The sequence below is a fragment of the Amborella trichopoda genome, chromosome 13 (assembly GCF_054954075.1).
Source record: "Amborella trichopoda isolate Santa Cruz 75 chromosome 13, AtrichopodaSantaCruz75HAP2 v2.0, whole genome shotgun sequence".
Classification (NCBI taxonomy): Eukaryota; Viridiplantae; Streptophyta; class Magnoliopsida; order Amborellales; family Amborellaceae; genus Amborella; species Amborella trichopoda.
Genome location: NC_142348.1, coordinates 47,881,564 through 47,953,652, shown reverse-complemented (window position 1 = coordinate 47,953,652; position 72,089 = coordinate 47,881,564). Strand labels below are relative to the sequence as shown.

Sequence of the window (72,089 nt, the reverse complement as noted above, 5' to 3'; positions counted from 1 at the left end):
AATCCATAGAGATGTGTTCCCACTTCCATTCTGGCACGGGTAAAGGCTGCAACAACCCAATGGGCATTTGATGCTCAGCTTTTACTTGCTGGCATGTTAGGTACTTAGACACAAATAGTGCTACCTCTTTTTTCATATTATTCCACCAAAAGGTTTTCTTCAAGTCTTGATACATTTTAATACTTTCGGAATGTATCGTATAACGAGAGTGGTGTGCTTCTTCCAAGATTGTTTTCTTCACACTCTCAACATTTGGGACACAAATCCGACCTTTGAATCTTAACAAATCCTCACCACATATAAAGAATTCATCTCTTTTTCCTTGCTTCACCTCTTCTACAATTGTTATAAGCTGAGGGTCTTTCTTTTGTGCCGATCGAATCTGTTGGATTATTTAGGGTTCTGCCTTAATGTTAGCAATCATACTTACCACACCATTAATGGACGAAGTCGGATGCCAATCAACTATTTCCTCTAACAACCGCATTTCTTGGATCATTAGATGAGCTAAGACTCCTGTAGATTTTCTACTTAGAGCGTCAGCCACAACGTTCGCTTTTCCTGAATGATAATGGATTGTACAATCATAATCTTTTAAGAAATCCATCCATCTTATCTGTCGCATATTTAAATCCTTCTGAGAGAAGAGATATTTCAAGCTCTTATGATCCGTGTATATTTCAAATTGCTCACCATATAGATAATGCCTTCATATCTTCAAAGCGAATACTATTGCAGCCAGCTCCAAGTCATGAATTAGATATTTTTTCTCATATTCTTTCAATTGTCTGGATGCATATGCCACGACTTTCCCATATTGCATTAATACACAGCCTAAGCCTTTATGTGAAGCATCACTATAAATCACAAATCCCCCACTCCCCTCAGGAATAGTTAAAATAGGTGCTAAAGTTAATCGAACTTTTAGTTCTTGAAAACTCTCCTCACATTCACTTGTCTACTCAAATTTGACATTCTTCTGTATCAATCGAGTCAATGGGGTTGCGATTCGAGAAAATCCTTCAACAAATTTTCTGTAATATCCTGCCATACCAAAAAGCTTCGAACTTCAGTCACATTACTTAGTTGTTTCCAATTAACAACGGCTTCAACCTTTGAAGAATCAACTGATAGACCTTCCTTTGATATGACATGTCCTAAATATGTCACTTGTTCAAGCCAAAATTCACATTTACTAGGTTTGGCATACAATTTCGTCTCTCTTAATATTTGCAATACCATTCTTACATGCTGCTCATGTTCTTTCTGATTCTTGGAATAAATTAAAATATCATCAATGAATACCACAATAAATTTATCCAAAACGGGCTTAAAGATCCAATTCATCAAATCCATAAATGCAGCCGGTGCATTGGTTAATCCAAAAGGCATGACTAAAAATTCATAATGGCCATACCTTGTTCTGAAAGCTTCCTTGGGAACATCTTCACTTTCAATCTTAAGCTGTTGGTATCCAGATCTAAGATAAATTTTTGAAAACACTTGTGATCTTTGTAATTGATCAAATAAATCATCCATTCTAGGTAATGGATACTTATTTTTCATTGTCACTTAGTTCAACTGTTTATAATCAATACACAATCTCATAGTCTCATCGTTCTTTTTAACAAACAGTACTGGAGCACCCCAAGGTGACACACTGGGCCTGATAAAACTTTTATCTAATAATTCTTCCAATTGTTGTTTCAGTTCCTTAAGTTCTGCAGGTGCCATTCTGTAAGGTGCCTTAGAAATTGGTGCTACCCCTAGCAATAATTCAATAGAGAATTCAATTTTCCTGTCAGGCAGTAGTCCTGGCAATTCTTCTGAAAAAACGTCGGGAAATTCTAGGATAACCGGAGTGGTATCCAAATTTATCTCTTCCTTCCTATCTTATTTGATATAGGCAAGAAAGCCTTGACACCCTTTTCGAAGGAGGCGATTAGCTCGAATACAAGAGATTAAATATGATGGAGAGTCTTCTTTGATACCATTGAAGTAAAATACTGGTTGATTCGGAATGCTAAAGGTAACCATTTTCTTATAACAATCAATACTTGCATGGTATGCAGAAAGCCAATCCATGCCTAAGATTACATCAAAATCTTGAATTTCCAAGAGTATTAAATCAACCAACAGTTTCTTTTCTTCTATCTTTATTACACATGATTTGTACACTATATTGGTGTTAATTGAATTTTCCATCGGTGTGGCTACCTCTAGAATGTATTCTAATTGTTCTGGTTCTACCTTTAATTTGCATGCAAAGTATTGTGACACAAATGAATGAGTAGATTCGAGATCAATCAAAACATGAGCTACTTTTTGGAAGATAGTAAGAGTACCTTGGATCACTGATTTTGAGGCCTGAGCGTCTTGGTCGGTAATCGCAAATACTCTTCCCTTCATTTGAGGCTTTGGAGCTATCTTTCCTTGCTTTGGAAGCTGTTGCATCTGTACGCTAGAACATTGTCTAATCTGGTGTCCCAACTTTCAACATTTAAAACAGGCTCCGGTATTCCAATAACAAGGGCTTGATCCATGGTTTTTCCCACATTTTCTACACGGTTCTATTGGGCTTTGAAATGGCGAGGGCCTTGGCTTCTTGTTTGGCCTTTCAAACTGTTGTCGATTAGGTGATGTAGGTCTAACATGACTTTTCTGATTTTTCATCTTTTGGTAATCTTCGCAATCTTTTTCTACAATTTGGGCTCGATCCACTATTTCAACATAAGTTCTCAATTTCAAGACTGATATCCTGCTTATGATAGCTGGCCTAAGACCCCTTTCAAAGTTTTTCACCTTTCTTGCCTCATTGTTAATCATATATGGTGCAAACCTGGCCAATTCAGTAAACTTGGCCTCGTACTGTGCTATTGTCCGGTTTCCTTGAATTAATTCCAAAAATTCCATTTTTTTTTGGTCTCAAATAAAATCTGGGAAATATTTTTCATTAAATGCCTCTAGAAATACTTCCCAGGTTAAGGGTTTATTTTCTTTGACCAATACTCCATTTGCCATTCGCCACCAGTGTTGTGCCTCACCTTCTAACATGAAAACTGCTAAGGCCACCTTCCTTTCATCAAGACATTCCCTAACCTCGAATATTTTCTCCAATTGCATAATCCATCCCTCGGCTTCTAGTGGGTTTACAACACCCTTAAAAGAAGGTGGGCTCAATTTCTTAAATTGTTCGACATTACTCCCACCATTTCCTGTACCTGACTGCCTGGGTGGATTGTTGTTTTCCATCTGATGTTGCATTAGAGCAACCATATTTTCCAAGGCTTTGTGAATTCCTTTCATATTGGCTTTAGCTATTCTGGATCTTGACTTCGTTCTAGTCTGTACATGCAATAAATGCGATTTTAAGTATATATATATATATATAAATTTCCTAAGAATCTTAAACCTATTGCTCTGATACCATAATTTGTCACACCTCAAGAAATTACAATACAAATATTCTTGAGATGTGACAGTCCAAAACATATATACATCTCTTGGTAGAACAACTTTACAGTGGCGAGGTCTTACAAAGTAACAAAAGAAATCTAGCACAACAACAATATCTTCCAAGGTTGATCTTGATTAGCACTCAAAATGAATCCGCAGTTATCCTGAAAAATGTTTACCATAGTTTGATGAGTTTGGCTACTCAGTAAGTGATCATCATAATCCTAAAAATAATCATCGATGAAAGATATAAACAAACTTTCAAAATGGAGGTCAATAAAAAAAACAATACGAGCACTAGCATTTATAGATAACAATTTCACTTTCAGAAATGCACAATTAAACACATTCCAAATGATTGAAATGCATATAACACTTTAACAACAGTGCATAATTCAAAGGATTTCACAAAATACCCTACTGGTGTCCCAAGTAGGTCACCAATATACCCCATCACCATCCTGATGGGTCCACTTAATCTTTATCGGCGTACCAGATAGGTTCACTTAATCCTTACAGGTCCACTTATACCTCACCGGCATATCGGATGAGTCCAGTTAATCCCTATCGACATCCCAGATAGGTCCACTTATACCTTACCGGCGAACCGGATGAGTCCACTTGTATACTTAAAGTATTTCTAAATCTCTTTAAACATTCGAAAGCAACAATATCATGTGCTCAATACATTACTAAAATCATTAATATGAATTTCACTGAAACCATTAATAACAGTCACTTTCAATAACATTTTAAAAATAACCAATAAAATATTTGGGCTCAAATTTAGAAAGGTAGCAGTTCGTAAAGACATTCTAGCACAATTGTCAGTTTAAAATGTATAGAAAAACTCTTATTGAAATTCAAAAATATGGAATTATCACAATTTATGGGATGTTAATTTACAAATAAACATTTCACAACAATGCTATAATAATATGCTAATAAGGCAGTCATTTGCACATGAAATTTACAATGTCTAAATATTTAAAAACAGTAGAAAGAAATCTCACAATTTTACTAAAGCAGAAATATCACATTTATTTCTAATAATTTGATAGTACCTAAAATTTTCTAACAATAGACAAGAAAAATAAATAAATTTATTTTTCTAAGAATTTACAACATTTAAAATTTCTAACATAGATAAAATTTCACAATTTTTATTAAAAAGATTATTTTTCAAGATAATGAGGTCGCGTGCGCATAAAATTTATCGCACCTAAAATTCATGATAATAAGCATAAATAATTATTTCATTTTATTTTTAAAAAGAATGGATTATTTTTCGAGACAATGAGGTCACTTACTCACAAAACTTATAAAATAAAGATCTTGAACGGAAATATCACTATTTATTAAAAACAGACTATTTTTCAGGAAGATGATGTCACTTACACACAAATATTTGAGAGGGACCTTCCGATAAAAATTCGGCTAGAGAGAGGAGTTCACTGTGTTTCAACCAGAGAAAAAAATCTCATAAGTTTTCTAAGGTAGGAAGGAGTCTTCACCTCTCTGAATTTAAATTCTACTAACATATTATTTTATTCTTTTATTACGTTACAGGTGTGAGCGTTAGCTTACGCTTTAAAAGCCTAAAGCCCACGTCGTTTAGTGGACGTGGCAAGAGCAAGGAAAACAACAAAGCTTTTAAACAAAAGGCTTTTAAAAGTAACGATGGTCCCTAATGACCATCATGTTCAAACGAATTGTCATATATTAAAAGTTTCTTTCTTTTTTTTTTTTTGATTGGTTTGCATTTGAGAATTTTTAAGAGGATTGTGCTCATTCGGGAGCACAAATATGTTTTTCCCTAACACGCAAGTAATTAAAAAACCATGCATATACATCTTTCCAAAATTATATCTCTTTCCCAAAAAAATACGAAAAGACAGAATGATCATATTTTCAAAAAAAATCTTTCAAAAATTTAATACACGTCGGCGCTTGTAGATTTAAAGGATCACGAGGTCAAATTTCCCAAAATACTTTAAACGCAAATACACGCCACCATTAAATGCTCCTAAAGATAATAAAAAGTGTGTAACAGCAATACCCTGTTATATAACAATGTCTTCAATCCAATTCATAGTATCCGGATTTCAAAATCATGCATATCCTAATTTCCATTAATATATTTCCTGAAAAATATATCTTGTTCCTCAAAAATACAAAAAGCCGGCATGATTATGACTTCTCCCAATATTATATAAATTAGATTTGGAAATAGTTATTAACTATTGTGCATTAAATGCGATGACCTGTATTTAGCTTTACATTACATGCGTGATAGATGATATATGCAATTACTTGCTCTATAGTTATATAAATGTTCTCTTGATAATGACTACATATCTTTTTTTTTTTTTTTTCTTTGGGATTATCTCAAAATCTATTATCAAATTTAATTATAAAAGTATAAACTCCAAAAATGGTTAAAATCAAGTACATCTATAAATACATGAAAATCTTGAAAATAAACGGTCTAGATAATGTATTGCAATGTACACTATTTTTAGAACTAGAAATCTTTTTTTTCCCGTACTTATACATCTAAATGTGAGATGATGTTTTTGCAATATTATTTCGTTCTTATCTTACCACTATTCAAGAGATGAATATCATTTTTTAATAACAAATGTGCATTAATATGCATAAAATACTTATCGAGTGAAAAGTCTTTTTGGCTTTAAAATACCCCAAAAAGAGTAATCTCAATTTTGGGCACCGAGCATGTCCCCTCTCTCTCTCTCTCTCTCTCTCTCTCTCTCTCTCTCTCTCTCTTTTAGCATCGTAAGCAATTGTAAGCTGGAAGCAACATGTGGAGCTGATAGGGTAGAGTGAGTGAAAGTACATAAATGTCAATCATTGGAATTAGATGAACGGTGCATACGTTACTCTTTAAAAATAGATATAAACTTAGTTAAGAGTACACAGGGGACGTGGTAACATGGAATTCAGTGGATCAGTATGTACGTGTTTACTGTGAGGGAAAAAGTATGAGAGGGAAAAAATTAAAGAGATGTGTGCTACGACAGGTATGACAATCGAGATAGTAAAATAGAGGGAGGGGAGCAATGTGGGGAGAAAGAAATATTTCATTTGGAACCCTGAAAAAATTACCCCCAAGGCTTAGATCTAAACATCTTATTAAAATGGATGGCCTATGTTAATTGGGCTAGAAAAATATTTTCTAGCTCATATATTGTTTTAGGGCATATATTGTTTTAAGGCAACTGTTGAATGAAATCATTTCCCTGAGAAGATGTGGTCTTTAGGGCATATTTTGCTTTAGGGTTTCTAGTTATGGTACGCACAAGTGGTGACCACATGTGTTTAATTTTCCCATAGGGCACAAGGGTATCTTAAGTATACCAAACATGGTATTTTAAAAGTATGGTTGTATTATACTATGATACAACCGTTGCATTAAATCAATGCCCGTGGTTAATTATCACAATTACAATTAACTGGGAAATTAAACACATGTGGTCACCACTTGTTATGACCATCACTAGAAACCCTAAAACAATATATTCCCTAAAGACCATGTCTTCTCAGGGAAATGTTTTCATGCAACGGTTGTCTTAAAACAATATATGCCCTAAAACAAGAGATGCCCTAGAAAGATTTGTTTTTATCCCAATTAAAACATGCCGTCCATTTTGATATTAATCTCATGAGTAATGATCCTATGAGACCCTCCCACACTCATGTGAGCAGGACCCCAAATGATCACCATCAAATTTAGCATAAATCTCTAGAAAAGTCAAGTCCCTCACCCATGTGATAACGTTTCTAGAGTTTTATGCCAAATTTGATGGCGATCCTTTGGGGTCCTGCTCACATGGGTGTGGGAGGATCTCAAAGGATCATTACTCTTATAGTAATGATCTTATGAGACGCTCCCACACCCATGTGAGCAGGACCCCAAATGATCACCATCAAATTTGGTACAGATCTCTAGAAAAGTCAAGTCCCATACCTATGTGATAACTTTTCTGGAGTACTATGTCAAATTTGATGGTGATCATTTAGGGTTTTGCTCACATGGGTGTGGGAGGGTCTCATAGGATCATTACTCTTATAGTAATGATCCTATGAGACCGCCACACACCCATGTGAGTAGGACCCCTAATGATCACCATCAAATTTAGCACAGTTCTTTAGAAAAGTCAAGTCCCATACCCATGTGCTAACGTTTCTAGAGTTCTATGCCAGATTTGATGGTGATCCTTTGGGGTCCTCCTCCCATGAGTGTGGGAGGGTCTCATAGGATCATTACTCTTATAGCAATGATCCTATGAGACCCTCCCCCACTCATATGAGCAGGATCCCAAATGATCACAATCAAATTTGCCATAGATCTCTAGAAATCTCAAGTCCCACACCCATGTGATAACGTTTCTAGAGTTCTATGTAAAATTTGATGGTGATCCTTTGGGGTCCTGCTCATATGGGTGTGAGAGGGTCTCATAGAATCATTAATCTTATAGTAATGATCCTATGAGACCCACCCACACCCATGTGATTAGGACCCCAAATGATCACCATCAAATTTTGCACAGATCTCTAGAAAAGTCAAGTTTCACACATGTGATAATATTTCTGGAGTTCTATGCCAAATTTGATGGTGATCCTTTGGGGTCTTACTCACATGAGTGTGGGAGGGTCTCATAGTGTCATTTCTCATGAGATCAATATCAAAATGGACGGCATGTGTTAATTGGGCTAAAATCAATTCTTTCTAAGGCATGTCTAGTTTTAGGGCATATATTGTTTTAGGGCAAACCTTTCATGAAATAATTTCCCTGAAAAGACATGGTATTTATGGCATATCTTGTTTTAGGGTTTCTAGTTATGGTTAGCACAAGTGGTGACAACGTGTTTAATTTTCTTAGTTAATCGTAATTGTGATAAGTAATCACTGGCATTTATCTAATGCGATGGTTGTATCATAGTATAATGCAACCACACTTCTAAAAAACCATGTTTTGTGTACTTAAGAGACCCAAAATTCTACATACAAACTCTCTTATTCTCAATAATTTTCTATTTTATCATGGGTTAGATCTTCTTCTTTTGAGAATGATTATTGAGATGATTATAGTAATGATCATATTCCCTCCCATACTCATGTGAGTAGGACCCCAAATGATCACCATCGAACTTGGCACAGATCTTTAGAAAAGTCAAGTCCGACACCCATGTGATAACGTTTCTAGAGTTCTATGTCAAATTTGATGGTGATCCTTTGGGTGCTACTCACATGGGTGTGGGAGGGTCTCATAGTTTCATTTCTCTTGAGATTAATATCAAAATAGACGGCATGTGCTAATTGAGCTAAAAACAATACTATCTAGGGCATATCTTGTTTTAGGGCATATATCGTTTTAGGGAAACCGTTGCATGAAATAATTTCCTTGAGAAGATGTGGTCTTTAAGGCATATCTTGTTTTAGGGTTTCTAGTTATGGTCAGCATACATGTGTTTAATTTTCCCAGTTTATCGTAATTGTGATAATTAATCACAGACATTGATCTAATGCAACAGTTGATTCATAGTATAATGCATCCGCACTTTTAAAAACCCATGTTTTGTGTATTTAAGAGACCCAAAATTATTTCTTAGAGAGATTTTCCGTTAATCCCCACAAATTTTCTTTGAGCAATAATCCAATGCAATGATTGTATTATAGTATGATGCAACGACACTTCTAGAAAGCCATGTTTGTGATGTTTGTATACTATTACCCCAAATTTTGCACACACACTCTCTTCACCTCAATAATCATCCCCACCCCCCCCAAAAAAAAATGTTCAATTTCAACCCTAGGTATGGTCAAAATGAGTTCGCTCCAAAAACGAATCTAGACCATTCATTTTGTGAATTTAAAGATCTAGCCTTTATGAACTCAAAATCATTTTTTTTTATTTTTAATATTTTTGTAGATCTAATCATCTCAGCAAAATGAACGGTCTATGTTAATTGGGCTAAAAAATTATTTTCTAAATTGTGTTTTCAAATTTTTCTTGCATATGTACTTACATCCAGTAAGCGCCATGTGGAATACATTTTCCAATTCAAATTTAAAACTGTCATTCTACCACAATGGCTTATGATGCTTATAGATGGCAAATAATATGTATAAAACCATGCCAATAGAGAGAGAGAGAGGGGGGGGCATGGTTTGGAGACAGAGAATCTAATGAGTATTTTTGGAAGGACGGAATAGATTTTTTTTTAGACCAAATAGATTTTTCACTCATCAGTAATTCATGCATATTAATGCACCTCTAATTTTAAAATATTATATTCATGTCTTGCATAGTGGAAAGAAATGAAATAATTTTGTGATCCCGAAGGAGTTCAATGCTTTTTTGCATGTACAAGGGAAAACCCATATATCATTTTTACATTGGAAAATATAAAATTAAGTTTTTATTTAACTAGATATAAAGTGAAAAGAAATTAATAATGAGTGTTATATTGAAGACAATGTTATATAATATAGTCGTGCGGTTCCACAATTTTTCTTAAAGGTGGCGTGTAGTTTTGGAAGGAGAATGCCAAATAGATTTTTTTACTCATGAGTATTTCAGGCATATTAATGCTCATCTATTTTTAAAATATTATATTAATGTCTGGAATAGTAAAATATTATATTAATGCTTTCCACACCATGATATACTTCCACTTATCCGACCATCCAATATGTATGGAGGGCTAAGATTGACCCAAAATGTTATATAATCTCATCTCTCACACCATCCATTTCGAAATCTCTAACACCTCATCGCTCAAATCCTTTGCACAAGAAAGACCCCACCCCATCCAAATATCCATTGTTGATCATTCCCTCACATCTCTCTCATATTCTCAGAATCTCATTCACCTCTTTCTCATATTCTCATTTCCACCTCTCTCTCTCAACAATGAACCAACAGAGACAAAGACAAACCAAGAGTTCAGGTCCAACACAACCCTCACGACCTCATTCACCACCACAACTGCAAGGTGTTTTCCTTGGCTCTTTTTTTATTATTTTTCTATACGGTATTACTACTCTAGTTCATAGTCACTTCTTCCTCTTCCAGTCCACTAATGGAGACCTAAGCTTTCGATTTTCATCTGTGGAGTATAAGCCCTTACCTTTAGGGTTAATAGTTATACTTTGTACTTTATAGTTATACTTTATAGTATTCCTTTCTTTATGAGCTCAAAGCCTTCAACAATTTAATTTTTTGCAAAACATGGTTTTATGAACTTTTTGCAATTTCTTGCGGGAGTAGTAGACTTAGTGGACATTATTCCACGATCTTGTTCTTGTGATCTCAAAACAAGCCCTATTCCTATATCCTGTTGCTCAATCTTTTCCTTTGCATAAATGTTTTGTAAACTCCTTTTTGTAATGTAAAGTTGTAAATTCAGTAGTTTAAGTTTAACAATACATTATTCTGCAATCTTATTACTGTTGTTCAATACTTCAAATCCTTGCAAAGCTTTTTTTCCCCTTTTTTAGCAGTTTCCTCAATCCAGATAATACTTTTTCTACTATTTCTCCCTATAGGTTTGTAAATTTCATGAAAAATGTCTTCTAAAATAGTGTGTTCTTTCAGGGATTAGTGAGATATTAATTATTTGTTACAGGGGTTTGTGTGTTTTGTACTCTTTCTTCTTCTATCTTTCGATCTCTTTCTCTCTATCCATCTCTATTTTATGAAAAATGTCTTCTAAATTTTCTTGCTCCATTATTACATTTATGTGCATTGAGATTGTCTTCTTCCTTCCACTAGTCACTTCACTTGCTTCACTAGTCACTTCACTTGCTGTTTGATAATTGATACATGAAGTGTGTTATGGCTTATGTGTAACCATTCAAATGCTACTTATAGGAATGAGTTTTTATTTGCTATGCATGTTGGAAAGTCAGAAGTCTACTGTTACTTCTCTAACTAGATATTAATTATCTAATAATGTGATATCCCCGGTTAGTGTGGGATATGTATCTCTCTCTAAAATCTTATGTCTACGTGGAAATGTGTCTTCAGTAATACGTTCCCTCATTGTGGTCTTAAACAGTAAGAATAACCAACCTTTTTGTACTCTTTCTCTTTCTAGGTTTGTGCATTTCATGAAAGATGTCTTCTAAAACCGTATGTTCTTTCATGGATTAGTGAGATATTAGAGATTTGTTACAGGCGTTTGTGTGTTTTGTTCTCTATCTTTTTCAATCTTTCTATCTTCCTCTCTCTCTTTCTCTCTCTCTCTCTATCTTTCTCTCTCTCTCTCTCTATCACTCTTTCAGAAGCCACCAAATACCTGAATTTGTGTACCCAGGATTTAATGTATAACTAGATTTTGGGTACGACAGCTTAACCTTTCATTTCAATGATATTATTGAAATTTCGTCATTACTGAAATTTCATCAAAATTTTGGGGAACAATTCTTACCTTTACTGAAATTTTATCAAAATTTTGGTTAAATGATTCCTGCATGGGAGTGCCACATGTTGGTATATCTAGCCAAGTCCAAGTAACTTATTTTAAATTTTTTTGCCAATGTGAAACAATGAGGTTTTGAAAATACATGAAAGTCTTCCTATAAATTGACAAATATGTATGATTTCTAGCTGCCAAACTTAACTTCACAGTCTTTTTAAAACAAAATGCAACTCTAATTGGTCCTTTTACAAATCCCAAACTTGAAATATAGCCAAGCATAACACACTACTCAAATACTCAACTCCTCATGTATATAAGACTATATAAGATACATACTCAAAATTTCTCATCACTTATGAATTACCACAAACTCAAACTTTCTCATCATTTATGATTTACATCAAACACTTCAAGACCAATATCCACCCAATGGTCTGTGTCTTTCTCTATCTAAGTTCATAAGATGATCTTTTAAGTTAGAATGATCCTTATGTTGTAGTTATATTAAGTGATAAGTTGTGAAGTGATCTTAGCTCTTGGTGCTCTTCATCTATGGCACATGATAGGCCATGATCCTATCCACTCATCTCAATCCAACTACCAAGATGTAGAGATGAGATTTTGACACCATTATCACCCCTTTAAACCCTAGGTTCAACCTTTTATACTTTGGTCCTTGTCCGATAAAAAATTTCACTTAAGTCCATTGTAAAGATTTCATAAACGCCCTTACATTTTAATGACATCAATAGAGTACTATATGCACAAGGGTGCGTCTTTTTTTAGTAATTGAAAAAACCCACATGTGCGAAAATGATATTTTATGACACATCCAATGGAATTTTAACGACCAATATTCTTCACATGGCTCAAGCCTATAGGACCAAGTCACATGAGAGATTCAAACATGTCAAAATATCTCATATCGATAAGGTTCTTTAATTCAAAATGTTTCACAAATAAACTTGGCATTACACATGTAAAAAGGGTCACATATGTGTGAAATTTGCATGTGAAAATTTAATAAAAAACCTAATGAAATTAAATCACAAAATCACATATTACACAACACAATGTTAAATTACAAATGTTGCAATTCCATAAAAGGTGCGTCTATTTAAAAATATTCAAAAATATAAATTAACCAAAATATCTAAGAAAATTTTAGGGGTATTTTAGTCCATTTGATTTGTCTGAATTGTTTTTCTTTGACAGTTTTATTAGATTCGCCTATTTATTTATACTAGACACTCCAAATTTCAAGTGATTCGTGTTTGTTGAAAAAAAATTTAAATTTAATTACGAAATGCAACCGTGACCATTAGATCTGCCCTGATTCATCTGGGCCATTGACCGTTTACTACTCCACTTGCCTATGAAGTGCCTCTAATTCTTAATCTCTTGTATTGTTCATTCCGTAGTTTCCCCTTCTTACCACCATGGAAAAGGATGTGCTAATGGATATAATACCCTGCCCATCCTTGAACTTAGGCTCTGATACCAAATGATGCGACTAAGATATGGAGGTACAATACTTAGTGAGAGAAAACAACCACTAAGAGAGAAAGGAGAGAGAGAAAATGGCTGGGAGCTAAATTCTACCAAAAGCTACAAATAAACTGCTGTATTTTTTTTTAAAATAATGCTTATAATCCTAGTTCAAAATGGCACACCAACCCTTTATGCATGTTGCTTTCACATTTTCAATTCTCTTTAAAGCTACTCAATTTCCTTCCAAAAATCCCACAAGTTCCTAAGTATATTGGGAGTGTATATTCCAACTCCCAATTCTAGAAAGAGAAAAATTTATATAAGGTTGCAACCTTAAAATATATAATTACAGATGCACCTCAAAAATCCATCAAAGAATGTTGTTTCAATGTTGAAAAACCCTTTAGTTGATCATTTTGATATCGAGATGTTTGAATGTGAAAAAAAGAAAAAAGAAAAAAGAAGATTCTGAATCCCAGAAATAGTGCATCCCTTTTCAGTTTATAGATCTACTTGATTTTAACCATTTTTGGATTTAAAATTTTTTTAATTAAATATGAAAATAGATTTTTAATTAATCGTAAGATTGTTTTATACCAAAATCACATGTTATAATAAAATTTGAAGGTGCACCTTAATTGAATTGTTTAAGGTTGCGTCCTTAAAAAAACCACACCCTTCTAGAAATTAACTATCATTGGACTTTGTTTCACATTTAAAACTTATGGGAAGTAGTAATATTGGAGTTTTGGATATCATGTTGACCTACATCACCAAGGTGGCTTCCTAGGCCCTCGGCCGATCGCTTTTTGCATTGGTGCTTGAGACTAAGACCACTATTGCAAAGAAGAGTCAAGTGAGATTAAAAGAAAAGGTAGTTGAGACTTTTGTTCATCCATATTCCCCCGTCTTGATTGTACTTTCAAATGAGAAATCCCTCCGAAATAGGTATTTTGCATGGAAGAGTAAATATTGTCTCATCGCCCGAGTACCTTTTTTGGATGGTTCGTTCGACAATTCCGGCCATTGCTGAAATTTCATCAAAATTTTGTTGAAACGATTCGTGCATGGGGGCGCCAAAAGTGGAGGAAAGGATTAAGACAGGCAAAGAAACCCCTCAAAACAAAATGGAAGGTATCCCGTCCATATGACGTGGCCAATGGCTTAGTTTGTACAAGGCAATATCCAACGGCCACAATATGACTATTTTTATTTTTATTAAAAAGCGTCTAAATCTAAAATTTAGGTCGCATATTTATTTTAATACTGCATACTAAATAAAAATAATATAATAATATTTTGAAATAAAATTTAACTAGAATTCGCCCAAAAATTTAAGGTAGTTCTAGTCAAATAATTTTTTGAAATATTATATAAAAATACATCTATACCTCAAATTTTAGATAAAGATTATTTTTAAATAAACTAAAAATGGTTGTTGGAAGAGACTAGGTTTTCAATATAAACTGAGGGGTGCTTGTGGATGCTTTATGTTGTGCAGCAAAATAATATTATCTTTTATATTATTAAGTGAAGTGTTTTATGTATTTTCATATGTCATTCTTACGTGCAACAAACATAATTCAAAACTGTATTTGGGTGTTTTGATGCATCTTAAAATTGCATGTTAAAATTTTACTTTTAAAATTAATACATTTTGATAAAAAATATCTTAATTTTTTTAAAATTTGTATATCATTATTTCAAAATTTTAAATACAATTTTATGAATTATTACACATAAATAATTATTCATAACCAATTTTTATTATTATTATAATTTTTAGAATGTTTGGTCTTTATAACAAAATAGAAATTCAACTTTGTATTTTTCAAATTTTTTTAATAAATTTATATTTTATAATGTGATATTTAAAATTTATCAAGATTCATAATTAATTTTAATATTTTTCAAATTAAAAAATGCCTTACGCATTTTTCAGATGTTGCACGTGATGCAACTAGTATACGAAGAAAGAATAAGTTGGTCACTCTCTCCATTGATTTCAGTGCACTGCAAATAGTTAATTAGTGAGAAGAGATTGGCTCATTACAGATATTCATTTAGAGTTTCAGAAATACTTGTCCCGTGGGATTGCGTGCTCCCACATGATGATTTATTCATTTTTCAGACATTGCACGTGATGAGTATGTAAAAAACAACAGGTGGGAAACTCTCTCAATTGATTTAAGAAAACGTTTATATAAGGATGCAACCAAATAATATAGAACTACCGATGCATTTAAAAAATCTATCGAAAAAAGATACTTTTAATGTTGAAAAATCAAATAAAAAAGTAGTTTTAATGTTGAAAAACCATTTGATTGATCATCTCGTCATCGAGATGTATGAACATGAAAAATAAAAAGATTTTAAATCTCATAAATAGTACCTTTTACAACACTATTCATTTTTAAGATTTTCATATGATTATAGATCTATTCATTTTAACTATTTTTAAATTTTAGAATTTTATAATTAAATATAAAAATAAATATTAAAATAAACCTAAAAACATTTTACATCAAAGTTATAAACAATGATAAAATTTGAAGATGCACCATGCCTCTACAGGGATGGATCAGTATGCCAACTGATTGAAGTGCACTGTAAATAATTAATTAGTGAGAAGAGATGGGTTCATATTCATTTCAAGTTTCAAAAAATCTTGTCCCGTGGAATTGCGTGCTCCCACAAGGTGATATACACTAACGCCAAAAAAAGATTGCGACCTCCATATGAGCTAGACGCGCAGAGCAGCACGGGTGTGATCAATGCGCAGCATGCATGAGTGAGTTGAGTGTGATTAAAAATTGTTTTAAGAATGGTTTTGGGTCTAGGTGGTAGGACCGTCCCTGTTAAGAGTTTAGGTTTCTATTTTCACCTCACGCATTCAAAAATTTCTAACAATTTAAAAAATGAGTAAGAGCTCGTCATCCTCATTGAATTACCCACTAAAAAAATATTATGATTTTCAAGTCCATTTATAAGGAAAAACTTCATCAAAACTTTCAGTCGAGAAGATTGTTTTCATACTAGAAAATCATTATCTTAACCTCCTCCATGTACATGGATAGAAAAACTTTTGAAAATACTAGAAGTAGTGTATCTCGCGTAATGTAAATGGTGGAAGGGTGTGAAAGGACTTGTATGATCTAGCAGAAGTATATGTGAATGATTTCATGCAACGGTTGTATAGTAGTATAATACAATCATATGCAAAAACCATGTTAAAGACATTTGTTTGACATGAATTTTTAAATGTACACTCTTTTCATTTATTGGAAAAAACTTCATTTAATAATTCAATCAAGAAGGTTGTTTTCAAACAATAAAATCATTGTTTTAATCTGAATGTGCAAGGATGTTAAATGTTTTTTGAAAATACTGCAATTAGTGCATCTTGCAACACATTGGATATACGAGAAAGCCTCCCCTCCACATAATGTGCATGGCCAATGGTTTAGATTAAACATAGCCACATCCAATGGGCATAACAGAGTTTCGTATTCCATAATTTATTTTTATTTAAGAATAATATTTATTTAAAATTTTATTTATTGATGTATTTCTATGTGCTAAGTGTTTAAAACACCCTTAAATTATTTTAGAGTGTAATTTTGGTCATTTTTTGTTTAAAATATTTTTCATTTTTTTAATTAGGTGCTCCGTATAGAAATAAATTCATATCTAAATTCTCGACAAGTATCATTTATAAACAAAAATAAAAAATAAAATGTGAAACTCTTTTTGAGCCATTGGATGTATGTGGTTCAATCTCAACCATTGCAGCCCTATATAACAGCGAGGAGAGAGATGCATCTTGTGTACGTGAGAGAGAGATGCCTGTGTATAACCAGAAGATGAAACGATAAGGAGATTATAAGTAGAGCAAACATATCAACCTTAATGCAATATGATGACACAAACCATACTACATAAGACTTGAATAATAGCTGGGCGTTATCAGGTACGTAGTTTGTGGAACAAAAGCCACTTATTCGAACAAACATTAGAGATAGAGCTTAGTAGTAGAAAGACAGAAAGTAGTAGAAAGACAGAAAGGAAAGCAAGAGCAAGCAAGGGCACAAAGCATTGCAAATTTGTCACAATGAGAGTAGCTTATTTGGATTTTTGAAGTCTGCAACCTCAATCACAGGCTTGTCCAACTTTATGAAATTGCTGGTCCTCCTTGAGACAAAGTATTCATCCCATTTGTATTCACCATAATGTGCAGGATTTTTGTCTTCATCAACCAGCTCATCTAATGGTTTCACAATGGCATTCTAGGAAGGCACAACCCCAAGGATGGCTGAGAACCTCTCGACTTGAGAGTTCACCACAACTCAGTGGACTAAGCTATCATAAAGGTCGTTGCTCAATACCTGCGAAGGTCATAAAACATTATCACTCCCACAAAGAGATGTAAAGGAAAATAAATAAGCATACTACGTCTCCTTTATAGACCCTATCGTCTAGTTTTTCTTCTCTCTCTCCCTAGACCTGTATCGTCTTCGCTTTGACCCCTCTCTCTCTCTCTCTCTCAACATCTTGACATCTCTCTATGACAAAATGATATGTCGTTGCCAAAAGATTTCATGCTCCAGTGGGAGTATATTGTTTATTTACTCTCTCGAGTTAAACTCAATCTAAAAGCACTACTAGTACAAATCCAAATTTGGGGATGTAAGTCTCTTAGGTTAACCTCAATTAAAAAAATAAAAAAATAAAAAAAAAATCCAAATACCACTATTGGTGGCATTGAAAAAAGTAATGTTTGACAATGAAATATAAACTATCCAATTTTTTGAAGGTGAAATCAAGTTGTTAGAGAACTCGAAATTAATATCTTTTTTCTTTTGAAACAATTATCTAGTAATTATTAGATGGTTCTGAAAACTTCATATTATACAAAAAAAAAAAAAAAAGTCCTACCAAGCAGACAAAGTGTATAGGATATGCTCCTTTAAAAGCATGGTAAGCAAAAACCTGCACCTCAAAACTCATGGAAAGTTTCTAGCATCAGACAAGCTTCAAGTCAATCATCTCCACCTTGACCATTATGGCCATGAAAAAAAAATTATTTCAAACCCTAAAAATAGTTAATACAAAGTCTAAACCATCAATTTGTAAGTGCTCATAAATCTGTAAGATCTGCACTATTTTTGAGCTACAATTTTCATAATCGGTAGTGGAGCTTGGTTTACAGTAATCATAGAAATTTCCATTGTGCAAAGTTGGTGAGGCTTTCCCTGAAGGCCTTATAGAAACTGCATCCATACCTGAAGCACGTCACCGGCAACAATAATGCAAGAGTTGGGTATGGGCCTGAGCCTTAGCCACTGACCGTCCGATTTTCGTTGAGCCTCCAATCCAACGACCTCATCAGTGGTTAAAAGGGTGAATGCACTTGGATCTCTGTGAGCTCCTTTGCCTAAAACCAAGTCTGGGTTATTGCACGATGAGTAGTGATTAGTGCGAACATAGCTTAAGCTCTCTTCCAAAAAAGGGTGCAATCAATGAGATGGGAAACCCAAGCTGAGAGAAATGACTTCCATCAATTGAGACATCAACTTTAAGCACCCTTGGGCGAAGTCGTGGCATATTTTCCTGTGGGAGAGGGAATAAGTGATAGGGCTAGTGAGTGAAATTTCCTCTATCTTTTCTCTTTTTTGGGGACCAAAAACAAAGAAAACTCCCCCCCCCCCCCGCCCTCCCCCAAAAGAGGATGAGATCCGAGTCCTTGGAAAATAAAAAAGAGAGAAATCTCCTCTTTGGCTCTGAAGCTTTTGGTGATCTAGCAGTACAAGTGCACAATAAGCATTGACACCAAGAGGATATGGGAAAGAGAGAAGCACACTTAAAATGTTCTAGCTTACAAGAAAGCATAGACAACCTAGAGGGAGGGCGACAATGGAGTCGAAAATCTGAGAGAGAGGGAGAGAAAATGTGTTTAATTGCATTAAAGAAAGAGAGATAGAGGGGATGAGCATATGAGAGAGAGAGAGAGAGAGAGAGAGAGAGAGAGAGAGAGAGAGAGAGAGAGAGAGAGAGAGAGAGAGAGAGAGAGAGAGAGAGAGAGAGAGAGAGAGAGAGAGAGAGAGAGAGAGAGAGAATTCATTACTTGTAATCCTCTGGCTTTTCTGGCCACATGCTTTTTATAATCCTGGTCTCCTTGCAATCTGCATCCGGGTTCTCCGGTACCTCGAGCTCGTCTCTTTCTGCCATATAGTCAAAAACTTCACACCAATCTGTGATATTCTTGGTGAAGTCTTCATCATGGAAAAACCCCAAGGGTTCTTTACATATCTAGCCGCCTTCTTCTTCTCCTCATATGGCAAAGCTGAGAAACCAGCCATAGCCATCTTCAGATTAGACCAGAGATCAGGCGACACACCATGGTTAATTGCTACAAAGAAGCCCCACTCTTTGAAGGCATTGTGCACTTGCTTTGCAATGCTAGCCTTGGCCTCATCCGTGGAGGAATTATGGGGCAATTGAAGTGGAGCTAGGTCGATTATTGGGACATTTTCTAAGTATTTGATTGAACCTATGGATGGACGAGTCTCTACGGGTTGAATTCGAGATGGATCAATAGAGGGAGCCATTTTGTCTTGTTGCTCGGTCTCTTGATTCATAGCGAACCCGGCTCACCTCTTTATAGTCTCTCAGGCTCTCTTTTTACTACTTGGAAACGTAACACGTGGTACGGTTATGCGCCCTCGGGGTCGTTTTTAGTTACTTGGATGTGTAACACATGCTAGGGTAATGATTTGAACGGAATATACGGCGATCAAATTTAGGGCTGCCATTGGGTCGGGTTTGACCAAGACCTGCCCTAACAAAGCCAAAAATTTTTGGCATGCTGGAAACGGTCTAGCTCGGAAATCATATTTTGGGCGATGATATGGCTTGGACCAGAAATATTTTTCTTAAGTCTGGCCCTGGCCGCCATTGGCCTGAAAATAACTTTGGGTTGGGGTTAGGACAGGCCCAAATATAGGCCTTGCATTGGCCTGAAAATAACTATTGAGAGCAAACTTTTTTTCCTAAATGTGCTCATTCAGGAGCACAAACTTTTTTTCCTAAATGATATTGCCCATATATATATATATATATATAGATATATATGAGTGTGTGCGTCTGTTAAGGGTAAGATTTCTCTCTTGAAATTTTCCACTCACAAAAAAAAGTGATTTTCTATAAAAAACATTATATCAAAGTATTTTTTTTCCAAGAGTTCTCTTTAAGAGTATCAAACCCTAATATAATCTAGGGTAAATTATGGATACCTCATTCAAAAATGAATTTTATAGACAAGCTAAACCCCTATACTTTTAGTATCACACCCATGACCTAGTTATTGTTTTTTCTTGCTTTCAACCTCTTATAAAAAAGTCGTTGCCTACCCAATAAATCTCTCTCTCTCTACAAGACCTCTCTCCTCATTCTTTCTACCCTCTCTTTCTTTCTCTTTCTACCGGGTAGAGGGAAAAAGAGAGGGAGATGAGAGAGAGATTTAATGAGTAGGATAAAAGAAAAAAAATGGTAGTTCAGTGTAATAATCTTAAAAAAAAAAAAAAAAAAAAAAAAGAAAAGAAACTTTTAAATAAGTGATGGTTCGTATGAGCATGATGGTCCTTAGGGACCATCACTACTTTCAAAAGCTTTTATCTGGTTTAAGCTTTTGCTCTTGTCACATCCTTTAGTGGACGTGGGCTTTAAGTGTTTAAGTTGTAATATAACTGTTACACCTCATGTGTGAGGTGTAACTTAATAAAAGAATATAATAAGGTGTCGTAAGAATTTAAATAGGAGAAATGAGGACTCCCACCCTAGAAAATTTTGAGATCACTCTCTCTCTAGTCGAAACGCAGTGAGCTCTTTCTCTTTCTAGCCGAATTTTTATCGGAAGCTTCCTCTCAATATTTTAGATGAGTGACTTTAATATCTTGAAAAATAATCCGTTCCTTTCAAAAATGAAATGAAATAATTACTTCTGCTTATTATCATGAATTTTAGGCGCGATAAATTTTATGCGCAAGCGACCTCATTAATTTGAAAAATATTCTTTTTAATAAAAATTGTGATATTTTATCTATGTTAGAAATTTTAAATGCTGTAAATTTTTAGAAATAAATTTATTTATTTTTCTTGTCTATTGTTAGAAAATTTTAGATAATGTAAAATTATTAGAAATAAATTTCTGATGTTAGTAAAATTGTGAGATTTCTATCTACTATTTTTGAATATTTAGACATTGTAAATTTCATGTGCAAATGACTGCCTTATTATTTGAAAACTGATATTTTGCAATTCACTATAGCATTGTCTGTGAAATATTTATTTGCGAATTGACATCCCATAAAATGTGATGAATCCGTATTCTTGAATTTCTATAAGAGTTTTTCTATACATATTAGATTGGCAATTATGCTAGAATGTCTTTACGAACTTCTACCTTTTTTCATTTGAGCCCAAAATATTTGACTGGTTATTTTAGAAATGTTATTAAAAGTGATTGTTATTAATGGTTTCAGTGAAATTCATATTAATAATTTTAGTGATATGTTGAATACATGATATTGCTGCTTTCGAATGTTTAAGGAGATTTAGAAATACTTTAAGTATGCAAGTGGACTCATCCGGTTCGCCGGTGAGGTATAAGTGGACCTATTTGGGACACCGGCAGGGATTAAGTGGACTCATCCGGTACGCTGGTGAGGTATAAGTGGACCTGTATCTGAGACGTCGATAGAGATTAAGTGGACCCATCAGGACATTGATGGGGTATATTGGTGACCTACTTGGGATGCCAGTAGGGTATTTTGTGAAATCTTTTGAATTATGCATTGCCGTTAAAATGTTATACGCATTTCAATTATTCGAATTATACTTAATTATGCATTTTTTTTTAAAGTGAAACTGTTAATGCATTTATGTTAATAGATCTCCTTTTTGAAAATATTGATATCTTTCAATCATGATTATTTTTAGGATTATGATGATCACTTACTGAGTAGCCAAATTCATCAAATTATGGTAAACATTTTTTCAGGATAACTACGGTTTCATTTTGAGTGCTCATCAGGATCAACTTTGGAAGATACTGTAGTTGTGCTTAAACTTTCGCCACTGTAAATTTGTCCTATCAATGAGATGTATATATGTTTTGACTAGAATTTCAGTATTGTAAATTCTTGGGGCATGACATTTAGACTTTAAAATAATGACTTTTTTAATTGATGGGAAAAAGTAAAAAAAAGAAAAGTAACTAGGTCATGGGTGTGTTACGAAAAGTATTGGGGTTAGAATGTCTACAAAGTTCGGTTTGAAAGGCATCCATAATTTTCCCTAACAGTTAACAAATAAATTTAATTTTCGAAAATATAAAAAAAGCTTCCGATAAGTTAGGATTCACGGGTTTGCAACCACCAAATGGCCATCACTTTTCTCTCTCAAAAAATACTTTTTGGAGACCTAAAAAGGCATTGGGGAGTATGTTGGAGGCAGTCACCCAACCATTACATGCCCCCCCATGGTTTGAGCCCCGAGCCCCTTTCCTCTCTCTCTTCATCTCAAGTCTCTTATTTCTTTCTTCTTGTTAGAATTCGTGTGAGCATACACGTACAAACATTGAATGAAGCGATAAGAAGAGATAACACAACATTTACGTGGTTCAGGCCGAAGCCCTATATCCACGGATCCAAAGCTCAACTAGCTACATCTTCATAATTTTGGATAATTGTTTACATCAATAAGTTCCTCTATATATAGAGAACAATCACACGATTACATGAGATAAACATTGTATGATAACTTGATGACCAAGTAACTTGGTCTCTATCTTTTAGATACCTTACCTAACCTAACCTTATTAAGAGGTATATACATATACATCTATAATGATGTATATCAATATAAATCTAAGATATCCATATCCCAACACTCCCCCTCAAAGTCAAGATGCTTTGATGCAAAACAGCTGGAGTTTGAACAATACTAAGGTCCCAAAAAAAACGAGTAGTGATCAAATTCATGTTCGCAAGTTACCATGGTTTTTCAAGAAACAACCATTCTTAAGCTCTCTACTTTCTTTTAGAGACTTTCTCTCTTTAGGATCTTATAAGAAAGTACTTTTCTTGGGCTCTCTACTTTTTTCTAGAGACTTTCTCTCTCTAGGATATTCTTCTCTGAGGATCTTATCTCTCTCAGAAGTTTCTTTTCTTTCTTGAGGATTTCTCTCTCTAAAAGAAAATGATCATCACACTGGATGGAGCGACAGAAAACTCTATCATCCAATAGGATTGAGTAACGAAAAACTTAATCATTGAAACATAGACATCTGGAACAAACAGGAGCGAGTAAACGCGATCATCACACATGATGGAGTAACTGAAAACTCCATCATCAAATGTGATCAAGTAACGAAAAACTTGATCATCAACCATGATCTAGACATTCAATCATCTTTATCTCTTCATCTGGAGACGAAACTTTTGATCATCAACCAAGATCGATCATCTTCATCTCTTCCTCTAAGACAAAACTCTTTATCATCAACCATAACTTCCCTTTGCACAGTAGTTGGACTCATCCAGTATCTGGATTTTCTTGTCCATATATCGGTTACATTTGAGACGTTGACTTCATCTCTACTCATCTCATCTCCATATCTCCTATACTCTCTCCCTCAATTTGGGTGTGGATGTGAAGAAACACCCAACTTGCAAAATACATTTTTTTTTTCTTTCACCACCGCTAAACACTAGCCTCTTTTTATTTTTCTTCTCTACTTCTTCAATATATATATATTTTTCTTTTAACCATAAAATCCCAAGTCAATATGTCTCTCTCTCTAAAAATCACCACAAACGGAAACTGATATACGAACTAACCGATCTGCTGGATTCGTTAAGACTGGTTTTTTTTTGCAAACTTATTTTTCACATCGTGAAGACTGATTTTCCATTCTTTGGTACTTCTTTCCTTTCTTTGTTGCAAACTATTGAGTGGACCACTGTTGCAAAGCAAAGGTATTGACTCTACAAAATGATTTTCCATTGACTTGTAAAACAAAGGTTGTGTTCATTGCTTCCGCCACTGTTATAGGCACAGCTGTCGTCTTTAGCCAAACATGAAAGAGACACAGTTTCCTTGCTAGTGCTCAAAGACCAAACATGAAAGAGGCACGGTTGCTCTACTCGTGCAAGTAAGATTTGAGGCCCAAAGGTACAGGATGGTGGCACTTTCCTACATGCTTGCATGGACCCAACCTAAGGTGTTTTTCGACATGGAGATCGGTGGTGTGCCTTCTGGTCACATATCCTGGGTCAAAAAAATGGTCTTGAAATTTCCCGATCAACCACAGATCTAAGCCAACCAACCTCAGATCTAAGCAGTATCCTGAGTCAAGAAACTGGTCTTCAAATTTCTCGGCCAACCTCAAATCTGAGCCGAGGAGTCTATGGCTTTGATACCATGTTATGTTGAGGAGGTAACACGATGATCAGATCTTTGTCGCTCTGATACCATGTTAGAATTCATGGGAGAATACATGTACAGACATTGAATGAAGAGATAAGAAGAGAAAACACAATATTTACGTGGTTCAGACCGAAGCCTTATATCCACGGATCCAAAGCCCAACTGCCTACATCTTCATAATTTTGGATAATTGTTTACATCAATAAGTTCCTCTATATATAGAGGACAATCACACGATTACATGAGATAAACATTGTATGATAACATGATAACCAAGTAACTTGGTCTCCATCTTCTTGATATCTAACCTAACCTTATCAAGAGGTATATACATATACATCCATAATAATGTATATCAATATGAACCCAAGATATCCATATCCCAACACTTCTCACCATGAACCTTTATCTCACCAAGAGTAACACACCTGGTACCAGCGTTAACCTCATAATTTATGTTTTCTCTCTCTCACTACCTCTGTTTTTTGTGATCAGTGCAGAGCTCAATTTGGTCATTTATACAAAAGGGAGAGATGCTCTTAAAGCTCGGTTGATCGCATGTGAAGCATTAAGAATCACTACTTTCTTCTTAGCTTTACAGTGGAGCTTCTCGTGCAAAATGGTGTGTCTAGTTTTATTTCTCCAGTAACAGATAAAGAATACCAGCAGAATAACAAAAATTAGCAAATGAAAAAGAAGAAAAATGAGAAAATGAGAGAGAAAGAGAGAAGTTTTAAAGTGGGAGAGCTGGAGATAATAAATAAGAAAATGTTGAGTCAAAGTTGGTGTTTTGTAAATCAAGTTTGGAAATCAAACTTTGTCTCTCTGCTTTCTCTCTCTTTCTTTCTCATTATTTTAGCTTCTCTTTGAAGCCATAATCAATAGGGATCCACGGCACCAACCAGTGGATTCTCTCTGTGAGAGAGATTAGGGAAGTTTAGATAAGAGAGAGAAGATGGAGGCAAGAGAGGGAGAGAGAGAGTAGATCGTGGGTGTAAAGAAATTAGGAGGTTTAATAGAGAGAGAGATTGGATTTTAGCGAGAGAGAGAGAGAGAGAGAGAGAGAGAGAGAGAGATATCTTCAAGCTTTCAGGCCGATTACGAGCCTAATTTGCACCGCCTGGCTCAAAACATAATGGCTACTAATGGCCTGGCCCGAACCCAAACCAAAAGCCAGATACAGTAGATTCAAACAATAAGGAGTTTTCTCCCAATAAACTAGTGTTCTAAAAAATGTCGGTCGATGCTTAAGAAGCCCAAGGGTCTAGACCATCCAACGCCTGGGCAGCCTTGGTTCAATAAGGGAAAGGGAGGTGTTCACCAATCTTGTTTTACTTCCAGATTTTGTATTAAAAATGCATATTCATACATTGTTTATAATCCAAATTAAAAAACACAAAAACTACCCATTTCCATGGGTATATTTGCACCCAGGAGGGTGCAATCCGCTGGGGCTGCCTAGTTGGTCCTCCCAAGCCCCCTAAGGTTGCCTAAGCCCTATGCGGGCTGGTCTTTGGATCAATGCTCGAAACTAAGAGCACTATTGCAGAGAAGAGTTATGTCAAACTATAAGAAAAGGCCGTTGAGAATTGTGTTCATCCATATTCTCCAAATTCTACCAAATAAGTATTTTGCATGGAAGAGTAAATATAGTGTCATCCCCTGAGTACAATGCTAGCATTGTCTTTTTTTTTTTTTGACAGTATTTAAATATTTCTATTAATCAATCAACAGGTTAGTAAATGCTTGCATTGTTCCCTCGACAATTCTTGCCATTACTGAAATTTCATCAAAATTTTGGTGAAACGATTCCTGCATGGGAGTGCCACATGTTGGTGTATCCAGCCAAGTCCAAGTAAGTTATTCAAATTTTTTTTGCCAATGTGAAACAATGAGGTTTTGAAAAATACATAAAGTCTTCATATGAGTTCACAAATATACATGATTTCTAGCCACCAAACTTGGCTTCACACTCTTTTTAAAATAAAATGCAATTCTAATTGGTCCTTTTACAATTCCCAAACTTGAAATATAGCCAAACATAACACAATTCTCAAATACTCAACTCCTCATGTGCATACCATTATATAAGATATATACTCAAAATTTCTCATCACGCATGAATTACCACATACTCAAACTATCTCATCATTTATGAATTACATCAAATACTTCAAAACCAATTTCCACCCAATGGTCTGTCTCTTTCTCTAAGTTCATAAGATGATCTTTTAAGTTAGAATGATCCTTATGTTGTAGTTATATTAAGTGATAAGTTGTAAAGTGATTTTAGCCCTTGGTGCTCTTGATCTATGGCACATGAGATGCTATGATCCTAACAACTCATCTCAATCCAACTATCAAGATGTAGTGATGAGATTTGATACCATTATCACCCCTTTAAACCCTAGGTTGAACCTTTTACGCTGTGGTCCTTGTCCTATAAAAATTTTCACTCAAGTCTATTGTAAAGATTCCATAAAAGCCCTTAGGTTTTAATAAAATCAATAGAGTATTATATGGACAAGGGTGTGTCATTTTAGTAAATGAAAAACCACGTGCGGAAATAATATTTTATGACACATCCAATGGAATTTCAACGACCAACATTCTTCACATGTCTCAGGCCTATAGGACCAAGTCACATGAGAGATTCGGACATGCCAAAATATCTCATATGGATAAGGATTTTTAATTCAAAATATTTCACCAATAAACTTGGCATCACACATGCCAAAAGGGTCACATATGTGTGAAATAAGCATGTGAAAAGTAAATAAAAAACTTAATGAAATTAAATCACATATTACACAACACAACGTTAAATAACAAATACTGCAATTCCTAAAAGGTGCATCTAATTAAAATATTTAAAAATATTTAAACATGTAAATTAACCAAAATACCTCAAAAAAATTTAGGGGTATTTTAGTCCATTTGATTTGTCAAAATTATTATTATTTGATAGTTTTATTAGATTCGCCTATTTCTTTATACTAGACACTCCAAATTTTAAGTGATTTGGGTTTGTTGAAAAAAGTTTAAAATTCAACTACGAAATACAATCGTAACCATTAGATCTGCCCTGATTCATCTGGGCCATTGAGCGTTTACTACTCCACTTGCCTACGAAGTGCCTCTAATTCTCAATCTCTTGCATTGTTCATTCTGTAGTATCCACGACCGCCTCACCCCCTTCATACCACCATCGAAAAGGATGTGCTAATCGATATAACACCCTGCCCATCCCTGAACTTAGGCTCTGGTACCAAATGATGCGACTAAGATACTGGAGGTACAATACTTAGTGAGAGAAAACAACCACAAAGAGAGAATGGATAGAGAGAAAATGGGTGGGAGCTAAATTCTACCAAAAGCTACAAACAAACTCCTGTATTTTTTTAAAAAATAATGCTTATAATCTGAGTTCAAAATGGTACACCCCAATCCAATTTCTTACAAAAAATCACACAAGTTCTTAAGTATATTGTGAGTGTATATTCCCACTCCCAATTCTAGAAAGGAAAAGTTTATATGAGGTTAGAACCTTAAAATGTAGAATTACAGATGCACCTAAAAAATCCATCAAAGATTGTTGTTTCAATGTTGAAAAACCCTTTAATTGATCATCTCGACATCGAGATGTTTGAAATTGAAGAAAAAAAAGAAAAAGCAAAACAAAACTTTCGGAGTCCCAGAAATAATTCATCCATTTTCAGTTTATAGATCTACCTGATTTTAACCATTTTTGGATTTTTTATTTTTATAATTAAATATGAAAATAGATTTTTAATTAATCGTAAGATTGTTTTAATACTAAAATCACATATTATAATAAAATTTGGAGGTACACCTTAATTGAATTGTTTATGGTTGCAACCTTATAAAAACCACATCCTTCTAGAAATTAACTTTCATTGGACTTTGTTTCCCCATTTAAAGCTTATGGGAAGCAGTAGTATTGGCGTTTTGGATGTCATGTTGACCCATATCACCAAGGTGGCTTTCTAGGCCCTAGGCGGATTCGCTTTTTGAATTGGTGCTCGAGACTACGACCAGTGTTGCAAAAAAGAGTTAAATCAGATTAGAAGGAAACGTGGTTGAGACTTATGTTCATCCATATTCCCCCATCTCTGCGCTTTAATTGTCCTTTCAAATGAGAAATCCCTCCCAAATAGGTATTTTTCATGGAAGAGTAAATATTGTGTCATCGCCCTGGTTCCTTTTTTGCATTGTTCGTTCAACAATTCCTGCTATTGCTGAAATTTCAAAATTTTGGTTAAACGATTCCTGCATGGGAGTGCCAAAAGTGGACGAAAGGACTACGACATGCAAAGAAACCCCTCAAGACAAAATGGAAGGTATCCTGTCCATATGACGTGGCCAGTGGCCGATGGCTTAGTTTGTACAAGGCAATATCCAACTGCCACAACATAACTATTTTTATTTTGATTAAAAATCGTCTTAATCTAAAATTTAGGTCGCATATTTATTTTAATATTGCATACTAAATAAAATAAATATGCAACCTAAATTTTAAGGTACTTCTAGTCAAATAATTTTTGAAATATTACATAAAAATACATCTATACGTCAAATTTCAGATAAAGATAATTTTTAAATAATAAAAAAACGACTGTTGCATGAGTCTAGGTTTTCACTATAAACTGAAGGGTGCATGTGGATGCTTTATGTTGTCCAGCAAAATAATATTATCGTTTATATTATGAAGTGAAGTGTTTTATGTATTTTCATATGTCATTCTTACTTTCAACAAATGTAATCCAAAATTGTGTTTGGGTGTTTTGATGCATCTTAAAATTGTATATTAAATTTTTACTTTTAAAAATAATAAATTTTGATGAAAAATATTTTGAAATTTTAAAATTTAAAAAATTTGTATATCATTCTTTCAAAATTTTAAATATAATTTTCTGAATTATTATGCATAAATAATTACTCATAACCAATTTTTATTATTATTATAAATTTTAGAATGTATGTTTGGTCTTTATAACAAAGTAGAAATTCAACTTTGTATCTTTTTAATTTTTTTTAATAAATTTGTATTTTATAATGTGATATTTAAAATTTATCATGATCCATAATTAATTTTAATATTGTTTCAATTTTGTTTTTAAAAAAAAAGATTGCGACCTCTATATGAGCCAAACCCGTGTGTGATCAATGCGGGGTATGCATGAGTGAGCTGAGTGTGATTTAAAAAATGCTTTAAAATTGGGGTTGGGTCCCGGTGGTAGCACCATTTGTGACTCAGTTAAAAGTCTAGATTTCTATTTTACCCAACGCATTAAAAAATTTCTAATAATTTCAAATATAGATAAGGGCTCGTCATCCCTACTGAATTACCCAATAAAAAAAAATTGTGGCCTACAAGTCCATTTATAAGGAAAAGTTTCATCAAATATTTCAGTCGAGAAGATTGTTTTCATACTAGAAAATCATTATCTTAACTCCTCCATGTATATGGATTGAAATTTTTTTGAAAGTACTAGAAGTAGTGTATCTTGCATAATGTAGTTAGTGGAAGGGTGTGAAAGAAAGACTTATGTGATCTAGCAGGAGTATATATATATATATATATATATATATATATATATATATATATATATATATATATATATATATATATATATATATATATATATATATATATATATAAATAGATGATTTCATGCAATGGTTGTATAGTAGTATAATGCCACCATCTTCAAAAGCCATGCTAAAGACATTTGTTTGACACGAATTTTTAAACATACACTATTTTCATTATAAAGAACAATAACAAAAAAGAAAATTTTAAAAAAGTTCTCTAGAATGTATTCATTCTAGCCCAATTAATATAAGCCATCCATTTTATTGAGATGGTTAGATATAGGCCTCAGAAAGACTTTTTTATTCTGGAAATTTTTATATAGAGTTATCTTCATTAGATTAATAACGCTAAAAAGAAAAGTGATTTTGAATATGTTAAGGCCTAGATCTTGAAATTCACCAAATGGATGGTCGAGATTTATTATTGGTTGGGTACTAATTTTGACCATATCTAGGGTGCAAATTGAATTTTGTTTTCTTAGGATTGATTATGAGGATGAAGAGAATGTGTGTACAAAATTTGAAGTCATACAAATACCAAAAATATGGTTTTCTAGAGGTGTGGTTGGATTATACTACTATACAAGCATTGCCTTAGATCATTTCTCTCTTTCTCTCACCATCGGAAAGTGGTGACTTGATATGGGGTATAAAAAGCCTGGTTGAGGTAATCTCCGACACCCTCTTTTGGGTTTTTGCATTTACTTATTTTGATGTTTACTCCCAAGCATAGATTGTGTCTTTTCTTTGTTATAGAAATAAATATTTTGAATGGCTTCAAGTTCTTGAGATCTTATTATATTCTTTTATTTATTTTATTTGAAATTGTTTTTATTGTAAAAAGACTACTTGCAAGTGATCTAAGCATTAAAAAAAAAAAAAAAGAATAGAAAAAGAACACACACACATGAACAAACACACACACATATATATATATATATATATATATATATAGAGGGAAAGGATGGGCTTGGCCGCCTCTCCTATATAGTTCAAATGCGCCCAAGGGCGCTAATTTAAAGCGTTGGAATGGACGGCCAAGATGGGATCCTGTGGGGTAGTTGCTTTATACGTTTGAAGCATATTTTAAAATGTTGTTGTCAGATAGAATACTGACACCTACAGAATAATGAATGGAAGAGTACTCCCTCTCTCTCCTCTCGATCTCTCTACATATTCTCTCTCCTTCTGCTCTCTCTGTAATTTCTCTCTCCTCCCGCTCGGTCTCTGTGTGCTCTCTGCCCGCTCTGTCTCAGCGGCCAAGCTCTCGGCGTTTTCCCTCTCCTCTCTCTATATACACAGGCATCTCCGCAGACCCGCAAATCTCACACCCTGGCCCTTCAGTTGTCTCTGTGTGCTCTTTGCCCGCTCTGTCTCAACGGCCAAGCTTTCTGTGTATTCCCTCTCATCTCTCTGTATACATAGGCACCATCCCAGACCCGCAGATCTCGCACCTTGGCCGTCCAAGTGTCTCTGTGTGCTCTCCGCTCGCTCTGTCTTAGCGGCCAAGCTCTCTGTGTATTCCCTCTCCTCGCTCTGTATACACAGGCACCTCTGCAGACCCGCAGATCTCGCACCCTGCTGCTACCATTTGTCCCTGCTCATCAAGCCCTTGGGCGAACAAAAGCTCTCTCCCATTCAAGGCATGCTAACGCTTCCCTCTCTCTCTGGTTTTTTATTTTCCATCTCTCCCTTTGGTTTTCACTCATTTCAAGTACACAACCCCCAAAGCCCCAAAGAACAACACACAATCTGAGCATTTTTGCCCTGAATATCCCAAATACTGAGCAAAATCTAGGCAACTACATGGTTCTTTCTCTGTAGAATTTTTTGCTCGGATTTTTTTATTGCCTTTTTTGCCTAGATTTTTGTTTTCGTTTTTGTTGCATTTTTTCTCAGATTTTTCTTTCATTTCTTGAATATCCTGAATACTGAGCAAACCCTTGTGTATATGAGTTTCTTTCTCTGTAGCATTTTTTCCCCTGATATTTTTATAGCAATGTTTTACCAGATTTTTTTTTCCATTTTTAAAGCATTTTTGCCCAGTATTGGAATACCGCTGCAATACTTTTTGTATCTGTAAAAATGGGTGAAAATGTAAAAATTGGTGAAAATGCCTTCTCTTTGTTTGATATATAAAACTGGACAGTGCTGATTTAAACCAATATGTGTTCAAGGGCATCGTTAAAGAAATACATCCTCTTCCTCCTTCAAAAGCTTAAAAACTAAGAGAAGAAGTATTGGTGAGATTTTATTGGATGGAAATATATGACCATCACAATGTGGTTGTAAGACTTTTGATTCATTCTAATTAATATGTGTAGGCTAGAAGGGACAAACACACTACTCCAGAAGTATTTCAGACAACCTGCTTTATCGTGCTGGGGCATGAGTTAAAAACAATTCTTTGAATTTTTGTTAGAAAGTTCAAGCTAAAGCAGCACGAATATATCAGAATATGATCATTTAATATATCTTAATATGCTCATATGAAACTTTCCTATGCCTTAGGACTCTTATAACAGCTTTAGGTTTGATAAAGTAGTGTACGGTAGAAATTTGATTTCGTTTTTTAGGCAAACATATGGGTTTTAACCATGTGTATATATGGTAGCATGACTTACACTCATAGTTAAGGGCCTACAAAGTTATTGATTAGTTGGCATGCTGAAATTCCAAGGTTAACTGAAGCCTATGTATTATGTTTGGAGCTTGAATTGAGTGGAGTCAATGATTCTTGCCTAGATTTTTTTATAGCAATTTTATTTCGTTTTCTTGGCTAAAATATGGCTTTTAACCTTGCAAATATATGGTAGCATTTGGATTATTTTGTTTGTTTAAATTTCAAGGTTAACTGATGCCGATGTATTAAGTTTGGACATAAGTGGAGTCAATGTTTCTCTCCCAAATTTTTTTATAGCAATTTCATTTCCTTTTTTTGGCAAACATAGGGTTTTTGTCCCTGTGTATATAAGGTAGCATGACTTACACTCATATTTAAGGGCCTATATGGTTCTTGATTATTTGACCTGCTGAAATTCAAAGGATAAGTGATGCCCATCTATTATGTTTGGAGCTTGAAAAGAGTGGAGTCCTTGTTTATTGCCCAGATTTTTTTGTAACAAATTCATTTCGTTTTTTTGACAAACATATGGTTTTTGACCCTGTGTATATATAGTAGCGGGACTTACACTCATATATAACGGCCTACATGGTTCTTGATTATTTGTCCTGCTGAAATTCCATGGATAAGTGATGCCGATATATCATGTTTGGAGCTTGAAATGAGTGGAGTCAATGTTTCTTGCCCAGATTTTTTTATAGCAATTTCATTTCATTTTTTTGGCAAACATATGGTTTTTGACCCTTTGTATACATGGTAGCATGACTTACACTCATATTTAAGGGCCAACATGGTTCTTGATTATCTGGCCTGCTGAATTCCCAAGGGTAACTTATGCTAATGTATTATGTTTGGAGCTTGAAATGAGTGGAGTCAATGTTTTTTGCCCAGATTTTCTTACAGCAATTTCATTTCGTTTTTTTGGCAAACATATGGTTTTTGACCATGTGTATATATGGTAGCATGACTTACTCTCATATATAAGGGCCTACATGGTTCTTGATTATTTGACCTGCTGAAATTCCAAGGATAATTGATGCTTATTTATTTTGTTTGGAGCTTGAAATGAGTGGAGTCAATGTTTCTTGTTCAGATTTTTTTATAGCAATTTCATTTTGTTTTTTTGGCAAACATATGGTTTTTGACATTGTGTATATATGGTAGCATGACTTGCACTCATATTTAAGGGCCTACATGGTTCTTAATTATTTGGCCAGCTAAAATTCCAAGGGTAACTGACGCCAATGTAATATGTTTGGAGCTTGAAATGAGTGGAGTCAATGTTTCTTGCCCAGATGTTTTTTTTAGCAATTTCATTTCATTTTTTCTGGCAAAGATATGGTTTTGGACCCTGTGCATATATGGTAGCATGACTTACACTCATATATATGGGCCTACATGGTTCCTGATTATTTGACCTACTGAAATTCGAACGATAATTGATGCGTATATATTATGTTTAGGGGTTGAATAGAGTGGAGGCAATGTTTCTTGCCCAGATTTTTTTAAAGCAATTTCATTTCGTTTTTTTAGCAAACATATGGTTTTTGGCCCTGTGTATATATGGTAGCATGACATACACTCATTTTTAAGGGCCTACATGGTTCTTGATTTTTTGGCCTGCTAAAATTCCAAGGGTAACTGATGCCAATGTATTATGTTTGGATCTTGAAATGAGTGGAGTCAATGTTTCTTGCCCATTTTTTTGTGGCAATTTTACTTCGTATTCTTGGCAAACATATGGTTTTTAACCCTGCGTATATATGGTAGCATTTTGATTATTTGGATTCCGGAAATTCCAAGGTTAACTGATGCCTATGTATTATGTTTGGAAATGCTTGGAGTCAATGTTTCTTGTGCAGATTTTTTTATTGCAATTTCGTTTCAGGTTTTTGGCAAACATATGTTTTTTGACCCTATGTATATGTGGTAGCCTGACTTACACTCATATATAAGGGCCTACATGGTTCTTGATTATTTGACCTGCTGAAATTCCAAGGATAAGTGATACATATGTATTATGTTTGGAGCTTGAAATGAGTGGAGTCAATGTTTTTGGCCCAGATTTTTTTATAACAATTACGTTTTGTTTTTTCTGCATACATATGGTTTTTGACCCTATGTTTATGTGGTAAGTCATTATGTGGTAGCATGACTTACAGTCATATTTAAGGGTTTACATGGTTCTTGATTATTTGGCAAGCTGCAATTCCAAGGGTAACTTATGCCAATGTATTATGTTTGGAGCTTGAAATTAATGGAGTCAATGTTTCTTGCCCAGATTTTTTTATAGCAATTTCATTTCTTTTTTTTTCCAAACATATGGTTTTTGACCCTGTGTATATACGGCAGCATTACTTAGACTCATATATAAGGGCCTACATGGTTCTTGATTATTTGACCTGTTCAAATTCCAACGATAATTGATTCCTATGTATTATGTTTGGGGCTTGAAATGAGTGGAGTCAATGTTTCTGGCCTAGATTTATTTATAGCAATTTCATTTCGTTTTTTTGGCAAAAATATGGTTTTTGTCCTTGTGTATATATGGTAGCATGACGTACATTCATATTTAAGGGCCTACATGGTTCTTGACTATTGTGCCTGCTGAAATGAGTTGGAGTCAATGTTTCTTGCCCAGATTTTTTTATAGCAATTTCATTTCGTTTGTTTTTGTAAACATATGGTTTTTGACCTTGTGTACATATGGTAGCATGCCTTACTCTCATATATAAGGGCCTACATGGTTCTTGATTGTTTGACCTGCTCAAATTCCCAAGATAATTGATGCCTATATATAATGTTTGGTGCTTGAAATGCCTATTTAAGGACTAGGATTTGGAGTACTGTTGAATTTTCATCACTATCCTGTTGGGTTGTTTTTATTTATTATTCTTGTGGTTGGTTTTATGTGAAGAATGTTATTTGCATGTTTGGTTTATTTAGATGATGGGCAGAGTTTCATGAAACTTAGTATGTTTCGCCTTTGTTGTCACATGAACCAGCACAAGCTCCATTCAATAGCTTCCAATTCGGACTTGCATATGAAGGTGAACAGATGAAGCATGTTGAAGGTTTTTTCCCACTTTGTTCCAAAAAGTTTTCTCAGGAAGTAGTTTTGAAAAATTGAGGTAGGTATTGCCTGAGGTAGTTGTCGTACCTCTATTGTACACCTTTTTTACTCTGAAAAGTGCGACATATATGTAGATCGACTATGATTAAATTGTGATATAGACTCATTTTATCTAGTCTTGGTATCCTTATTAACTGTAGGCTTTATAGAGATATATAAACCCCTATGTCAATCCTTACTATTAGAATGCATGCGAAAATATTTTTTTTTTTATTTTTTTTTCTGATTTTTTATACTATCTTTTATTATCTGTTATATTTCGTTATATTGATTTCGAGATTGAGTTTCCTTTTTAAGATAAGTGTATGAATCCCTGTCATGCTTTGCTTTTTGTTATTTGGTGTTTCCTTTGCCCTCTGATAAGGTATAGTTGGCATGGATGTGATAGAGTGATAATAGGGCATTTGAGTGCATCTAATCATTTTAACTGAATGGATCTCGACAACCAATTCCCTCCAAGGTTTTGTAAACGCAAACCAGGATATGGTCGGATGCGTGTTTCTTTCAAAGACGCACGATAACTACAATAGGCATTTCTATAAATGCTCTAACTGGAAGATATGTAATATTTTTTCATTAAGATTATGTACAAGCATATTGGTGTTCCATTGTAAGCATATATCTAACATACATTTATCTTATTGTGTTAACCATTAGAAAGAGACTGGTTGTGGCTATCTAGAGTGGTGTGATGAAATTCTAGGTGAAGAAAAACAAGCATGTGGTTAAAAGGTTCGTATCTCAGAGGCCAGATGCTTGTGCTGCCAATAGAGTACATGCATCTCTGACCGAGAAAGAGAAGCGCAAATCTGTTGCTATGGTCCTTGAGAAAGCAGACGTTAAAATATTTTTTCACATATGTGTAATTTTATTAATGACATTGATGTTTGCCTTCATTTTCTTTGTAAAAGGAATGGGTATATGTTTTATAGTATCTATATATTTATAATTGCATACATTTATTGTTCTCTATCGTTTATGGATCAACAATTTTCATTTTAATATATTTGTACATTAATATAATTCAATAATCTCTCTCTCTCTCTCTCTCAAGCATCAGATTTTCTTTAATGCTTTGAATGGTGAAAGCTGAATTAGTAGGTGTTAATTGTTTGTGGTTTTGGTGTTTGAATGGTGAAAGCTGAATGATTAGGTGTTAATTTTTTGAGTGTTAATTTGCAACCCCATTCTTTCCAAATCTAATATTTTCTTTATCTATTTATTTTCAAATTCCATTTTCTTTGGCTTGAACTTCATATGAATTGTGGTTGCTCTTTTGCCCAAGTTTCCATTGACAAATTGTGATTTTTATAGGGGAGTAACTGGTTGAATCTCCACTCGGATCAACTGACTTCACAGTCAAATGATTCAAATGACGAAGTACGTTTAGTTTTTCATAGGGTAATAAAAAACTCAGTTTTTCATAGGATAATAAAAAACTCATGGCATGGTTATCTTCACTAGAATATTGGTGTTCCAACAAACCAATTACTCTTGTCATGAATCCCTGCTTACTTACACTCATTAATTGGTTTACATCAAGACCATTTCACAATTTTACCCATTAAATTACACTTTGATAAAAGAGAAAACTATACTTTATTCAAAATTACATAGAAATTGATCATTTGATAAATGGTCTTGATGTATACTAACTAATGAGTGAAAGTAGTGGATGGCAACTACACTGATCTAACTAGTGAATCAGGAAGTCTAACTAGCTTTAACGACACCGGCTTTTTTGTCCTCGTTGATTGAATGATCCAGTTTGTTCTTGATGACATTGCTTAGAAACTGTGATTATCTCTTCCTGGGAATTTAATCTAGCAAAAAATGCTTTCTGAAGTACCTTTACTTATTATATAGGGTCCAGGCTCTTTAGCACTTGGTAAGGGGTCTCCAAAGCAAGGCCACTCTAGATCTTGTGAACAAGTACTTTTCAATACCTATTCTAAGGCATGCTACTATGTTGCCGAATGGGTAGCAAGAATCTCATTCCAAAAGTATTTCAGCACATACACACACAAATGATCTTATTGAAAAAAAACAAGATCATAGGTAGATGCCAATTCAGACAATCTAAATAATTATAAAGTCTAAATAATTACATACATATACTAAGAAATGCATGTTCAATTTGCACCACTGAAATAACATGCCAAAACATGGTCAACACTACTCAGGAAAGCTTCCAAATTTCCCAGAAATAAACAAACAACAATGGCAGTCCAATGCAAAAAGTTCCTACATGCAAAAAACATATCTATTTCAAAAAGGTATAAAAAGTAAATAAAAATAAATGAACTTTAAGAATCCTCTAAGGCCATCCTTCTTCCTGGCAAATTCATCAGCTGGGGTCCTTCAATTACTTCAACGCATCCATTGACCTCTTTTGTGCAGTTTTCTTCAAATTTGGGCTTGCCGAGCTCCCCAACAACCTGTCTGGTGAATCCTTGAACTTCTCACAAATGCAAGCCAACTTCTTGTTGTCCAAAGCATTGTAGTTCTTCTCTCTTATAACAGGATTCATGAAATTCTCAGGTGTAGAACTCATTAGAAGGTTTACCAACTAATAAATGGTTTTGATGTATAGCAACTGCTTCCCTATTAATCTTATGAAACCGTCACGCTTAAGAAATCCAAATGCAAAGAGGTCCATATCAGGAACCACCAAGAAGATATTAGAGAGAGAGAGAGAGAGAGAGAGAGAGAGAGAGAGATTACATATGAAGACATTAAAGAGAGAGAGAGAGATTATCCATATAAAGACATTAAAGAGAGAGAGAGAGAGAATTTGTTCCACATGGACTAGCAGCAAGAACCACTAGAGAGAGAAGGAAAAATCTTCAGCATACAATAAGTACACACATGCAACAAAAAAATCTTCTGCATAAGAGAGAGAAGGAATTAAAGCATCTGCAACTTGCTTTCACTTTCTGCGACACAAGATCTACATAAAGACAGTGACAAATTATCATAACTTGCACGGATCATGAAAAAAGATAAGAACTTGCACGGATCATGAAAAAGATATTCTTTAATATAATACCTTCAAGGAATTCATATCTTCTCGATTGATGAACAACTATTGCCAAGATGACAACAGCAGATCATAAGTCAAACTTTAAATCAACCAGGCTGCAAGTCGAATTCAATTTTTAAATATATTTTGATGGATACTATTCCAATTAGACGGTTCTTTAAAATTTTTTTTTCAAATAAGCATATGATGTGTTAACACAACAAAACATTACCATTCCTATATGGATGGATTTAATGCGAGTGAATCTTACCATCAACTCACTTCTTATGGATCCGAAGTATACAATGTGTTTTGTCCTTAGCGTTGTAAGAGGAAGATAAATTCATATGTTAGCAATTAAATTGAAGCTAATATAAGTGTAAATCAAATACATCAACAATAGTGAGGATAATACAATTGCAAATAAAAATAATGTACAGGTATGTAGTTGTACCTATCAGAAACAAATGACGGGCAGTTCCTTTTGTCATTGCATACTGTGCATGTCCTTTTTATCATCTTCCATCCCTCAGACCGAGCTTTCATTCTTTTAGTGGCCGGTCGTCCCTTTGTCCATGCTCGTGAAGGTTCAAGGACGTTAGGACAATGATTACTTGCACTTGGTGTGTTACAACAACTAGCAGAATTGGCATCTTCATTGACATGGATCATGACATTATCATGTGGACCTCTCTTGCACATGAACATTTCATCAAATTGATGAATTCCATTTTTTATTATGGACATTATAAACTCATAACCCTCTACATTTTGTGAAGCACGCTTGGCAAAAGATCGACTTGTCCGCATAACCTCGTCATATATAATGGAGCGTGGTAGTTCAGATGTTACTTGAATTTGTTCCCCAATGTCATCAAGAAAAACTCCCTTCTTTGCATCCTTGGGCCAACGCTTCATTATATATTGTGGAGGGATTTTAAACACATCTTTGACCATAAAAATCTTCAGGACATGCCTACAAAGAAGGCCCATCCTCTCAAAGAAGTGACAAGAGCAAGAAATAGAATTGCCATGGCAATTGAATTTCACTAAGTAGGATTTAGTTCCGGTCCCTGGGATTGCCGCCTTAAAGGTTGCAATCTGTCCATTATCTTCAGCTGTCTCCCTAATAAAATTAAAGCAATTAGCCACTTCTTCCCCAAATATCTTTAAAATATTTTGAGTATAGATTTTGATGTATATGTCTCAATGAAAGTGGTTGTTTACAAGACTGGAGTAGTTTGAATATCTTTCAAGTCATTTTCCCTCTCTTTTTGCACCTTCTTATTGTTGACTTTTGCAACAACTTCTAATAATGCACGTAATCTTGTTTTGGATGTCAAGTACATTTTGAACATCGTATTCATCTCTTCGCTCCTTTGAGTAGAAGTCATACCCGCAGTGAACTTGCCAACCAAGTATGCATCAACTCATTGCATGCGACAACCATAAAGCCTACTTAGCCATTCATTGTCTTTCAGGTTATAATTATCAATCATTGATTTCCAAGCTGATTCAAATTCTTCAATTGTTGGCCTTGCCACACACTTCCTAAAGGTATCTGAATAAGAAGGATGCATGCACAAGACATGACACACTTTTTCTTTGATCTCCACAAATATGTCCCACTTACAATAATGATGCTTACTTTGGTAAAGAACTTGCCTCACTGCATATGAAATTGTAGGATCTTGATCAATGAGAATAACGCCTGGTTGTCGTCCACCCATGGCTTCCAACCAGTTTTCAAATACCCATATAAATGATTCTATCTTCTCGTCAAATATGAGTGCAAACCCAAAGAAAGTTGTACTGAAATGGTGATTTACACCAAGTATAGGTGCAAAGGGCATACCAAACACATTTGCCTTGTATGTAGTATCAAAGGTAACTACATCAGAGAAGCACTGGTAGGAAACTCTAGATGTAGAATCAACCCATAAGATACTGTGAATGTGATCATCTTCATCTAATCTCAATCTATAAAAAAATGAAGGGTTCGATTGGCTCTTTTTATAAAGCCATTGCCAAATTAAATTTCCATCTTCTCCTCTAAGTTTTTTTCTAGCGCTTGCTATTTCATTTTGAATGTCCTTTTGTGTACAAGGGACACTGTCGATCCCTCTAGCTTGCTCTATGAATATGTCATGAATATGTCTAGGCTTAATCATTGCCGAGCTCATTGAATGTATCAATGACTTTGTAGCACTCGACAATGATCGATGCGTGTAAATTAGACGAGCTTTTCTTGGACTAACTAGATCATGATTATGATCTATAAAAACGCTAGTCACTTTCCACTCGTCTTTTTCTTGACTACTTATGCACATCCTAACCTTGCACCCACACCTTAACTCAGGATAAACCTTTCCACTTTTATTAGGTTTTTCTTGTTTAAAGCCTTCCTTGCACCAAACATAAACCCTATCGATCCGTTTACCTTTCTTGGTATGAGTACTCCCCCTACGAACACCAAAACCCTTAGTGAATGCATAAGACTTAAAGAGCTCATATGCATCATGCTCTGATCCAAACATCATTCCTACACATGGTTCTTCTATTTCGTGACTCTTGTTTAGTGAGCAACAACCACCATCCGGGATTTCATCAATACTACCCACATTTGGATATGTGCTAGATGCCACACCGACTGAATTCGTGGGATCCATCTCAGTTTTTTGACTTACCCAACGTGAACTGCAAACTAAAAAATACATGTATTTAAACCTTCATCATAAGACTATTCAAAACCATATGTTTGCCAAAAAAACGAAAAGAAATTGCTATAAATAAATCTAGGCAAGAAACGTTGACTCCACTCAATTCAAGCTCCAAACATAATACATAGGTATCAGTTACCCTGAGAATTTCAGCAGGCCAGATAATCAAGAACCATGTACAACCATAAATATGAGTGTAAGTCACGCTACAATATATACACTGGCTAAACAACCATATGTTTGCAAAAAATTCAAAATGAAATTGCGATAAAAAAAACTAGGCAATAAACAATGACTCCACTCATTTCAAGCTCCAAACATAATACATAGGCATCAATTATCCTTTGAATTTCAGCAGGTCAAATAATCAAGAACCATGTAGGCCCTTACATATGAGTGTAAGTCACACAACCATTTATAGATAGGGTCAAAAACCATATGCTTGCAAAAAAAAAGAAAGGAAATTGCTTTAAAAAAAATCTGGGAAAGAAATATTGACTCAACTCATTTCAAGCTCCAAACATAATACATAGGCATCAGTTACCCTTGGAACTTCAGAAGGCCAAATAATAAAGAACCAAGTAGGCCCTTAAATATGAGTGTAACTCATGCTGCCATATTTACATAGGGTCAGAAACCATAAGTTTGCTAAAAAAACTAAATGAAATTGTTAAAACAAAATCTGGGCAAGAAACATTGACTCCACTCATTTCAAGCTCCAAACATAATACATTGGCATCAGTTACCCATGGAATTTCAGAAGCCAAAAAATCAAGAACCATGTAGACCCTTAAATATGAGTGTAAGTCACGCTACCATATATACGTAGGGAAAAAAACGATATGTTTTCAGAAAAAACGAAATGAAATAGCAATAAAAAAATATGGGTAAGAAACATTGACTCCACTCATTTCATGCTCCAAAAATGATACATTGGCATCAGTTACCCTTGGAACTTTAGAAGGCCAAATAATCAAGAACCATGTAGGACCTGAAATATGAGTGTAAGTCACGCTAACATACACACACAAGGTCAAAACCATTTGTTTGCTACAAAAACGAAATGAAATTGCTATAAAAAAATCTGGGCAAGAAACATTGACTCCACTCATTTCAAGCTTCAAACATAATGCATAGGCATCACGTATCTTTGGAATTGCAGCAGGTCAAATAATCAAGAACCATGTAGGCCCTTATATATGAGTGTAAGTCATGCTACCATACATACACAAGGCCAAAAACCATATGATTGAAAAGAAAAACGAAATGAAATTGCGGTAAAAAAATTTGAGCCAAAAATAATGACTCCACTCATTTCAAGTACCAAACATAATAGATAGGCATCACTTATCCGTGGAATTTCAGAAGGTCAATTAGTCAAGAACCATGTAGGCCCTAAAATATGAGTGTAAGTCATGCTACTATATATACACTGAGTCAAAAGCCATATGTTTGCAACAAAAAAAAAATGAAATTGCTATAAATAATTCTGGGCAAGAAACATTGACTCCACACATTTCCAAACAAAATACATAGGCATCAGTTAACTTGAAATTTCAGCAAGCCAAATAATCAAAATCCTATCATATATACGTAAGGTTAAAAACCATACGCTTTACAAAAAACCGAAATAAAATTGCTATAAAAAAATCTGGGGAAGAAACATTGACTCCACCATCTTCAAGCTCCAAACATAATACGTTGGCATCAGTTACGCTTGGAATTTCAGCAGGCCAAAGAATTAAGAACCATGTAGGCCCTTATATATGAGTGTAACTCATTCTGGCATGCATACACAAAGTAAAATACCATATGTTTGCAAACAAAACGAAATGAAATTGCTATAAAAAAATTTGGGCACGAAACAGTGACTCTACTCATTTCAAGATCCAAACATAATAAACAGGCATCAATTATTTTTGAAATTTTAGCAGGTCAAATAATAAAGAACCATATAGGCCCTTATATATGACCCTATACCATTCCTATAAATCAGCACCCTTGAGCGCATTTGAACTAAATAGGCGAGGAGGCCATGCCCATCTGTGTGTGTGTGTGTTTTTTCTATTCTTTTTCTTTTTCTTTACGGCTTAGATCCCTTACAAGTAGTCTTTTTGCAATAAAAACAACTTCAAATAAAATAAATAAAAGAATATAATAAGATCTCAAGAACTCGAAGCCATTCAAGACATTTCTTTCTATAACAAAGAAAAGACACAATCTATGTTTGGGAGTAAACATCAGAATAAGTAAATAAGCAAAAAACCAAAAGAGGGTGTCGGAGATTACCTCAACTGGGTTTTTTATACCCCATACCAAGTCTCCACCTTTCGATGGTACGGGATCAATGGTCAACCTTCAATCTCAACAGGGAAAGCAAGTTTAGGCCAAGTCAAACCAATGGAACATGAACCCTTTTTTCAATCACAAAACTTAACTATAGGTAAACCCCATTTGATAACCTAGTTGAGAGATAGCCTCATCTACTTTATCTGAAACATTTAGCCCCAACATAAGATGAGAGATAGGAGAGATGAAGAGAGTTAGGTGTGTCCCCTATGCTTGTCAAGGGAAGAGAGAGAAAGTTTCCAAGAGGAGAGAGAGATTTCCAGGAGTGGGGCATGCCTCTTAGTTGTGTATGAGAGAGAGAGAGAGATACAAGTTTAGGTATAGAAAATATTTGGTAGGGTGCTCCCCTTTTTATACTGCATCACTTTTTTTAGTGTTTCTTTAGGGTTTTCATGGCTTGTCGCTTCATGTGAGATTGAATATGCACCATTAATCTTGGGTGACTTGTGGGTTGAGAGATATGAGCTGTCCATTCCATATAGGCCATCAAGATCATATGGAATGTGCTAGAACCATTATCCCTCACTTCCTAAACTATTTTCTCATCAATTAATTCAAATAAAAAATTAATATATGATAGTATTATCATTTCTTATTCTATGGATAAGCCTTCTCATATATACTAAAATTTGTTTCAAATTTTTCTCATGGCACAAGCTTTTCAAAACATCACTTTTCTTTTCCCTCAAGCTTTATATGCTCTACAAATTAGAAACTACTTAGGGTGGGCTTGCCATGGCACACAATGGGCATCATCCAATTGTCATGGTGGGCCCATATACATTATTGGGCCTCCCACGTAAAATTTAAAATAAAATTTAAAAGTTTAAAAATTCATAAAATTATATTTGAATATTTAAATCAATGTAAAATCAATATCTCTTTTTTTATAACTCCAAATTTGATAAATAAAATATTCAGATATTTTGAAAGGTTCAAATATCAATTCTAAAATCATATAACAAACATAATTAATATTTTGATAGGAAAATGATCTTGTGTAGGAATAAATATACATTGGGCCACTCCACCTTCAATTGTGGACTACGGTCCATGCAGGAGATCTTTAGCTGGTCACCAAAGTCTAGCCAATCAGCATAGGGTCGTAGTCTCAATATTCGAATTTCAGGTTATCCCTTAGAAATGAAACCAAGGTCACCTAGATCTATTGCAATCTATTGCTCAACGATGCATAAGGGTTATCTCTGGTACATGCACATGCTTCACCCTGAAAGGTGGTTCACTTTCCTGAAAATGGTTATCAATGTCCATGCCGTATGTTGGTATGCAGATGAGGCTTTGACCCTGTCTCTGAAGGCCTCCATCACATACAAAGGTCACACAGTTCTTCGACTCAGTCTTCTGAGCATATCCCGACCTCATCAAAGGATGAACCATCATAACCCTTAATGGTTTGTTTTCTTTGCCCATAGACTGACCTAGTTCGTAAAGGAAAGTAAGGTATCAACAAACATTGTTTGCTTAATATGATCAACACGGAACCACACTCCCATTGAGTTCATGTTCGATTATATAAAATCATTTACAAGCACTCATAAGGCGTTTAGTAGCCACACACACCCAACAATGTGTACAAGCACCCTTCCAATGGTTTAGATTAAACATAACCACTCCAATGGCCATAACAGAGTTTCATATTTTATCTTCATTTTTATTTAAAAATATTATTTATTTAAAATTTTGTTTATAAATGTATTTCTATATGGTAAGTTTTTAAAATACCCTTAAATTATTTCAAGAGTGTATTTTGGTTAACTTTTTGTTCAAAATATTTTTCATTCTTTTCATTAGGTGTTCCATATAGAAATACATTCATATCTAATTTCTAGAGAAGTATCATTTTTAAACAAAAATAAAAAATAAAACGTGAAACTCTTTTTGTGCCATTAGATAATACGGGTTCAATTTGAACCATTGAAATGGGTGCGTGTGCAACCTTCAAGCATCCACAACGACCCTATACCATTCCTATATATATCGTTCAATTTCAAGAGATTGATTTTCTCGATTTCTACTATTTTGGAGTTTTAAATTTCATAAGGGTGAAAATTTATTTTTAGGCTATTATAGGAGTTTTTGGCACAAAGATTATCTTCCAAAAGAATTTGGAGGTGCCCCATGCTCTCATTATTTAAGTTGACACCTTTAATAAATCTCACTCACACCCCCAAACACACATACATTAGTGGCCCACTGTCTTTCACTACTATAAACATATCAGTGAAACGAAGTTGTATTTATCCCATGTGACTGATTCGGAACTGGCCGGTCAAATTGGAAGCGAGGCACTAGTCGATTAGGGTTTCCAGTGGGGTATTTGTTTAAAAAAAAATCAAAAACATTTATCTAAAATCCCAAAAAAAAAAGGGATTTGTTTGTAATGTGTTTTTGAATGCTTTTTATTATTTTGGTAACGACTGAAAAGTGTTTTAGTAATAAATACTTAGTTTTATGTTTTTGCATCTTTTTAAGAAACTTAAAAAAAAACCTTGGCACAATCGTTTTTTTTTTAAAAAAAAATTCACTTATTTTAGACCAGGGCACACTTTTTAGACCAGCCGATACTTGCCCCATAAGGCCAGTTGAACAGGCCGATTTACTGGTTACTCGAAAGCTGCGTTTGTCTCGATTTTTCGAACGCTGGTTTGGCTTTTGAATGATTTATTTACTAAGCACCCACGCAAAAAGATAAAAGAAGTGTCACGGTGGACAAAGATAATGTGATGTTGCGCCACATGCATGGCACAAATACATTAAAAGCCAGGATAAGAACAACCGCCATGGTTAAATTATTAGCATGAAATGCCTAAAGTGAGGGAGAGAGAGACGTCGCGTATAACTAAGCTTGGAAATGGGTTGGGTCGAGCCGTGGGTTTCTGATTCAGGCTAGAATTCCAGGTCGTTTTTGTTGGGCTCACCACTCTTAGAGCCCTCTCCCAGGAATACAGATATGCGTTGCGAAATCCAAAAATATGGTACACAAAATATGCCAAAGTCGATGTGTGTATGACTGGAAAAACATGCAATAAAACATATAAATAAATAAATCTTACTGGCATCAAGATATACGTTATTCACCTTTACGGGCTACGTCCACGGGAGAAAGAGATAAATCCACTATTAAAGCCTCTCATGTGATTCCTATTTATATGGACTCAAGGGGATAATAACCATATTTGGAAGTGTATCTTATAACCACCTAAAAAGGAGTAAATATGTATCTCTCTTTTAAGAAAGAGATTAGAGGAATGTTTTCTCATATCAAAGCTATCACTTGAGATCTTTTCTTATGAAAAAAATACTTAGTCAACAAGTCACCATTTTCTATATTCTCGAATTGCCCTATATCAAAAAAACAATTTCATTGGTATCCCTCCCTCATGGGATAGGATTCCCAACAATCTCGCCCTTCAATCCCAGCAGGGAGGTCTCCCTTCAAAAATAAACCAGGTGCTCAAATAACACCCGTGCCAGCCATGCTTCTTCATGACTCTTGCTTAACTTTGGCCAAGGTCTTTTTTCTTCATATGATATACTCTTGTCAATATGGATATTCCCTAGTTGTAACAGCTTCTTCACCCTTCTGCAGCTTAGACTTCCATACAACAACTTCCCATGCAAAAGTAATCAGTATTCAGATATTGACTTCCTGGAGTCTCGTCCTCCAGTAATGTCTTCATATGTGTAGCCTTGTAATACACGTTTCCTCCCCCAAAGCACAAACAAACTTTGGATGCTCCTTTGAGATACTTGAATATCAAATTGACTATGGTTTAGTGTTCCTTGCCAAGATTAGCGATACCTAAATCTGCTCACGGTATTATTGTCAGTCCATAGAGTCACTGGTGGTTAAATTGATTCACTGTTGGTCAAATTGGTGACTAACAATCCATTAATCAATACCTTTTTTACATAGTGACAATTCACTGATGGTTAAGGTGAAGACTAATGGTCCATTAGTTAATACCTTCTTTGCATAGTGGTGATTCACTTATGGTTAAGGTAATGACTAATGGTATGTCAGTCAAGACTTTCTTTGCACAGTGGCACTCACCGACAATCTATAACTGAGCTCTCCACGCTTTTGTTGTGTGTGCTTCCTACGGCCGACCTATAGGGAAATTTTTGTGTTTCTTACTTTTTCCTCTTGGCTGAATGGATCTCCTAGCACTCAACCCATGCCTTCTTGGCTTTTGCCAACTTTACTAGGTCACATGTGTGATTCTTACATAGGGATATATCTCATTGTTATACATCAGTTTTGACATAGTTGTATCCTCGAAGCGAATAAGGAGAGTGCCAGAAGCAACCTGGTCCCGCTGAGACCCAAGACACTGCCAGACTATGGGAACACTGCAAAAATAAGCCTAAAATTGGACAAACTCTAAAGACGCATTAGAACTACTTCAAAATTCATGAAAATTGTAGTTTGGGATACTCGACGGATACTCGCAAAGTTTCGTCACATTCTGATAAGTTTTGATATGATCAGAATGAAACTTGGTTTTTAAAACAAGCTCTACTCATGTTGAAAGTGGACCCTACAACTACAGCCTTACTTTCCAAGTCTCAAAATAGTTCCAGACTACAGTTATTGAATCCAGAATGTCAAAAAATCCCCAGGTACCAAATTTTGGCTCAATCGGACCCTTTGGGACCATTATGGGCCTAACTTACCATATAAGGGTGGGTTTTACATATATTACGGTGCGGCCTCAGCGAAACAGTTTTCATTTATGGAAACTATGTCTTCTCATTTCAAGATGATTTTCAAACGATCATATCTTGCTCATTTTCCATCAGATTAAGCTCAAATTTGGAAACGAGTTGATCTTGACGACCCGATCATTTTGATATAAGGCACACATCTTGGTGTGACTCGAAGTGAGAGAATATCTAGAGAGAAGATGTACTATGAAACATGGAAATTCATAACAAAACATCTAACTCTTTGGAAGGCCATAGCTCAAGATTTCGGTCACAGTTCGTCTCAAATACAGATCCGTTGTGATCGTGAGTTGAAGAGCTACATTTTGTTACTAGTTTTATGCGTAATCGGAAGCCGAATGATAAATTTTAAGGATGAAGAAAGGCACGTTTGTTTGTTTGCCAGAAACCCATTTTCCGGCAACCTCCCAAATTTAGAAAAAGCTTAATTCTAGACCAAAACGGACGAAGTTTACTACAAAATGATTGTGACAGCGTCCTCTCCAATTTGTGACAAAAAAAAAGTCTTGAAACATAACAAATCATGCAACATTGATGGTTAAAGATTTGCAAAGTTTATGGACTTGGCCGGATTTTGGTTCTTCCTAAAAAATCTGTTTCAAGACTATTAAAGGGGATCAAAACTTCCACAAAACTTCAAGCATCAATTATGCAACATTTGATCGCCTGAATTACCATCATAGGTGTCTGAAAAAACTCCTGAATACTAGCCATGGCAAGAGGTTCCTCAATGAGGGATGGTTTTGTCATTTCCGAAAAAGTGTTGAGGGGTATTTTTGTCATTTGGTCCAAATACGGGATAGTTATTGTATATCAGTAATTGTATATTTTTTGACAATTTGGAATACTTTTGATTATTCCACCCCTGTTTAGTGGTTGCGCTATATAAGGAAACCCATGTCATTTCTAATGGGGCTTGAAAATTTTAGTCTTTGAAGGCCTGATCATAATAATACGTAAGCATTTTGGTGAATTTATGTTTATACTCGTGCTTTATGCACATTCCTACCCGCGCTTGTTGCGCACTCGTACTCGTGCTCTACGCACACTTCCCCCGGTGCCCTGTTGCGCATTTGTACTCATGCTATATGCACTTTCCTACCCGCGCCCTGTTGCTCACTTGTACTCGTGCTCTACGCACATTCCTTCCCACGCTCTATGCGCACATCTATACCTATGCTCTGCGCACACTTCTACCCACATCCTATTATGTACGTATGCTATCTTCGCTCACCTACTTATGCTCTACGCAGACTTCCACCCGCACCCTGCTGCACACTTGCACTCATGCTCTATGCACATTCTTACCAGCGCCTTGTTGCGCACTTGTACTCGTGCTCTGCGCACATTCCTACTCGTGCTCTCTTTGTGCACCTGGACTTGTGCTCTATGTACATTTCTACCGGCGTCCTACTGTGCATTTGTATATGTGCTCTATGCACATTCCTACCTGTGCTCTCTTTGCGCACCTCTACTTGTGCTCTACACACACTCCTACCCACGCCTTGTTGCACGCTTGTATCAGTGCTCTAAACACACTCATATTTTGTGTATCTCTACCTGCACCTAGCCACCCAAATTTACTTCACTGATGGTCCATGTCATCGCTTAAAACACTTGACCCTGGATGGTCATAAGACAATATTTTAAAGTCTTAATTCTGGATTTGCTACTCTAACTACCATCTCATACAATGAATCGATGTTGTAAGAGACATTGCTTCTCTGACACCCGTTCACTCAAGTTGTAGTCGTCCCGAGTTAGTCTTCTTCAAAATATTGACTCTCTTCCTGTCTCAACTGCCCAGTCATATAGTGTTCAAGCTGCGAGAAGACCTTCTTCTCTCCCATTTATAAACCATATCATAACCATTTATTCACAAAACCCACTAAAGAGAAGCATTTACATTTGAATTCCAGTAAGCAGTTTCTAAGAGAGAACCGAGATGAAGTGTTGATGTTTGAGAGGAGTCTGCGTCCAAATTGCGCTGCTGGACGGCCGGAGGGCTTTTGTGAAGTGATCTAAGAGGGCATTTCTATCCAGCGGTGAGGTAGGTGCTATAGTTCATCGCCTTGTCATTCTTTAAAATCCTCTCACAAATTGGATACATCTATCCGCACAAAGTAAAGCCACGAGACGCGCGAGCCTCATGAGGCCCCATGGTTGTTCGAGAGCGGATTTGACCCAAACCGGGATGACCCAAGTCCCGACCACTCATGTTACATAGCTTTAACCCACACGCCTTTGTGTTTGTCGGTCTGACATCCTGGTAGATTTCCACCCCTTGCGAGGTAACTGGTAGAGGGTTTATGTCCCCTAAAGGACTGCCTCAATTCAATTGTTGGTGGCACTTTTTGAACAGGTTGCTCACTCTGCTCCTCATCACCCTGAACTAACATGTCTACTCTTTGGACCCATCCTCTTGTTTCACTTCTCCCCTATCTTCATTTACCACGGTGGAAGAACTATGACCGGTTCTAAACCATTAAAGATTCTTAGATATGTTGCCTTCTTCACATCTTCAATGGTAAGGTCTTCTTAAAAGGCCACCCATACCCTTGATCACCTACCTGTACTGAAGAGCCCGCAGCCTATGCTGAACTTTTCATTTGAGTACCTTTAGAAGATGTATAGGAGTCCTTTCTCATTCAACTTGGATCTTTGTTCCTTGGCACGTGCACCAATGCCACAAACATCATCAAGTGCAAATAAGAGATATCTTTTCCGGTTCAACCTCTCTCTTAGATCTGACCATCCAAAGAAAACAACTGGGATCGATTTAGGTAGCATGGTTTGAGGACTTCTTGACCCCAGTACACCTTGGTGGTGGATAACACGCTCCCAATTTTGAGATATTTTAGCAGCTCGCATCTCCCTTTCCACCTTGCATGGAAATCTTGAAAGATCTCGAACACCTGATCTTTTGATTTCAACTATACCATTCATAAAGAATCATCGATGGAGGTGACGAGGTATGATGTGCCACAAAATGATTCTAAGGTTATGATATCCATAGCCCAATCTGAGTTGTATGATGAAATTTTAATGCACCCCTCACCACAATTTCCAACCACAACATGATCTGTAGTCACTACAGTGGTTTGCCCGCCATCACCCATGGCATTGTCCTCATACTGCTCATTCTTGAGCTTTTGGCAATCTTTCTTGACATGCCCTTCTTTGCCATAATGAAAACATTTGTTCCCCTTTTTGTCTTCAATCGGTTTGTCCCCATTCCGAGACCTTCCTTGATTTGTGACAAGGGCTTGTGAGTCCAATGTTTCGGAGGCGTTTCTTCTCACCTTCTCATTCAGCAGGCTACTAGTGATAGGAATCGTGGTCACTATCCCAGCTGGTGCTAAGTTACTCACAGAGACTACCAGTATCTCCCAAATGTCAGACATTGAACTGAGCGAAAACAGAATTTGTAGCTCATCTTTCAAGAACAATTTCATCATTGTCAGTTGGTTAACAATGCTTTGCACCTCATTCAGGTACTCTGCAACAGATTCCCCATCCCTGAACTTCATGCTTACTAACTTCCAGATCAAGAAAGCCTTATTTTCGGTGGTCTTCCTCTCGTACAAGTCATGTAGCTTATCTGACAATGACTTCAAGGGTGCCTCCATTGACACATGGTGGAACACATTTTCTTCCAACCATTATCGAATGGTTCCTAGAGCTTTCGATCCAATCTCTTCTACTTATCGTCTGTACTCATCATCTGTCATACTTTCGTGCTTGTATTCTACCCCTTCAATGGGTGTGTACAAGTCCCGACAGTAATGTAGATCTTCCATCTTTGGCTTTTAGATTATCTAGTTACTACCATTGAGCGATATCATTCTGCTCCCAGTACTAGAATCCATCTATCCACACACATTGTCTATCCCATGTGCAATACGATTAGCTATCACCCGATCGTTTCGATGAACTACCCACCGATTGTTAACTGCCCACCGATCATGAATTGCTGCCTGATCGTGAGTTGCTGCCCGATTGAGAATTGTCCCTGATCGCGAACTGTTGCCTGATCGTGAATTGTTGCTCGATCGTGAATTGCCGCCCTATCGCAAACTGTCACTCGATCGTGAACTCCCACCCAATCGTTGTGTCGTCAGATTGTTACTGCCACCAGAGGGATTTGTGTTCTTCCTTACTGATCCTATGACCGCTAGGTTCGCTATACCATAAAACGGTGATAGGGAGGACTCTGATACCGCTTGTTGGGCTCACCACTCTTAGAGCCCTCTCGCATGAATACGGATATGCGCTGCAGAACCAGAAAATATGGAACATAAAATACGCCAAAGTTGATGTGTATGTGTATGAGTGGGAAAACATGCAATAAAGCACATAAATAAATGTGAGATATACGTGGTTCGCATTTTCAGGCTACGTCTACGGGAGAAAGAGACGAATCCACTATTAAACTCACAAGTCACAATAGTCTTCAAAGAAATATCCTTTATTGGGATCACCGATTTCATCTAGAGACTTCTCTCTAGGAGTTCCCTCTCTGATCTTAGAGACATCTTTTTTTTTTAGAGGCTTTCTAGCTCTAAAAGAAAAGGCTCTCTCTTTTTCTCCTTTTTCTCTCATTCTCCATCTTTTCTCTCACAACAAATAAAAGACTCGAAAAGATGATCACTGGCTCTCTTTCATCTTCTTATTCTCTCTAAGAAGAAGGATAACTCATTTTCTTCGTTTTCTCTCTTTAGAGAAAGACAATACTCTATCTTCTTCATCTCTTTAAGAGAAGGATAAATTTCTCTCTCTCTTCTTCTTCTTCTTCTTCTTCTTCTTCTTCTTCTTCTTCTTCTTCTTCTTTACAAAAGAATGCTTCATGTATCTCTGATACACCACGAAGAGTCTGCCTAAAGAATGGCCCAAGAGAGGTAGCTTTAGTCAAACCAACCAAGAGCACCAAAAGACTCACGTGATTTCTATTTATAAGGACTCAAGGGGATAACAACCATATTGTGAAGTGTATCCCGTAATCTCCTAAAAAATCATTCATCTCTATCTCTCTTTTAGAAAAGTGATAAGAGGAATATCTTCCCATATCAAAAGACATTACGTGATATTCTTTTCTTATGGAAAGAAGACTTAGTCAACAAGTCACCATTTTTCATATTCTTGAAGTGTCTTTTATCAAAAGAACAATTCCATTGGTGTCCCTCCCTCATGGGATGGGATTCCCAATAGTTTTCGGGGTCAATTCGGGTCTGTTACGGGGCTTCGGTCCCAGTCGAGCCATGAGAAACGACACTCTTTATCGGGCTGGCCTAGAAACTTGCCACCGAAATTGTTCAGGCATGGCACGGAAAATAACCCAGGGAAAGCCCGGCCCGCCCTGACCCAAAATTTTCCAAGGGAAACCCATTCCGGCCTGCAGCCAGTTAACGGCCCGTTAACACTCTATTGGTCTGGGCCATTAAGAAATCTCCTTTTAAATTATGCTTTTAATAATCAGATTTTATTTTTTATTTTATCTCACTCTTTAAAATTTTATTGGTAGTAATCCAAGAAAATTGCCAACATATTTTTTAGACAGAGAGAGATTGGGTTACAGAGAAAAATAGTTTGGTTTTTAGAGAGAAAGAGAGATTAGGTGTTTTGAGAGAATGAAATATTGGGTTTCTAGAAAGAGAGAGCATGAATTTTTAGAGAGACACATATTGGATTTCAAGATAGAAAATCGGTTTTAGAGATAAAGAAATTTTTTTCTAGAGAGAGACAATTGACTTTTAGAGGGAGGATAATGCTATGATTTTGTTGTCCTCATTTCCTCATTCATATGAGCATCTAGTCACAACATTGCTATATATAAAAGATACCATAGAGATGAAGGATGTGACTTCAACTCTTCTGTCTAATGATTTGAGAAAGAGACAGCATAATGCTCAACCACATGCAGATGGTTTGGTGGCTAGAGGGAGATCTGTTGACACAAGTGGAAAGAGACATGAACAACATGGCTGGTCCAGATCCAAATCTAGATCAAGAAAAAATAATATTTATTGAAATTACTGCAAGAAAAAAAGTCATGTTAAGAATAATTAGTGGAAACACAAAGAGAAAGAAAGACGAGCTTCTGAAGCAGCCAATATAGTTGATGGAAGTTCGATAAGTGGAACAGATAATATGTTGTGAGTCTCGACAAATTGTAACATCTCTAAAGACTCGTGAGTTCTTGATTCAAGATGTTCCTATCATAAGTGCCCTCATCGGGATTGGTTCACCACATATAAGAGCATTGATGGTGGATCAGTTTTGATGGGGAATGATGTAGCTTGCAAGACCATAAGTGTTGGGACAATGATTATCAAGATGTATGGAGTTGTCAGAACCTTGATTGATGTTAGACACATTCCAGATTTGAAGAAGAATCTTATTTCTCTGGGTACCTTAGACTCTAATGACTCCAAATTTACTGGAGAAGATGGAGTTCTGAATATTCTTAAAGGTGCTCTAGTTGTGATAAAAGGCAAGAAGATCATACCGAATTTATATGTGTTGCTCGGAAATACTATCACAGTCCCATCAGCAATTTATGTATCTGATGATGATGATTCTGACTTGACTGAGTTGTGGCATATGCGATTGGGCCACATGAGTGAGAAAGGATTGGCGGAACTTAGCAAACACCAATTGATCAATGGCAAAGAATTGCAAGTTGGACTTCTGTGAGCACTATATTTAGTGTAGGGAGTAGTTTCGCACATCATAACATACCACAAAAGGTGCTACCCTCAAAAGCTAAAAAAATTTTTAAAGCAAATTCAATAGGAACAAAATACTATATGGAACCTAACATGACAATATAGCAGATTTAGCGATTAAGTGATACAAGAATCATCTCCCTCGAAGCCTTATAAAACCATTTAAACAACATCTCTAGGAGGGAGAACCTAGTGAATAGGGCAGACCCGGCATATAAATTCATTCTAACTACCCGGGGGGTGGGTAAGCTCATTGTATATGTTAGTCTTCAATGCTAAACCTCGTCAACTAGGAAAAGATCAACAAGATTTGGTCATTACCTATCCCTCGAAAAGTGCAAGCATTCCTCCAGCTGGCAAGACACTTAAAATTGATAAGAGAGCAAAAATCTTGCAATGGGACATGGCTATTATGAAGAGTCTCATGTTTCTCTGAAGAGATTCCTATGTCCATTAATCATATTAATATACATAGATACCTAAACTACACCAGACTTGCCATAAAATATAGGACACAATATCCAGCCTTTTTCATAGTTACTGATTACATTATACACCCTCTATATTAAACGAATATACAATATATACTTTCCTCTGACACTCCCCCTAAAAATCAAGAAGCTGTGAGAGAGAGCATCTTGAGTTTGAGGGGAAGTGTGAAAAGAAAGTATATATTGTATACCCTTCTAATATGAAAAGTATATATTGTAATCAGTATATTTAGGAAGGGTAACGACAATATCTTGTATTTGTTAAGTCTGGGTATAGTATAGGTAACAGTGATTTATTTTTTATTATTGTCATCTGTAATTGTCTATAAAAAGATAAGGTTATATATTCATACGATTAACGGACACTGAGTCTCTTTTGAGAAACCTGAGACTCTTCACAATTAGAGGTGGCCAACGTTCATTCCATCACTGCACTCGCCTTCACACGGCTCATTCAACAGTGGGCTTGTCCTGCATTTTCTGGATGTGGTGAAACAATATGGATTGCACTATTTACTAAAGCTACTTGGATAGCAATTAAAGAACTTCCAAATGATCTCTAATATAGACAAGATCAAAGAGCTAGTTTTACTCATCGTTTCTGAGTGGGCTTCAATTAGAAAGCAGTACTTTGGTGATGCCTTCATGCCAAAGCTCACATAATCACATGCACTTCGTAACTGGTTAGACTCAGACCTCACATATAGATTAGAAGGGTTGATTGGGAATCTCCCTTGGAAGAAAACATTAAAACTAGTTTTGATAAGTGCTCATTCGGAAACCCAAGTTTGGTAAGCATTAGAGGGGTCATGAGAAATTCAAATAGATAAATAAATAAAATCAGTTAAAGGTTTGAGACCTCTTACAAAATTGCTAAATGGGTCAAGAGCTCACATATTACATGTGATGCTTTATTTTTAAATTTCTATTTTAATCAGGTATGTCTTTGAAAAAATTGTTAACAATTTTTGTCCTTGTTTTGTATTAGAAAGCCTGAAAATTTGGGTATACTTTAGTAAATTTACCCCTAAAGAGGCCTAAATGGAATGACCTAAGTACCCTGCTTGTTCGGAGTTCGAAAAACTGAACAAGTTGTTCGCTTTTTTAAATTTTGAACAAGTAGGAGTATTTTTCTTGTTCTGTGAAAGCCTTGTTGGATGTAAAATTACCAAAATACCCTCGATGGCTCAGGCTTCCCATCACTTAACAGGGGCAGCCTGATAACTTCTTAATTTTTTGAGCATACTCTCAATGAAAATATAAATTAAAAAGAAAACCGTCAAATATAATTTATGATATTTTTACCTCTTTAACTTTCTACAAGGATTTTGAACCCCAAAATGATACTTCCCTAAATCAAATTATCTTATTCATGGCCAATTACTGTATTTGGTTAATGAGGCTGAGGCACATGCACTCTTACGAGGAGCATGCTATTAGATTCTAGGTGAACAACAAATTCCATGGAAGCTCGTTCCTATACTTGACCAAATTAAGGATGCTTTGGCCACGATTCAGTACATGATTAATTACGACTATGGGAGTTTAATGTCATGACAGACTCCCTACGTAAACAATAAACTAGATGGCCTTCCCAGTAGTTAAAGAGAAAATTACGTATGGAGACTTTTAAGGGCAGTTTAATGCCATGGCAGACTCCCTACGGAAACAATAACTAGATGGCCTTCCTAGTAGTTAAAGAGCAAATTACGTACGGAGACTTATAAGGAGGCTCAATTACCAAATTGGCAACCATTTGCCCAAAGTTACGAGCATCACCTCTTCTCGAGGTGCATTTTTTTTTTCTTCCTAAACTGTCCTCCTGTCCAGCAATTCATGTAACGGACAGGAGAAGGGCTAATTTTAAAAGTAAAAGAGCTACCTGGCAATTCAAATACCAGAGAGGTCTCTGAATATACAAGACCACCTCATCACCAGAAAACCTGGTCTAATCCACTAGAAAGCCCATTAGGAAATAAAGAATCGCCAAAAAACCCATTGTTGGTGCTCTTCTCGATGCCCTAGACCTCTTTCGACCCCATCTTTCTACCTGTAGTTGGGTAGCTTTAAAGCCACCGGTTTGAGCTATGGCTCCACTATTTGGTGAAGGTGGCCATTAAAGGTCTTATGAGTTCTTATAAAATGAAATGATATAGTGGAACATGAACTCAGTGGGAGTGTGGTCCCTCGTGGACCATACTAAGCAAACGATGTTTGTTGATACCGGACTGAACTTGATGAGCTAGGCCAATCAATTGGGAAATACCTATGTTACCTGGGCATAAAAGACTATTCGATAAGGATTCAAATAGGTCATCCCTTATGAGGTCGGAGTATGTCCGAATAAGTAAGCCGAACGATTGTGTAACCCTTGTGAGTGATGGTGGCCTTCAGAGACCGCGGCCAATGTCTCATCCACGAGCCATCACACGACATGTATAATAATAGAGGTTTCGAGAAAGCGAACCACCTTTTAGGATGAACCTTATGCATGTGCGAGAGATACCCTATGCACCACAAGAGATGTGGTCGCATCAGGTCTACGTAACCTTGGTATGTCTCTAGAGCAAAACCTGAAATCCACAAACTTCTAATATGACCCCTTGGTTCATTGACCAGATTTTGGTAACTCACTGATGAGCCCCTGCATGGACTGTGGGTCATGGGAAACACTGGGTCTGTTTGACAAAGCAAGTGTGGGCCGTAGTCCACAGTTGAAGGTGGAGTGCCCCAACGTTTATTTATTTAATTCCTAGACCATATAGATCATTTTCCCATCTAATGAAATTAATTATGTTTATTTTAATGATATACGCTTTTTAGAATTATTATCTGAATTTTTTTAGATCTCTGGATATTTTATTTATCAAATTTGGATTTATAAAAAAGGGATATTGATTTTAGATTGATATTAATATTCAAATTTAATTTTATGGATTTTTAAAAATCATATAATTAATTTTAGTAATTTTAATATTGCACCGGAAGGATGGGCCCACCGTTGCATGTGGGTGAAGTACGACCTCGAGTGGCACACCCCACACGCTAATGGAACTTTCCTTATGTTTGTTCAAGATTTGGCTTGAAGAGAAAGCTTTGAAGTGTTTCGGAAAGATTATGCCAAGAGCAAACCTTCAAAGGACTTTTGGAAACCATGAGAAGGCTTTTGCGAGCACTATATTATGAATGGAATTTTTTTATTTAATTTATATTAATGGGAAAATAGTTTAGGAATAGGGGATAAATGTTCTAGCACCTTCCATAATGTTGATGGTCCATTGATGAAATTGATGGCTCAAATCTCTCACTCCACAAGTCACCCAAAATCAATGGTTCATATTTAATCTCATAAGAATATGCAAGCCAAAGAAAACCTTAACAAACCCTAATCCAGTTCAAAACCTATAAAAAATGATTATCTCTACCCAAAATCTCTACACCTTATCTCTTACACCTAATTCCCATCTCTCTCTCATATCGCATAAAGGGGCACGCCCCACTTAGAATTTCTCACTCTCTCTTAAAAAAATTTCTCTTCCTCTCTCAAGAGACTCAAAGGGGTACGCCCCGCTCTCTCATCATTAATATCTCTCTCATGGAACTTCTCTCAACTCTCTCATGAGCTCTCATCTTTCATTGGGGTTTTAGACTATAGGGTTGTGATCGAAAAATAAGTATTTCTCTGAAACTAGGTTGCTAAGGAGATTCACCTAAGGGTTTGAGATTTGTGACAAAGGAATTCATAGTTTCATTAGAGGGCTTGTCTTAAACTTGCTTTCCTGATTGAGATTGAAGGTTGCTCATTGATCCTGTACAATCGGATGGTGGTGACTCGGTGTGAGGTGTAATAAACTCAGTTGAGATAATCTCCGGCACTCTCTTTTTGTTTCTTGTCATATTTAATTATATTGTCTTTATATTCCCAAGCATAAGAATTGTGGATATTTTCTTTGTTTAAAGAAATTTGGTTTAATTGCATCAAGGTTTTTAAGATCTTGGATTTGTTAGTTTTGTTTTCTTTGAAGCAAGAGTTATTGTAATAAGACTACGTGTAAGTGATCTTTGCAAGATTACATTAGTCTGTCTTTCATTGATATCAGAGCTATTGATATTTGATGTCATTAGTTTTCTTTTCTGTTTATTGAATCTAGAATAAGGAATGAGATTAAAAAAAGCTAATGATCTTTGAGTCATGTAATACACCCACGGTTAAGAATTATTGAAATATTCAAACACCAAAAAGGCACTGTGCAGAATGGGTGTTTTGTGCTATTTTTGAAGAGTGATATGAAGAAAATAATGATATATTTTTCCATTGCATACTTCAATGATATCATGTGTCTTTGAGAATAGGATCTATCCACAAACTTTTAGTGCAAGATCCTAAGGGAATTGAGAGTTATAAACTCATCAATGAAGGGTGTCAATTCTTAACGTGCAAAATTCAAGAACTTTCCATTAAGTTCTGTGATTTTTCCTACATAACATATGACTTTATTTCCAGCTAAAATTTTACTGTAACTCATCAAATTGAGTCTACATTAAAAAAAAATAGCTTCATCAAGAAATGCCCTATGGTTTGAAAGATATGGTAATTTATTGAAGGGTACGCAAGTGCTGTTTTCTGTAACGAAAAATGTTTCAATAACTTGAAAGTCAAGATTTTATTTCTATTATTAACATAATCTTTTATGATCCACACTAAATTTTTAGACTTCCATTCTGAGCCTTTTTTTTAATAAAATTAATTTGAGAGATAAATCTCTACGGGAAGAGAGGAATAAAAATTATGAATTGAAGAGAGGTCATCCTGAATTTTCTAGAATTTGGTATATTCTTCATTGAGACATGAATATCTATATTTATCAAGCCTATTTAACAGAGTGATATGAGGCTTGTGAAAATACATGTATTACTATTATGTGCCTACTTTCAAACAAAATTGGTTTGAAAGGGAAACTCCCTGAGGGTAGAGAGAAAAAGCAATTTTACTAGAAAGTGTTCATTCTGGAATTCTGCAGTATGGTTTATGTTGTGACGTGAATGTCACTTATTTATTTTTCCAAAGAAAAATATTATTTGGGATTCACAATATGTTGTTATGATTCGGTTTTGAGTCTAGTTTTCAACACAAAAGATTTCAGAAAGAATTCTTTGATGATAGAGACAAATTTTTTATTGATAGGTGCTTAACCAAATTTTCTACTGAGAAAATTGCATTGTGACGTAAATGTCACTAAAATGAAGATTTACTAAATGGTATGATTTAGGGATGGAATTGAGAACTATTTTATATTTTTTTAGTCTATTTCATTGCTTAAAAGGATTCGGAGATAACTCGTTATGAGTTGAGAGATATGATATTATTTATCATAGGATACTGAAGTTATATTATGCAAAAAATTGAATGATGTGGCATGATAAGGCACATCTTTGGATTACTAATTAAGAAGACCTTTTTAGGGTTCATTTAAAAAGGTTTTACAGTGTGCCATGAGTATGGTTTATTATAGTAAACATTAGAGAGATGTAATACAGAGTTCGTGAGATATGACACACTATATGAAGAGTTTTCGATTTGGAAATAGCAGAAAGAAGAAGAAACACAATACCTATAAAAATATATATGTTTCTTCAAGATGAAGGGATACATAGAGAGACTTAGTGGTAACAAAAAATGCTAAAGATCAGTAAGAGAACCAAATTTGTGATATTTGAAATGATGGGATGAATAAGAGAATTTCTTCACGGTGTGAGACAAGGAGAATCCAAGTGCCGAAGAGATGGACACTACACGACATGTGAAACCGATTACCAATATATTCTCCATCAGTTGCGTGCTCTTCAAAGTTCACAAAAGTTTGTCAAACAAGTAAAAGCAATGAATAAAAAATCCTAAGTACCACACTACATGGTTTTGAAGTATGAAATATGTCCTACATTACATGATAAGGTCATATAGGGAAAGATGATTCAATAAATTTTTATTTTATGTTTAATATGCTTTGGTTATATTTTGGCTAATTGTTTTATGAATCTGTATGAAGTGCATGGATATTAAGTGAGGGGTGTTAACAAATTTGAAAGAGAGCTGATTTATGAATACCCTATGTTTTAGTGCCTCCTTGTGCTAGAGTATGAACTACTTAAGGTGGTAATACATATGGATATGTGATTTGATCAAGGGCTTTGAGCCCTAAGGATGAAATACGAGAGATAGGTGTGGCGCATTCAAATATGTAAGCACGAAGGGAGTGTTTTGATGGAACTCTGTCTTAGTTACCATCTTCCCAATAATGTCTTTAATATAATGTATTGCATGATAAACTCTCCATATTTACCAAGAATGAAGTATTTTGTCGAGGCTTTAATAACCTTTCTTTAGTAATGCTTTATTTTGGATTAAACTATAAGATGGTCTATATGATTTATTTTTTGTGGCCATGAACTTGACTTGGTAGGAAATTAAAGGTAAATGCGGTAAAAAGATTTACGAAGGCTAAGCATGTATTTCAAAATTAAATTGGTTGTTTTGAGAAAAACCTAAGTCTATGAATATGGTTTGAGAAAACCACATAATCTTGCAAGGTCCACTACGTATTTATGAAAATCATTTTAAAACGTCATACTATTATCTAACTATTGCTTGTGAATGCATATATATATATATATATATATATACCATATCAATAGTTTTTTTTTTATTAAAGAAAAAATCATTTTGTCTTGAAGGTATTTATAAAAGAGAAAAATTGTCATGCACTTGTTTTTAAAAACCCATGTACCTTGACCTATGTTCTTAGTTATTTAGAATCCTCAATTATCTTATACCTTGAACCATAGGGAATGTTGTAGGAAGGTCATCTTGCTAGGCTTCCTTGACACATGTTGTATTGATTAGATAACTTGGTTTTTATGGATTTACAACTAAGATAACTAGTATGGTTTAACCTTTATGGTTCATGAAGGTTTTACATATTGTGAAACCAACAGGTAATGAATTACTTATTGCATAAGAATGCTAAGAATGTATATGTTGTATGTGCAATAATTGAGTGAGAACTGCTACAGTCCCACATTTTTTTTAGTTGCTTGGATACTCAGATATATAAGTACAATCTATCTCACAGAAACAAATGATGCAAAGTCTACATCTAGATATGTGTTAATGGTTGGAGGGGTTACAATTTCTTGGAAATCAAAGAAACATGATGTGGTGGCATTATCCACCACGGAGGCAGAGTATGTAGCATGTTGTGTAGCGGCCAAGGAAGCTATATGGGTTAAGAAAATTTCTTAAATCTACATGACTTTCACCCTGTGCATTGTGAGGCAATAAGGATTTGCTGTGATAACACGGTAGTGATATGCGTGGCAAAGAAGTCACGGTTCTTTAAGAACTCCAAGTATATAAAAACTATGTTTCCATCACCTAAGGAATGAGGTGAGATTGGGAAAGATCGAGATCCACATATACTTAATATTCAAATGGAAGCACCTACTAGTATTTGACATGTTAGATAGAACAACAGACTATAATTTTGTTCATCCATGGAACCCGAATGTGTGGCGTTGGTTGTTTGGCTACAGAAGGGAGCAGCTTATTTGAAGAACTCCTTTGAGCCCATGAACATACGACCCCATGCGATGAGGGTACGTGATAGTCTTTTGCAACAATAGGTCCATGATTTGAGATGCGATATGAAAGATGGGCTACGACCACTTTTGGGATGAGATCCAAGTAACAAAGAGAAGAAGGCGTTGCCTCTATAAGTCCTTTTGTGAAAGGATTGATGGCGAAAGCCATGATTAATATATTGAGAGAGAATAAGTGAAAAATGCTTTTGAGAGAGATTGTAATTGGGAAAGAGAGATAGGGCTGAGAGAAACTGAGGAAGATAAAATGTAAGGCTTTCAAAAATCGAGTGGGAGATGTTGGGTGAATGTGGTTGTTAAAAGCTTATGAGTGCTTGTAAAATGAAATGATATAGTGGAACATGAACTCATTAGGAGTGTGGTCCCTCATGGATCATATTAAGAAAACAATGTTTGCTAATACTGGACTGAGCTCGACGAGCTAGGCCAGTCGGTTGAGAAAAACTTATGTTACCTAGGCATAGAAAACTATCTGATAAAGGTTCTAATAAGTCATCCCTTTATGAGGTCGGAGTATACCCATATAAGTGAGCCGAGAGACTGTGTGACCCTTTTTTGTGATGGTGGCCTTTAGAGATGGGGGCCAAAACTTCATCCGCCACCCATCACATAACATGCATAATAATAGTTATTTCGAGAAAGCGAACTACTTTTTAGGGTGAAACTTATGCATGCCCGAGAGATGCCCCTATGCTCCACACGAGCTGTAGTCGCATCAGGTCTAGGTGACCTTGGTATGTCTCTAGGGGAGAACCTGAATCAAGAAACTTGGATTACGACCACTTGGCTCCTAGGCCTGACTTTGGTAACTCACTAATGAGCCCTTACATAGATTGTGGGTCATGAAAAACACTGGGTTGATTTGATAAAACAAGTGTGGACCGTAGTCCACAATTGAAAGTGGAATGCCCCGACATTTATTTATTTAATTTCTAGACCATATGGATCATTTTCTCATCTAATAAATTTAATTATGTTTGTTTTCATAATATATTTTTTTAGAATTATTATTCGAATTTTTCTAGATCTCTGGATATTTTATTTATCAAATTTAGACTTATAAGAATGGAGGTATTGATTTTAGATTGATTTAAACATTCAAATTTGATTTTATGGATTTCAAAAAATTATGTAATTAATTTTTATAATTTTAATATTGCATGGGAGGCCCAATATATTAATGGGCCAACTGTTGCATGTGGATGGGGCCCATGAGGTACCACCTAAGGTGGCACACCCCACCCTAATGAAACTTTCCTTGTGTTAGTTCAAGCTTTGGCTAGAAGAGAAAACTTTGAAGTGTTTTAAAAAATAAAAATATATATGCCCGGACAAGATCGCATTAGGTTTTTTTTCATCCACAACCTTTATGTGGAGCCGCCATGTCGTCTAAATAGGGCAAAGGCGTTGGGTTCAGAGGATTCGATCTAGGGTTCATGGTCCTGGATCACATCGCTTCAAAATTCAGAGCTGGTTTGAAGGGTTGGTGTTTGGGTTCTCTTAGCTAGGTCTGGAGAAGGATTCAAAGTAAGAGAGAGGGTCAAAGAGGGAGTGGGATGAGCTAGAGAGAGAACTTGGTTAGAGACAGGGAAATTGAGTTAGAAAGGGACGAGGAGGCGGTCTTGGGATTGGAGGGGGCGTAAGAGGACTGCAGGCAGCCGCTGTTGCAGGAGTTGTCAATGGCCAGCGTGCTGGCCAATCTGTAATTAACCCTAAGGAGCAAGAGAGGGAGTGAGACCCTCGTTTTTGTAGTTTTATGGAGGATTAAACTTCTTCTTCGTTGGGGAATATGCACAACAAGGGAGTTAAACCCGAGGGGAGGGGGGCGGGCAGCAGGCTCTGCCCATCGGGAGAGAGAGAGCGGGTTTAGAGAGAGAAAGAGAGGAAAGAGGGAGGGAGGAGTGAGAAAAGAGAGGCGGCTTGGAATCGAGGTTCCAGTCCAAATATTTGGGGAAAATTGCAGCGCGAGGTCGAGTTGGTCTAGAGAGAGAGGGTCTGAATGCTCCCATTTCTATTTCTTTTCCGGTTCCATTGTTGTAGTGTAATGCAAAGTGGTTTTGTACATTCAGATAGTTGTCAGGTATTTCGAATACGAGACGGCTCTTTTACTTTTCAAATTAACTTTCTCCATGTCCGGTATTTGAATTGCTAGATATGAGGGCAACTTAGGAAAACAAAAAAGGCGCACAAGGAGGGGGGTGGTACTTGTAACACCTCCCATTTGATTATGGACCCTCCTAAAAGTGTTCATACGTAATTTGCTCATAATTGAAAGATTTTGATATGTGTCTAGTTGTAAGCAATTCTATTAGGATTGGTACAACATTGAACCTATTAAGGTTGTGGTCCCGTCAAAGCTTGTCCAACCACTTGTTGAACTTGTTAGATCAAATTTAAAAAAAAAGGATAGAAACTTTGATATAAATAGCTTACAAATATAAATGTATTAAAAAATTGCCCAACTTCCTTTAGCTAGTCGAAATTGTTAAAACTGGCTAATCTAACCACCCAACACCGGTTAAGCATTAGGTTTGATTGGTTTTACTTTGGCCCAGACTGACTACGACATTGGTTGGTAATGTGACAAGTCACACCAATGATCTGATCCGGTCTTGATAACTATGAATGTAAGGCTTCATTTTATGAATGAAAAAGAAATAAGTTAACGCTCACAAAAATAAAAAACAAGGAAACAATGCACATATACCAGTACTAATGGGTACCATACATGCATAATAAATAGTGTGCAGTTAGCATACGGATGCATCTGTAGGTGTAGAGGTAAAGTGCACCTTCAAATTTTATCATGGTATATAATTTTGATGTAAAATGTTCTTAGGATTTTTCAAAATCTATTTTTATATCTTTATAAAGTTTTAAATTTAAAAAATGGTTAAAATTAAGTAGATCTATAAACAAATGACAATATTGAAAATGGACGGTGTAGATAATATGTTGTGAAATACACTATTTCTGAGACTTAAAATCTTTTTATTTTTTATGATCATACATCTTACTGTCAATATGATCAATCAAAGGGCTTTTCAACATTAAAACTACCTTTTCCAATGGATTTTTGAGGTACATATGTAGTTCTACATATAAGGTTGCAACCTTATATAATCTTTTTCCTAATAAATACGAGGGAAAAGTTTTAGTTGGAAGCAACAAATATAAACCCTTAGGGACCATTGGGGTACCTGGAGCCTAGAATTTGTCTATCCTTGGGATAGGGATGTCTGTTGTCTGGATAGCACATGATAAGAAACATGAAATATTCATGTCCATTGTTTGGATTGTCTGGAAGATGTGAATCCATGAAAATTCAATTGCAGTTTTTGTATTATTATCCTACATTTAATATTATACTAACCTTTAGTTAGCATTGACAATGTGTTGTAACCTCCATGTATAAAAGATAAATGGTCTCTTTCGTGACCTCCTGGTATAAAAGATAAATGGTCTCTTTCTAGACAAATTCCCAATTATTAAGCTTTAGCTATATTGATAATGTGTTGTTGAATCCTTGCCCTTACAACGAAGCCTAGTGGCATGGTGCAATTATATATACGCGCCCACCCTAACCAATTAAAGCAAAGTGTACTTCCTAAAACGGCTAGGAGATGTAGTTCCACTAAAAAAAATTTATGATGGCAAGGAAAAATTTGTTTCCACACTTAATTATTAAATTTAAAAGCTTCAAAAATAATGTTGATCATGTCAATCTAAAAATGCTTGAAAATCTTGAAAATGGATGGTCTATGTAATATATGAGTAATGATCCTATGAGAACCTCCCACACCTATGTTTGTAGGACCCCAAAGGATCATCATGATATTTGATACAGATCTCTAGAAAAGTTATCACATGGGTGTGGGACTTGATTTTTTTAGAGATCTGTACCAAATTTAATGGTAATCGTTTAGGTTCCAACACACATGGGTATGAGAGGGTCTCATAAAGTCATTTCCCATAATATATTACAAAGCTTTTCCAGTGTTAGAACAACAATTACTTCTATATAAAAAGTTGACGCTTTATATGAACTTCTTCCAAACAAAGAGAGAGGACGAACGACACAACGAAATAAGACAGGAAGATAGAAATGACCATTATATTATTTAAGACCGCAGTCGTGTACGATAGGAAAAATCATTAATCGATACTACATAGATTCGAACACTAGAGATAGATTCGGACACTGGAGAAAGACTCGTAATTGATTCACAGGGGAAAGTGGGCTAATCTCTAATCTTCTAGTCACTTATTTGCAGAACATGCTTGTCCAACTTCATGTAATTGTTGAGACTCATAGTGATGAGATACTCTCCCCACTTGAATGGCCTATACTTGGGGGGATCTTCCTCATGAACCAATTCTTCAAGGGGCTCCACAATTGCATGATAGGATGGTGTAAACAAAGTGATAAAGGAGAACCTCTCCTTTTGGGAGTTCACCAGCACCGTATGCAACAAGCCGTTATACTGGTCATTTGTCCAAACCTGCAAAAATTTTCGCACACCACAGCCATTTGCTCATAAGAATATATATATATATATATAGGCAAGCAGCTTAGCCACCGATCCTCATGTAACCACCGATCCTAATGTAAAGGCCAGAGAACCCATCAATGCACTTTTGAGTTTTGTTCTACGAAGACTGTGCAAGAAAACCTCAGAGGTCATAGAATCATTTTTTCTGAGGGTTGCGTTTGTTTATCCGAAAGGTCCCAACACCTTGGAAAAATATTTTAACGGAAACGTGCATTCTCATCGACCTGGGAAATCATCATACACCCTTTGGGAGTGAGAAGCCCCTAGCAGCGCTAGGCCTTTTGGGATGAGGCCCCCCAAAACACGGTTAATTTTTTGCTGGTAATCGACGATTCGAGTGAGAAGCTGCTTTTTTAGGAACAGAATAGTTGCAAAATCTATCTTACAAATAGTAGCAGAAGATGGGAAAATGCTTTATCAGCAACGATGTGAAACTCTGCTGTCCCAGAAAATAAACATGGGAAAGCAGCAATCATCCAAGATAGACTTTCCTCACAAAGTTCTTTCCCACAACACAAACCTGCCGAAAAAGAATGAAATAAACTCCAAGTTTAGGAAAAACAAGTGGGTGAATTATAGGGCTGAGAATGGGTTGGATCGGGTCCAAATCCACTGAGATCCTGATTTGGATAGTACATGTGAGATCTGGATCCAAATGCTATTGGATCCAAAAAAATTATGTAATATCTACAAAATGATTTACAAGAATATATAACAAAAAAAATTATATAACATATATATATATATATATATATATATATATATATATATATATATATATATATATATATATATATATATATATATATATATATATATATTGAGAGCATGATTTCATGCAACCGTTGTATAGTAATATGATACAACAACCTTAAAAAACCATCTTATGGCCATTTGTTTGATCCAAATTTTGAAATATATACTCTTTTCATTCTAATGAACAATTACAAAACTGAAAAAAATGAAAAAACAACCTAGAAAGTAATTTTTTAGCCCAATTAACATAGGCCGTTCATTTTGGTGAGATTCTTAGATCTAGGCCTTAGAAGGACTTTTTCATTTCCAAGTTTTTTGGATGGATTTATTATTATAAGATGAACAATGTTAAAAAAGAAAAAAATGATTTTGAGTTTATAAAGGCAAAGATCTTGAATGATCTAGATTCGTTTTTGGAGGGGACCAATTTTAACCATATCTAGGGTTCAAATTGAACGTTTTTTTTGGGGATTGATTATTGAGATGAAGAGAGTGTGTGTACAAAATTTGAGGTCATACAAATACCACAAACATGGTTTTCTAAAAGTGTTGATGCATTATACTATGATATAACCGTTGCATTGGATCATTGCTCACATATATATATATATATATATATATATATATATATATATATATAGACCCGGTTTCTATGTTGCCAAGCCGGCATATATAGAAATGAGGGCCCATTAATAAATCTATTTTTGAGATGGATTTTTTGATTTAATTTTCAAGGACATGTAATCTCTAAGATGGAGATCATGAATATGAAAAAATAAGTAAATTTTAAGAATTATATATATATATATATATATATATATATATATATATATATATCTTTGGACCGATGGTTTTCATTGTTTTTAGATGGAACACCTACTTTGTATCCATCTTTAAGACGGATGCTTTACACTTTTTGAATCGCACATGTAGTTATGTGGTCTAGCCCGCATGAAACAATTTTCCCATATATATATATATATATATATATATATATATATATATATAAAATATTAAATAACTAGGTTAAATCTAGATCAGATCCATCTGTACCCCAATCCGATTTCGAAATACTATTCAGATCCAAATTTTGAATCTGAATCTGACCCGTTAGATCCAATATTGAATCCATATCCGGATCCAGATAGGGTCCAAAATTTGGGTTTTGGAATTCTTAACCCTAGTAATTAAAACAAAGATAAGAGTTGGGCTTGGGCGTGAGAGATCAGCAGTTAATGATACGGCTCAAGTTCTATCCCTGCCATTGAACTACGCGAAAATAGAAAGAAAAATAGAATCTTGGGGTGTTTCATTATACCTGGAAGGCGTCTCCTGACACAAAGATGAAGGAGTTGGGTGTGGGGCTGACCCTAAGCCACTCGCCTTCGGATTTACGCCTCACTTCTAATCCGCTAACCTCATCGGTGGAGAGTAGGTTAAAAGCACTGGTATCAACATGCGGGCCTTTACCCAAGGCTAGCTCTGGTTAGGGGCAAGGAAGGTAGTGGTTTAAACAAACAATGGTCATGGTCTCCTCAAAGTATAGGTTGAAGCGATCGGCCGGCAATCCTAGAGCCAGAGCATTGATCTCCTTCACTTTGAATGCCAGTTTTGTGGTTTCTCGACCGTAGGCCTCGCATGCTTTCCTGCAACAGAGAAACGAAGGTTGTTTAGATAAAAGCTTCATAATCTTAAACCAGGACTAAGATTGGATTTCGAACAACGGATCCTAAAAATCCCCTGGGAATTCAGTGACTCCACCACACTCTAGTTACCACAAAATGGAAAAGGAAAGAGAATCGCCCTGAATTCTCAAGGGATTGCCCCAGTTTTTGCCCTGAATCAATCAATACTTCATCCCCACTTTTAGTCAGTGTTTTAAAACCTGGATCGGCCAAATAATGGGACAATCCCTTGAGAATTCTGAACTGGACCAGCCACCCGAATGAGACACTGTTTTTAGAACTCGTTAGAATTTGAACAATGCTAGAGTGTTAAACTTCAGGAGCAGAGAGAGAGAGAGAGATTCTTACTGAAACTCCTCGGGGTTTTGAGGCCACAGACTCTTCAGGGCCACAGTTTCCTTGCAATCACGCTCCAGATTCGCAGGAATTTGATTACCCTCCTTCACAACATATTCAAAAACCTCAACGCAATCCCTGGTTTTCTTTGTGTGGTCCTTATCATGATAACCCATAGGGTTCTTTACATCTCTGGCGGCTTTCTTCTTCTCCTCGTACGGCAAAGCTGAGAACTTTGTCATTACTTTCTTCACATTTTCATATAGCTCAGGAGGTAAACCATGGTTAACAATAACAAAGAAATCCCACTCTTTCCATGCTTTTCTCACTTGAGAAAGAAGGCTTTCTAGATTGCCAGATTCCGGGGAATGGGTGACAGAAGTCGATCACGGGAGTTTCTTTGAGATGAACGACTTTGTCCAGCTTTGGCCTAGAATCGACAGGCTGAACATGCTCTGCTTGCAAGGAAGGGGCCATTCCACTCTCTTTCTATCTCTAAGAACAAATACTCTCTCTCTCTCTCGCTCAGCTACCACTGTCAGTGCCTTGAGCGCTAGAATCAGTTACAGAAGAACAGGGGAGGTTCTCAGCGTCTTTATCATCTTTGTGAGGGTCAAAGATAAACAGATGGAATATGCGCGTGATTTTTTAGATTCAACCATGTGATTTTTTTTTTTTTCCTTATTTTGTAGCTCAATAAAATTTTCTAAAGTAAGACTAAATTATAAGCAAATCCACACAATGAGCCAATTTATTTTTTGGGATTGTATACAATGAGATCATTTACCTTTCA

General features: G+C 35.6%; 2 protein-coding genes and 2 long non-coding RNA genes across 5 annotated transcripts; 1 reads left to right on the top strand and 3 right to left on the bottom strand.

The window, feature by feature from the left end:
* Positions 1-17,340: 17,340 nt before the first annotated feature.
* LOC148779289 (uncharacterized) lies at positions 17,341-19,742 on the bottom strand. The gene is made up of 3 exons (XR_016048335.1): positions 19,520-19,742; positions 18,678-19,005; positions 17,341-17,780 (listed from the first exon to the last, which is right to left on the bottom strand). It is a non-coding gene; the product is annotated as an uncharacterized LOC148779289 (long non-coding RNA).
* An 11,845-nt stretch (positions 19,743-31,587) lies between these two features.
* Positions 31,588-37,277, top strand: LOC110008343 (uncharacterized). Its single transcript, XR_016048334.1, has 3 exons — positions 31,588-32,141; positions 36,127-36,252; positions 36,912-37,277. It is a non-coding gene; the product is annotated as an uncharacterized LOC110008343 (long non-coding RNA).
* A 1,036-nt stretch (positions 37,278-38,313) lies between these two features.
* Positions 38,314-43,962, bottom strand: LOC105421634 (protein FAR1-RELATED SEQUENCE 5-like). 2 transcript variants are annotated; one of them, XM_088856724.1, is made up of 3 exons: positions 39,509-43,962; positions 39,304-39,392; positions 38,314-39,204 (listed from the first exon to the last, which is right to left on the bottom strand). In XM_088856724.1, the coding sequence occupies exon 1, from the start codon at positions 41,991-41,993 to the stop codon at positions 40,707-40,709; it is 1,287 nt and encodes a 428-aa protein (XP_088712850.1). In that variant the 5' UTR covers positions 41,994-43,962; the 3' UTR covers positions 38,314-39,204; positions 39,304-39,392; positions 39,509-40,706. The 2 variants fall into 2 exon arrangements, with proteins under 2 accessions (XP_088712850.1, XP_088712851.1); XM_088856725.1 differs by having other exon boundaries at positions 39,548-43,962.
* Positions 43,963-68,060: 24,098 nt separating this feature from the next.
* Positions 68,061-71,839, bottom strand: LOC18446771 (uncharacterized). Its single transcript, XM_006856875.4, has 3 exons — positions 71,309-71,839; positions 70,594-70,921; positions 68,061-68,468 (listed from the first exon to the last, which is right to left on the bottom strand). Exons 1-2 carry the CDS (start codon positions 71,536-71,538, stop codon positions 70,762-70,764), a joined length of 390 nt encoding a protein of 129 aa, XP_006856937.3. The 5' UTR covers positions 71,539-71,839; the 3' UTR covers positions 68,061-68,468; positions 70,594-70,761.
* Positions 71,840-72,089: the final 250 nt, after the last annotated feature.

Coding starts and splice junctions, on each gene's coding strand:
- LOC105421634 (XM_088856724.1), bottom strand. CDS start 41,993: ATGTATTTTTTAGTTTGCAGTTCACGTTGGGTAAGTCAAAAAACTGAG.
- LOC18446771 (XM_006856875.4), bottom strand. CDS start 71,538: ATGACAAAGTTCTCAGCTTTGCCGTACGAGGAGAAGAAGAAAGCCGCC. Junction 70,922..71,308: donor CAAAACCCCGAGGAGTTTCA/GTAAGAATCTCT, acceptor TCTCTGTTGCAG/GAAAGCATGCGAGGCCTACG.